General features: G+C 36.0%; 3 protein-coding genes and 1 long non-coding RNA gene across 4 annotated transcripts in view; all 4 read right to left on the bottom strand.

Annotated features, from left to right (window-relative positions):
- Window positions 1-1,204: 1,204 nt before the first annotated feature.
- Window positions 1,205-46,817, bottom strand: LOC125669189 (zinc finger protein 208-like). Its single transcript, XM_056161507.1, has 7 exons — window positions 46,589-46,817; window positions 42,996-43,148; window positions 38,187-39,812; window positions 34,083-34,362; window positions 26,482-27,335; window positions 17,472-18,069; window positions 1,205-3,113 (listed from the first exon to the last, which is right to left on the bottom strand). The coding sequence occupies exons 3-7, from the start codon at window positions 39,737-39,739 to the stop codon at window positions 2,064-2,066; spliced, it is 4,335 nt and encodes a 1,444-aa protein (XP_056017482.1). The 5' UTR covers window positions 39,740-39,812; window positions 42,996-43,148; window positions 46,589-46,817; the 3' UTR covers window positions 1,205-2,063.
- LOC130054393 (zinc finger protein 564-like) lies at window positions 16,080-19,354 on the bottom strand. Its single transcript, XM_056163968.1, has 2 exons — window positions 19,213-19,354; window positions 16,080-18,200 (listed from the first exon to the last, which is right to left on the bottom strand). Exon 2 carries the CDS (start codon window positions 17,976-17,978, stop codon window positions 17,193-17,195), a length of 786 nt encoding a protein of 261 aa, XP_056019943.1. The 5' UTR covers window positions 17,979-18,200; window positions 19,213-19,354; the 3' UTR covers window positions 16,080-17,192.
- A 9,428-nt stretch (window positions 46,818-56,245) lies between the features above and the next one.
- Window positions 56,246-60,948, bottom strand: part of LOC130054394 (uncharacterized) — a 74,297-nt gene continuing 69,594 nt past the window's right edge. The window contains exon 2 of the long non-coding RNA XR_008802705.1: window positions 56,246-56,703. This is a non-coding gene — a long non-coding RNA (uncharacterized LOC130054394). The remainder of the gene's footprint in view (window positions 56,704-60,948) is intronic.
- Window positions 58,838-60,948, bottom strand: part of LOC125671296 (zinc finger protein 708-like) — a 3,016-nt gene continuing 905 nt past the window's right edge. The window contains exon 2 of the mRNA XM_048906882.2: window positions 58,838-59,964. Coding sequence (XP_048762839.2) covers window positions 59,093-59,821 — 729 coding nt within the window. The 5' untranslated portion in view covers window positions 59,822-59,964 and the 3' untranslated portion in view covers window positions 58,838-59,092. The remainder of the gene's footprint in view (window positions 59,965-60,948) is intronic.

Genomic DNA, 60,948 nt, shown 5'->3' with positions numbered 1-60,948 from the left:
CCATACTTTAGTTTCTTTTGTTGAACAGCAGACTAGAAGCTTAGTGTCATGGTTTGGCACGAGTTGCCACGCAGGGATCGCAACATTGAAAATGGAAATAGAATTGTCAATAAAACATTGGTGATTGTAATTTTAACGATTAATCATTGCAAAGATGTTAACATATCTATACTAGAATTGAGAATACAACAGTATTTATCATTCATATATATATATATATATATATATATATATATATATATATATATATATATAAATATATGCTAGCATTGATCACTATTACACAACAGTATTTATCATTCAAACATGTAAACATTCTATATATTGATCACTATTACACAACAGTATTTATCATTCATACATGTAAACATATCTATTCTATTATTGATCATATTCACACAACAGTATTTATCATACAAACATGTTAACATCTGTACTAGAATTGATCACTACTGTACAACAGTACTTACATGTATCATTCAAACATGCAGAGGAACAAACAGTAATGAGTTACCTATCAAATTCAAGAATCTCCGACCAAGCTGATTTGAACAAATGAAAATAAGACCTACGCTGTGTTTAGAATTTTGAAATTCGGATTTGATCGATTGTTTTACATCAATTTGGCGATGATTTGGATTCCATATATAGTCGTGTGAAGATACCGCGTCGCAGTCTATTTTACGCTATAGGCAAGCGAAGCATCGTACTCGTATTTAGACCGACGATAAGAGCTGCAGAAGTGAGAATTCTTTAACGTGCCAACGCCTGCCGAGACACGGGACCTCCGTTTTTAAGGTCATATCCGAAAAACCTGCGATTCTTATTTCTCATTGCCGAGAGTTTGGTGAAGCAGCAATAGCTACCTATGTTTTACGTCTTGGGTTTAACGCAGCCATGACACGAGCGGGACTTGAACTAACAACCACCTGGTTACCAAGGGAACGCTCACACCAATGAGCCATCGCAACCGGATACCGCGTTGTTATCGAACAATATCCAAATCTTCATAAGATAGCATTACGTAGCTATCAATGTTTTTTTCAGTTAGAATTAGACACGTTTATAAATTTTTGGTGACTAATTTGAATCGACTACATCTATTTCACACAGTCACGACAACATTTCAAGCCATCTTGGATCCAAATGCAAAATCCCTGTGGAAGTAAGTAAGCAGATTTGATGTATAATCAATCATTCTAAATTCATACACGTAACACGGATTTATTTCGTCCTTATAAAAAAGACATAAGTACAAAACGACATACAGATGTGTCATTAAGGGTTTATCCTGAAGAGTCCCCCCCCCCCCCCATTCAATGTCTTTGTAAATAACCAGATTTGCCTACGTAACAATGCAAACGTAAGCATTTCTAATGGTTTAGAAGATCTTTGCGAGTCTTCATGCGTTTCAGACGAACATAACTGTCTCTTTATGGAGATCATAACGATCATCACGGGTACGTATTTTCACGCATTCCTACAAGTACCCCTCCACGTGACTTGTGACCACATTCCTACAAGTACCCCTCCACGTGACTTGTGACCACATTTCTACAAGTACCCCTCCACGTGACTTGTCACCACATTCCTACAAGTACCCCTCCACGTGACTTGTCACCACATTCCTACAAGTACTCTTCCACGTGACTTGTCACCACATTCCTACAAGTACCCCACCACCACGCGACTTGGCACCACATTCCTACAAGTACCCCACCACCACGCGACTTGGCACCACATTTTCACAAGTACCCCACCACCACGCAACTAGTCACCATATTCCTACAAGTAACCCACCATCACGTGACTCATCACCACATTCCTACAAGTACCCAAACATGTGTCTTGTCACCACATTCCTACAAGTAACCCCCCACCACGTGACTTGTCATCACATCTATTTATAGGTTTGTACGGTGCTCTCAAGTGTCTGTGTTATGTCTTCACACCACATTTATTACGCATCCAGTACTGTGGATGGAACGGCTGAACCCAGAAACCAAATTCATACGGCTATCATCTGTATAAATCATATCATCTGTCTATATCATCTGTCTATATCATAATGTGGGTTTTTGTTCGAATGTCGTCTGAAATAAATCACCTGCATGTGTTTTCATGTGTCTCTGTAAATCTCCAGATTGACTACAAGCCTTTCCACACACACCGCATTCATAAGGTTTATCCCCTGTATGTGTCCTCTTGTGTATTTGTAAAGTTCCTGCCTGACTATACGCATTTCCACAGACATCACACTGGTAAGGTTTATCCCCTGTGTGTGTCCTCTTGTGTATGTCTAAGTTACACTTTTGATTAAAAGCTTTTTCACACACATCACATTTAAAAGGTTTTTCACCAGTGTGTGTCCTCATATGTATGTTTAAGTTACATTTTTGATTAAACGTCTTTCTACAGACAGTGCATTTATAAGGCATGTCACCCGTGTGTTTCCTCATGTGTATCCTTAAGGTACAGTTTTGATAAAATGCCTTTCCACAGACAGTACATTTGTGAGGCTTCTCATTCGTGTGCGTCCCCATGTGTGTGGTTAAGTTACTTTTTTGATTAAATGTCTTCCCACAGACATCACATTTGTAAGATATATCCACTGCATGTGTCCTCATGTGTTCTTGTAAAGTTCCGGATCGCCGATACGCCTTCCCACACACACCGCACTGATAAGGTTTATCAACCAAATGTGTTTTCTTGTGTTTCTGCAAGTTTCCTGAGGTGCTGAACGCCTTCCCACAGACAACACATTCATAAGGCTTCTCACCTGTATGCGTCCTCATGTGTCTCTGTAGCACTCCCGAGCGTCCAAACCCCTTTCCACAGACATAGCAATGATAAGGTTTTTCACCTGTATGTATTCTCTTGTGCCTAATTAACTGTCCTGATTGATTAAAGGCTTTCCCACATACGTCACACTGGTAAGGTTTTTCACCTGTATGTGTTCTCATGTGTCTCCTTAAGTTAGACTTGTTATTCAGTGTCTTTTCACAGACATTACACGTGTAAAGTTGTTCACTTGTATTCGTGCTCATAATTTGTCGCTGTGTTTTATTGTTCACATTTGGAAAACACGTGTTGGTTTTGTTTGTCAATGAGACCTACATGCGCTGTAGTATACTGTACAGTGAAGTGTAGTTTTCTAGTCCTTTAAATGAATAGTGTGTGAATAGTCCTGTTCTCTAGGTAAAGCTGGCAATTTTCGCAGGAATGTATGTTAAATAAGTTTCAAAAGGAACTCAGCCATTATGACGATGAGCTATTCCTCCTTAAATCCTCTTGTGCTGATGATTTTCTGTTGGTAGTAGCTCTGAGATTTTGTATCACATCACGTATGGCAATATCAGTCAAAATTTAGCCATCATCGAACCTGTTGCAATAAAAATAATTCAATCACTGAAGTAAAAAATACAAGGTAAAAGGACCATGTCATATAAGCCTATGAATATAATACAAGGTAAAAGGACTATGTCATATAAGCCTATGAATTTAATACAAGGTAAAAGACTATGTCGTATGAGCCTATAAATAAAATACAAGGGAAGAGGACTATGTCGTATGAGCCTATGAATAAAATATAAGGTAAGAGTGCTATGTCGTATGAGCCTATGAATAAAACATAAGGGAAGCTCTATCTCGTATGAGCCTATAAATATAATACAAGGCAAGAGGATTATGTCGTATGAGCCTATAAATAAGATACAAGGCAAGAGGACTATGCCGTATGAGTTTGAACACTAAATCTACGTCAGGTCATCTTGCAGTTCTGAATCCCATCTTGTATTCTCAGTCAATGAATCCATACTCACATGTTTTGATGAACATTTTGTGATTCAGTTATTTTAAAATTCAAAATAAACTGAACTGAAAATTGAAAACAGATCTTTAATTATGGAATGAATGTCGGACATTCCTGAATATGAATATCAGATACCAGAGTATGAATGCCAGATACCCAAGCATGAATATCAGATGCAAAAGTATGAATGTCAGATACCAGAGTATGAATATCAGATACCAGAGTATGAATATCAGATACCAGAGTATGAATATCAGATGCCAGAGTGTGAATGTCAGATATCTGAATATGAATATCAGATACCAGAGTATGAATGTCAGATACCAGAGTATGAATGCCAGATACCCAAGCATGAATATCAGATGCCAGAGTATGAATGTCAGATACCAGAGTATGAATGTCAGATGCCAGAGTATGCATGTAAGATATCTGAGTATGAATGTCAGATACCAGAGTATAAATGAAAATAAAGGTTCATGGGCCTAAGAACTGGTATACAGGTTTACCTGAGCAAGGTTGATATGATACAGTTATGTTTGATCAAAGACATTGAAGGTCATATATTTTGGTGGAAGTTTAACATTGTTTAAATGGTTTTTCATATGGATTACAATTGTTATTTTTCAGAATTTTAAAACATATTGTCAAACTGATCCAAAACAAATTTTCACAAATACATACACAATTTGTTAATATCCGACGCATATGGAGATATTCACAAGATTGTTTTCTCATCAGCAGAAAGTCTTTAGAAAAGTTTGTGTATGTTTTGTTATCTACAGATCTTTATATAAGTACTTATCATATTCGCTCTCGGGCTATGACGAGACAGAGTAAGACTTAGTAGTCGCCATGGTTTGTAAATGTTCAATATTCAGATGAGTCTAATCGATTGCTCTTCTGACGAATAAAGAGTTTTTATATTGAGCTGCTGGAACAGAAACTGGTCTGGTGTTAATTCGGCCTTGGTTGGTGATAATATTTGTAGTAATGCAATTGTCTTTGTTTAGCGCCAATCTGCCTTTAAGGTTTTTGATATTGCTATGATGAATTACAAACTGACAGAGTAATATAGGATCTCCCATGTTTTGTGGTTTGATATATCCAATGAAATTGTTTTCTATTCCCGAGCCTTGGCGAGGGGAGAGAATGCACACGTTGGATAAAAGTTATATAAAACCACAAACTATGAGAGATTCTTATTATTACACATCTCCTCCGTGGTTTTATTACGGTTCTGACTGGCATAGCATGCTGTAGCTACTCCATGTTAACACTATTAGGCATAAAAAAAAGTTCCCAATACAATACACTAACAAACCACTTCAGAAGATTTGTGAGAATTTTTTTTATTGTGGAATGAATTTAAACAATTAGAGTATGAATTTTCACGATGTTAACATTTTACTCTTCAATTGTACTATTTCATTACTGTTTTGTATCAAGTTAGTGATTAGAGTCTGTGACGTCGATCACATGCGCGGTCTTTTTGGATGACGAATTTGATTCGTTTTGGATGTTTACGACAATTTTCCCCATTAAAACTGTTACCATTGGCAAAGTTTGGGACTGCTCTTGTCACATTCAATATTATTGTGTTTGTGGATCCAGTTATTCAATGCGTTTTGAAAGGTAGTTTTAAGCGAGTTGAAACTGAGCAGCAAATCCCGAGAATTGTGGTGAAGCTTGACTGAACTTAAAAGAATCAAGAACTATTTCTATATTGGATTTCATTTCAACTATTGTAGTTGTTGATTTGATAATTTTGTGGCCAGTTATCTGCTTGATTTGCTTGTCAGGCATGCTATTTTCATTGAAGTTTTGAACTAAATATTTGCTAGCAATGCAATTTGTCAAGATTCTATCGCTAAGAATTTTTGATGCACAAACTGTAACCCCCACCCCGGTCGATTTTTACAATAGTATTGTAGGGAATTCCACACTCTATAAACATGTTTGTAAACAAAATTAGTCTATGTAAAATCTACGTGTATATGTGATGACGTCACACACGACGTGGGAATCCAGATTATATGTTACGGGTTGGTTGATTGATTGGATCTTGTTTAACGTCCCTCTCGAGAATCTTTCACTCATGGAGACGTCACCACTGCCGGTGAAGGGCTGCAAAATTTAGGCCTATGCTTGTCGCTTACTGCCTTTGAGCAGGGAGGGATCTTTAACGTGCCACACCTACTGTGACACGGGGCCTCGGTTTGTGCGGTGTCATTCTGAAGGACGCCACATTTAGTCGGCTCTTACGACATGCAAGGAGGTACTTTGGACTTATTCTAACCCAGGTCCTCACAGGATTATGGGATAAAGGAGTAAACGTGATAAAAGTGTGTATGCGCTTCACACTAACAAGCCACACAACATTCAATTTAACCTTCCGCAATCAAAATAAGACATTCAACTGATTTTAAGTAGTCATTTGTTATCAACAGCATAGTTTGTTATTTGTATACATGTTGATTTACATCCCCTTCGAGAAATTTTCACTCATGTTAAAGACCCAATTTTAAGTTAACGCCCCCCAATTTTACCTATATGGTGATCAATGGTGGGCTGCCTGTCAATCAAACTTTTAACAATAGATCTCAGGTGGAGTGACATCTGCAGATACTGTGGTCTGGAGGGACCCCCAGAGAAGTGTTTTGATAAGAATAACAGCCCATATGTACAGGCATTCTTTAGATCTTGAGGAAGCCCAGTATACCTGAGTTTTGATAGCATTGATCTATCCACAAGTGCTATTTTCTCGTAATTCAAATTTTAAAAAAAAAATTCCCTGAACAATGTAATTTTAATATAATTGTATTTTCCTCCTCAATATACATATATTATAAATTGCACAATCAGAAATCAAACAACAATTTGCCCATTAATTTTTAAAACTTGTAACTTATTGAAATAATTTATATCATTTTATAATAGCTCTATATCTATGAAAGAAATTATTCATTGAGCCAATGACTGAGAGTAAAAGAGAGAAAGAGGGGGTGGTGTAGACTCTGTGTCATCTAGCCATAGGGATACAACCATTATACAAACACCATGACCACAGAAACACTGCAGACGGCCCTGATACCCTGTGTACATCAAAAGTATACACAGCACCCTGACCTCTTGGCCAGGTACATTCCAGGTAAATAAAAATGACCATAGATGAGCTCCGCCCACATCCAGTGATCCGTGAAGAAACCGTACGGTATTTTATTTAGGTCTTTAAAGACGTCATGGTTTAGCTATGTCAAATTAATACTTACCGCTAGATTAATGGCAATATTACCGACTATCATTTATGATAGGTACTTTGTCAAGGATTTGCGAGAAATGGAAAGACCAAAAGGAGGAGATAATAGCGTAGCGGACAGTATAAAGGGGAACTTATCCGGCCTCGTTAGAGAGCTAGCTTTTCTTGTGATGTGGTAGAGTCTCTCTTTACCACGCCTGTTAAGCAACGGCGAGCGTGATCAGCACTTGGCTGGGTGACCGCTACACGTTACAATAGATTATTCAACACTTGTTAAAAAGTATTTATGACCAGAGTTAGATAGAATTAACTTAAAGATTTCGTTCAAATCCGCCATATTACCATAAATATCTCTGCTACTAACCGTCTATATTCCATGACAAAACATATTTCTAGTCGGAGACAAAACAAATTAATTTTGGCTCATTTAGCTTACCGTAATCATGAAAATTATGGCACGATATCAGAAATCTTCTACACGACTGACGTAAACATTCCGCATTCATATTTACCTGAATCACAGTGCCTCACTTTGTGGTTACGCGTCCTGTGCACATTTCCTCACTGATACGACACATTATCTGATTATTAACGCCTTTGTGTAGGTTCTCTTCAGAGACGCCGTTTTGTGATCGATTTTGGGTGCTGGTAAAACGGGATTCTAGAGAGCCGAATCGCGACGATCGGAAAAGTTTTATTGATTTAATGCACCTTGTAGATTGTATCATTTTCACTTAATGGGTTCAAGGTGTTAAAGGACATATTCATAATTAATGAGATCAGATGGATCAGGGAAATGAGTTTTGTTTTGGGAACTGCAGTCCACCTCAAAATGTAAACACAGTTAATGAATTAACAGACCATCATTTAGGCATCTAGACATCGCATTCTTCCCATTGTCCAGTTGAGCAATTTAAGGTAGCTCATTAACACAAAAATTCTATTTAATGGTTTGTTAAAACACATCTTATAAAGCATAGTTTCACCATCGAAAGAGTGATACAAGGTTTATTTTATATGAATGTTTTGTAATTTTCCCCGGATTTATAAAATTCTAGAGTACAAATTTCACCAGTGGCGGATTTAAGGTATCACACCGGTAATTATTTTCACTATATATTACTATAGAGGAAAAAAAATCATTAAAAATCAGTTTACAGAATTGATGCCGAATAACGCAGTCAGAAACGTTCTATGTTACCTATCTCGTCTGCCGACACCAGAAAAACACCACCCTACGCGGCATTTTCGAAAATAAATTACCCGCGAACAAGACTACCCTCAAATCCACGTATTTTTCACATGTGTGTAAACAGCCGGAGTACACCTCAGGAAGTAGCCTCAGCTACCAACAGCAAATAGTTCCTTTGTATACACTTGGTTATTTCTACAAATTACACAAAATTTCCTAATCAGGGGTGCAAAAATTAAGAGAAAAGAAGAAGAGGAAATGAGAAAAATCGCGCAAGAAAAAAAATATTTCTTTAAATATATGGAACTACAATTGAAGTTCAATTTGATTGGACAATTACCGGTGTGATACCTTAAAGGAGGAGAGGGGGACAGCTGGCGCCCCCCCCCCCCCATACATTTTTTGAAATTTAAGGTAAATCGTATTATCTTGTTTAGAAAAATGTACTAAACGATAAAAGAAGGAATAATTTCTTCCACTCCTGGGGAAATAAATGACAAAATCTTTTGATTTCTTGAATTACTTTATTGGGAGAACTTATATGTGATATGAATATCTGATAAAATATGCATGCCTAGATGACTCAGATAGATGTTCTATTATTTTTTTTATATGATATATAGATTTGTTCATAACTTTTTTAATCTACGGATAAAAGATCTTTTTAAAAAACACGTCACTTAGAAAAAAGGTATATCAGAGAAATAGGCCCTATATTTTAAATAGAAATTGAAATGAAATGGACAAAATTCAGAAATATTGCGATTTTTCAAATTTAAAGAGACACTACAGCACATTTTGCGCAAAAATCATGAAATGACAATTTTCCCAGCGCTTTCTCAATTTTTGTTGCATTGTTGAAAGTATGAACTTTACGAAAATAACACTTATCTAAAGTTAAAAATTATCGTTTTAACGTAAAAATTAATACTTTTTGATGTCCTATACAAAAAATATCGAGTCTCCTCCTTTTAGTCTTCAGACGCATGCGCATAAACAGTAAACAGTGCAACATGTCGTCCAGTGAGAGAAAGTGTAGTTGATAGATCTAGCATTTTGACAGATTCTGTGAGAAAAGAGGTAAAAATAGAATGAGATAAAACTCATGAGTGAAATAAAATTTACCTAGGGATCAGTATGACCGTTGGAAAACAGAGAGCTCGGAGAAACGCATGTAACTCAGTGGCGGATCTAGGATTTCCGAAGAGGGGTGTGAAAGTCAAAGATTAGCCAAAGTAATCGGCCATTCGGGTGCAAAATTTTGATTTTCATTCACAATCTGTGGCGTAAAAGGGGAGGGGGGGATACTGGCCCCCTAAATCTGCCATTGAGACTAGCTGCGAAGACACTACGTTTAAAAGTAAGTACGTGCTATTTTTATCTGAACACGACACGTGTTAGTTGTAAAAACATCGGTCAATGGGAACATGGAAGGGTTTCTGTTGAAATAATTAGTTATTATAAGGAGCAGGGAATAATCTTGCGTACTTGAAAGGTGAGTGTGGACCCCCTTGAAGAGGAATTTAGATAATTTCCTACACAACACCTTTGCTGTCATTCAAAAGCACGTGATGTAAATAAGCATTCAAAAGTCCGAGCAAGCATGAAGAAACCTTTGAATTCCGGACGATCTTCAACGCGCAGTTGAGAGTAAATTGATGCATCCCAAATGTTCAAAATTGTCAGTATCGATATGAATTTTATCATTTTATCAATATATGGTTTAAAAAACACTTCATTAAAATGTGGAAAATGAGCTGTAGTGTCTCTTTAACATACATGTATTATGATTATTTTAGTTTGTATCAATAGATGTTTTGCACACTCGGTGCCGCCATAAATTACCTAATTATATATGCGTGTCAAAGGTCATAGGGGAAAAAACGACGTAATCATGGACGCAGCCTTTTGACAAATCAACGATGTATGCTTTTCCCCCCAAAGTTTTTAATGATTTGTCTCTTATATTATGATAGAATTTGTTTACATAATAGATAAAGAGGACCAAAGGTTTACTTTAGCATATATCTTTTATGGAAAAGTTCCTTTCTAGAATTTCTATGAGAAACTATTTATTGGCACTAAAGTTGCTTTTCATACCCATGTTTGAAGATTCCATTTCATAATAAACAATCATTTTTACACTAAAAATCTTAATTCTGTATTGTACAAAAATGTAAAATTTCGATAATAGAATCTACCCCTCTACCGACTACTGGACCCATTGTATTGTGATGTTTTTAGGGACAGGGGGTATTCATTATTAATGGTAATTTTACAAAGAAAATAGATTATAATGTATTACAACAAATCACGGCAGTATTATCCAGGCACATCATAGCGTCCCTTATCAAGGGGAGGGAGGGGGGGGGGGGTACAAAATATAACTATTGACAACTACTACGATCTATACAGATAATATTTTTTAAAAGGAAATTTTACCAAAAAAAGGGGGGGGGGGCGAGATTATACGCACGACGACAAATTTTGAAAATCACTTGTAGTCTATATAGTTTAATAGTGAAAGTCAGGAATAATTCAGGGCTTTTCCAACCTCCTTCTCTCCTTACACTCGTCAAATATACCTCCATCTCTTTACATTCGTCTAATACAAACCCTCCTTTCTTAGAATCGTCAAATCCCCCCTCCTTTTCCTTACACTTGTCTTACACACCCCTTTCTCCTTACACTCGCAAAGAGAAGTCGGTTGTTTAAATCAGAATGCTGAAAATGGATTGACTAACAGTTGGGTATTGGGTGGTGAACCTAAATTGCCTGGTTTATAATTAGTATCCTTATTATTTGCAATAAAGTTTCTAGCTTTAATATATATAGGCCTACATATGTTATACCTAAAAGTGAACTTTGAACTGGTCATTTGTCAAAGTTAGAGATAAATTAAATAATTGTGTAGACATCTCGTGGTTTTTTTTTAAATTGTCAGAAGCTTATAAGATTTAAAATCATACAAATGAAATATATCTCTCACTCTGTCTCATGGGAAAGTAGAAGAAATTTATAATTGGGAAAAGAATATCGTGCGGATAGGAGCTCTAGTATAAGCGCGACCGTCGTGCGAATATTGAAAATGATTGGCACGACAATGATGCTGATAGACACTTTAAAAAAACCAACCAACCAAACAACTCGTAAAACTTACTTCAATCCAAACTTCAAAATCCTTAATTGTGTGAGGGGTGACTTTAATTCATAGGTTCAAACTTAATTACTACTCAGTACTGCATACCACAGAAGAGAGAGAGAAGAAGGGGGGGTATGCAGATAAATCAAACGACTTTGTCATTTTAAAAGAAAAAAGACACATTGTCAATAAAATTATTGAACTGTTATCACTTCTCTATGCAATGTACTACTTCACTGGGTTAATTTTAGAGAGCTAATGACTGTAATTCGATAGAAAACATCGCAAGTGAAAGTAGCGAGCAGACGTAAACAACCTATACTTCACCAGCTCAAATTAAACAAATGTGAATGAAACATTCTAATCTGCAACTCTTAGTGGTAACTTTAAAGTGTATCTTTTACGAATGTTATATTTTTATCATCTTACATGCTTAAACAAAGTATGTCTTACCCGTAAAATGTTGGTAAGCAGCCGTCGTCGTTCGCTGTTTCACATTGACAAAGGACCCGGATGTAAGATTTTTTTCCCTATGACCTTTTGACCTAGCATGACGTTAGAGTGTGCAAAACATCTATTTTGATAGGAAATGGTACTGTTCTCTCTTGTTTGATTCAAATTTAAAGAGTGCATGTAGCGATATATCTGAAATTTGGTCATTTCGTTTCAATTTATTTTCAAGATAAATTTCTTCAATATATCTTTTTTCTAATCAACATGTTTTTTATATTTGTATATTTCAATGATACTAACAAATAACGTTTTAAATGTTCATATATATTTTATAAAAAATTGGAACGTCAATCTGGGTCTTTTAGGCATATTTTATTAGATATTCATATCATGCACCAATTTAATGATGGCAAATTTTGAACTGTAAAATATCTTATTTGCAAACAAAAGATCTTTTTATCATTCCGGAAAAAATCACCAAATACTCATATAAAATAATCGATAGTTTGCATTATATTTAACGAGCCTTTAAATAGAATTTTAGTGTGATGGGCCACATTAAAATGTATATATTTTGACATCAATTGTATTGATAATATGTAACGATTTGTTTCTTTTCTTTATTACGTTCCTTCCATGATTTTTCACCCGTAAAATGATTTTTTTTTTTATATTTCACAAATCTTTTTGTTTGCCGGGATAATGTCCATATAATATCCACTTTGTTCAGATGTTCAGAGGAAAAGAAATGTTCTGTACAATCTTCTATCTATCACTCACCACAGGAAGCAGTCGCAGACGAGTGAGAGTACAATACGGTCCAGTAATCATTCACAGGTTTTGATAGAAAGCATGGCACTGGATAACGGTGCATCAGATAATACTATACGATATTATACTTTTCTCAAATCAACAACATCAAAACGTATGACTTTCAACACTTTACTCGACCATTCCTCACGATAAATTAAAGACTAGACTTTATGACATCATAGACAGTTGCTTCTTCATCAAAACTGGAAAACGCAAATATTCATATGTAGTGATCAGTCATCCAAAAAATTACTTTGTTTAAAGATCACTTTGATTCCACACACAAGTACTCTGAAGTTGAAATAAACAATATGCTGGAGTTCTCTTCGTGGTCTTTGGTGATCAGATCTTGGTTCCCATGGGCACGAATTGTGCTCCTTTGTTAGCTGACCTGTTTTTATATTCCTATGAAGTAGGATTTATTAAAAAAAAACTACTTCTACGTGAGAAGAAAAAAATCTCTTGCTGTAACCTTCAATTCGACATTTAGATATATCGACGACATTTAACATTAATGATTTTCATTCATATATCGATTCGATATATCCCTGTGAACTCAAAATAAAAGACACCACAGAGTCGTCCATTTCAGCTTCATCCTTAGATAGCAATGTCCTATTATCACCTGCATATGGTGTTTTTTCTCTCAACTGATTCAATACGCAAGAGTTTGTTCTGCATATGGTCAGTATTAATATCGAGGCAGGCTACTGACAAACAAGTTGATGATGTAGGGGTTTCAACAGTCTCGAATTAAAGTCAGCAATTCGTAAATTTCAATGGTCGCTATAACTATCTAGTTTGCCGATACAACCTATCATTGGGTCAAATCTGTCTGATGTGTTTCATACCGATTGTTAGGCCGTTCTTGGCACACTGGTTGTGACTACGAATAACTCAATTTACCTGATCAAGATATAGGGCTCACGGCGGGTGTGACCGGTCGACAGGGTATGCTTACTCCTCCTAGGCACCTGATCCCACCTCTGGTATATTCAGGGGTCCGTGTTTCCCAAACTCTCTGTTTCGTAGTGCTCATAAGAGTAGTGAGATGATCACTGTTATTTTCGGCTTTCATATATGTTGTATGATTTATCATTAATGTATCTCTAATGAACTCAATGGAAGAAAGAATAAAATATTGAATTGAATTGATTAAAAATTCAGCAATTAAACAATGGGATATTACTTGATAGCATACCTACTATAAGCGTATCCTATATACCGCCATAACGTCGGACGCAATTGTCGTATACTCGGACACGAGAACGAGTCCAAGGTCATACGGAGATGAAACTTGATGTGAGTAATAAATATTTCGTTTGTATTAAATCATTACAACGTATCATGAATGAGTAAACGTACTATGAATGTAAAAAAGTAATAATTAAACAAATAAGCCACTCAAATTAACTTTTCTATAAAATTGGAAAATTGCATAATTTGTTTACACTTGCGCATTGTCTCTATTCCGCATTTTTTTCCTCGATCTGGTGATCTACGAGGTTAATATGCTTTGGAGATTACGAACAATGATTGCTATCAGGAAGGAGATTACGAACAATGATTGCTATCAGGAAGGAGATTACGAACAATGATTGCTACCAGGAAGGAGATTACGAACAATGATTGCTATCGGGAAGGAGATTACGAACAATGATTGCTATCAGGAAGGAGATTACGAACAATGATTGCTATCAGGAAGGAGATTACGAACAATGATTGCTATCAGGAAGGAGATTACGAACAATGATTGTTATCAGGAAGGAGATTACGAACAATGATTGCTATCAGGAAGGAGATTACGAACAATGATTGCTATCAGGAAGGAGATTACGAACAATGATTGCTACCAGGAAGGAGATTACGAACAATGATTGCTATCAGGAAGGATATTACGAACAATGATTGCTATCAGGAAGACAATAATTCATAAATGGACATTTACTGCTGATTGGTTAAATGTTCAAGATCCACATCGATTCAATGAGATTATATATATTCAACAACTATGTTATTCAATCTGTCATTTGGTCAAATGCTGTCTGCAGACCGTTCTTTACACATCGATTTTGTTTGCGGATTACTCCTTTTACCTGATCGAGATATAGGGCTCATTGTAGGTATAACTGGTCGACAGGGGATGTTTACTTTTCCTAGGCACCTGGTCCCACCTCTGGTATACCAAGAGGTCCGTGTTTGTCCAACTCTGTTTTGTATTACGTATAGGAGTTATGAGGTTGATCACTTTTCGTTATCTTCATCTTTCATACATCAAATCAACAAGAGGACCATGGGCCACATCGCTCACCTGAATCACCTTGGCCAATATCTAAAGGTTTCCTCATCTTTGCACATAAAACTTTGAACCCAATTGTGGCCCCAAGCAATCCCGGGGGGGGGGATAATTTTCACAAACTTAAATCTGTACTATGTTAGGAAGCTTTCACGTAAATGTAAACTTCTTTGGCCCAATGGTTCTTGAGATGATTTTTAAAGATTTTCTCTGTACTTAAGTATGTAAAACTTTGATCCCCTATTGTGGCCCCATACTACCCCCGGGGGCATGATTTTAAAACTTGAATCTGTACGATGTCAGGAAGCTTTCATGTAAATACAAACTTCTCTGGCCCAGTGACTCTTCATCAGAAGATTTGTAACGATTTTCCCTATTTACTGTGTATTTGTATGTAAAACTTTGATCCCCAATTGTGACACCATCCTACCCCTGGGGAGCATGATTTTAACAAACTTGAATCTGCACTATGTCATATAAATTTGTACGTTCCTAGCCTAGTGGTTCTTGGGAGGATTTTTAAAAAGATTTTTCCTGAATATTTGTATGTAAAACTTTGATCCCCTATTATGACCCTTTCCTACCACCAGGGTTCATGATGTTTACAAACTTGCATCTGCACAATTTCAGAATTTCTACTTTCCTGGCCCAGTGGTTCTTAAGAAGAAGATATTTAATGAGTTTCCATCTATATATATGCATGTAAAACTTTGATCCACTATTGTGGCCCCATCCTATCCCCGGGGGCCATGATTTTAACAAACTTGAATCTGCACTATATCAGGAAGCTTTCACGTAAATGTAAGCTTTTCTGTCCCGAAGAAGATTTTTAAATGACTTCATTCTATTTTTGCGATTATCTCCCCTTTGAAAGGGGTATGACCTTTCACCGAAAGATGGTTTTGCCAAGTTTGGTTGAAATTGGCATTGCGATTCTAGAGAAGAAGTAGAAAATGTAAAAAAGTTTACAAACAGACTGACAGACGGACAACAGGCGATCAGAAAAGCTCACTTGAACTTTCAGTTCAGGTGAGATAAAAATAAAATATGTACCCTGATACATTTTTTCTAACATAACACTTTCGTTATTCCAACTAAGTACAAAATATTCATATGGAATAATTGCAAGCTTGTATCACTCTTTTAATGGTAAAGTCATAGGACATGGTTAGGAAACATTAAATGAATATTTGTTGAGATGATTGACACAAATTCTGTTTGTAGAAGATGAAATGGCCAAATGTCACATGATTGTCTACTGAAAATTATTTAAAGTCGGTCAAGTGATAATTGTTTGTAAATACAGATTTAAAAAGAAATTAAATTTGGTTAAAAGGAAGACCAACGGCAAAAGGTCATCCGAGTGAGTGAGGTGACCAAAAAACCATGTCACCCACACCACAGGCATACTGTCTCTTGTGTTTGTTTCAAGTGTTTCTTTAAGTTGCATAAAGTATTGAAAATGTCCTTTGACACACATCACATTGGTAAGGTTTATGACCCCATATGTACATATGTATGACTATCCTCATTTGTATTCTTAAGAGCACGAGTTGAGAACATGTCTTCCTTCAGACATATAGCATTGATAGTGATTATCACCTGTATGTGTCCTCATGTGTACCTGAAAATCTATTGACTGACGAAACCATTTCCCAAATATATCACATCTAGAATGTGTATCACCTGTGTGTGCCTTTTTATCTTTCACTAATTTCCCTGATTCAATCAAAGTTTCTCCACAGACTTCACATTTGTAAGGTCTTAAGGATTTTGCAAGAGGAAATGTTGTCCCTCATACACCACATTTATGTTCTCATGTGTATCCTCAGGGCATATCCAAAAGACACAGTCCCACATTTATGTTCTCATGTGTATCCTTAGGGCATATCCAAAAGACAATGATTTCCCACAGTCGTTACATTTTCTTAAGGATAAATATGGTATTATTAAGTCTATCAACGATGTGTTCTTATATGTGCCAGTAGAGATCCAGACTGACTATAAGTGTTCACACATGCATCACATTCATAAGGATTATTACCCGTATGTGTCTCGTTAAATATTCTGCTAAAGTATGCGTCTTTCCACAGACATCACATTTATAAGGCATTTCACCTATATCCGACTTGAACTTCATGTGTCCTTCTAATTTCCCCGATCCACGAAATACCTTCTCAAAAACATTAACCTACTATAGCTTATTTCTTAAACTACTATAGCTTATTTCTAAGACTTATCACCTGCATGTGTTTTCAAGTGTCTCCGTATCTGTCCTGATTGAGTGAAACATTTCCCACAGACATCGCATTTATAAGGTTTATCACCTGTGTGTGTTCTCATGTGTATCCTTAAGGAGGCTGCAAAGGGAAATGTTTTCCCACAGATTTCACATTTTTTAAGTCTATGACCTGTATGTGCTCTCATGTGTACCTGTAAAGATCCTGAATGAAAATAAGTGTTCCCACATACAGCACAATGAAAGGATTTATCACCTGTATGCGTTACCATGTGTTTCTTTAAATTTCCCGCTAGACTATACCTCTTTTCACAAACATCACATTCGTAAGGTCTCTCATCGGTGTGTGTTCTCATGTGTTCCTTTAAGGATTTTGCAAGAGTAAATGTTTTCCCACAGACATCACATTTCTGAAGCCCATCACCTGAATGAATTCTCATGTGTGTCTGTAACGATCCTAACTGACGATACGTGTTCCCACAGACGTCACACAAAAAAGGTTTTTCACCTGTATGTGTTACCATGTGTTTCTTTAAATTTCCTGCCAAACCATACGCCTTTCCACACATATCACATTCAAAAGATCTGTCACCTGTGTGTGTTATCATGTGACTCTGTAAAGAAGATCTGTAACGGAACTTCTTCCCACATATTTCACATTTATAAGGCATATCATCAGTGTGTGTTTCCATATGCTTCTTTAATTTCTCTGTAACTTTCCATTCCTGCCCACTTTCATTACCTTTAGAAAGTTGTTCCCCGGTATCCATTCTCATGTGTTTCTTTAATCTTTCAGCTATAGTATACGTGTTTGGACAGATATCACATTCGTAAGGTAAAGACGACTGTGTATATACCCATGCGACTCTGTAAATGTTCAGTCAGATTGCACACCTTCAGACATATTATTTCTATAAGGTTTTATCACCAGTATGGAGGCTTATGTGTTCCGTTATACCTCAACGTGGAATTTTAAAATGCTTCATCTGTCTTCCATCCTGTTCCAACGAGAAAGAAAAACCAATTCAAAAGTATAAATATTGATGGTTCATCTATTAGGTACCAAAATAATCATAAGGCAAGAGATGTAAAACAAATATGGATTCTTAAAAAAGCTTACACAAGTATCACTCTTTCAAAGGTGAAATCATACTTCATAAAGGGGTGTTTTAATGAGCCATTAAATAAAAAATGTGCATAACGTGAATATTTATCGCATGTTTTTTTTTTTCTCGCGTAGGAATACAGATAATCACGGCATGTCGGTAATTAGGCTTTGAGAATAATTTGAATCATCTGTGTCGTTGTAATGGGGATAATCTCAAAACTAAAGTGATAGAATGTGATATACAGAACACATGTTAGGTGTATTAAAAACTTTTCAAATCTGCTTTGTTTACTCCCTATTGAGTTTCTACTATCTCGAAAGTCCAGTAACCCGTTCATGTCATTCGTCAAGAACACGTCTTAAATTTACAGTTTCTGGAGACTTCCTTATAGTAGTGTGCATAGGTTACTTTCAAATCCGTGTTAGTCCTGATTTATATCAAGTCACCGCACATTTAATCTTGTTTCTGCTTAAAGTTATCAGTTCGTTCATGGGGTGGCTACCAAATTTTAAATCCAGAGAATAGGTGTACTAATGACAGAGAGTGGTTATGTTATTCTTTCTAGGCAACGAGGTTCACGAATCTTCTTTATTAAATCTAAAGCTGCCTATGTATCCGACGTGTAATAATGCATTATTTAAAACTAGCGACAAAATGATGAAATTTGTATGTGGATCAGTGTAAATTAAAAAAACAAAACAACAACCCCAGATGATTTATTTCAAATACATCATAATTTGTAATTTTGCCGTCCATATATTTCTTTTAACCATCTACATCAAATGATAAAGCGACACTTTAGTCTGAGACGACGCAAACTAATTTTAACCCCGTAACCTTACCGTAATATTTTTAAACCATGGCACCAACAGAAATGCATATAGATCATAACGGTATTCACCTGTTTCACAGCGCCTCGCTCGGTGATTACGCTCTTTGAACACTTCCTCTGTGATGTCACGAATAATCCGACTATTTTACTGAGTTTCTGTATGTTCTTATCCAGAGACAACGCTCAATGTCAGGCACTGGTAAAACGGGTAACTATATATATATTCAAGCCGTGATGATAGGAAAACCCAGCTGTGTCACAATTCAATAGATTTATTAGCCGATGTTTGTCGTTTGATCTCGGCTTGTCTTTGGAACATCCTTTTAAAGAATTTCACACCACGAGTTGTCGTATTTCAAAAACTCTAAAAGTAATGGGTTGCAATCCTTTAGATACAGTGCTCCTAAGATCTGGAACTCTTTGCCAAATGAAGCTAGGCATCTTACCACCTTAAATCAATTTAAAAGTTTTATTTCCACTTGGTCTGGCCCCACATGTAAGTGTAAATCATGTAGATCTTAGGTCCAGTGTACGTAGCTTTATATGTTGCTTCTGCTCTTTTTATCTATGCAGCGTTTATGTGTGTGTCTGCATGGTTAAAAAGACCTTTCTTTTCTATTTTTACTTTTATTATTTATTTTTTAGTAAATTCCATCAGCAATGAAATTTTAAATATTTATATGATTAATTTACTACCATCATTTATTTTAATTATATTTAAATTATTTTCAAAAACTCTTATACTATACAGCTTTTACTTGAAACAGCAAACATAGCTAATTGGCTTGAAATTTAATGATGGTTTTTATACATATGCTCTTGCTTGTTGTATTTTATTTCTTCCTCGTAGTCTTATGCTTTCGTATCTGTATATTCTTGTATATTCTTGCATGAAAGTTTTCTTTTATTTTGTATTCTTTTGTTAATCTGTGATATGTCTGTGTATATGTGTACATGCATGCTATGTGTCTTTGTCCTTGATATACTTGAATGTGATAGTCGGTTAAAAAGCTCTACAGAGCTTGTGTTTGACATGTTGAATGTATATAATGCCGACTTTAAATAAAATTTACTTTACTTTAGTAATGGCGACACTGCATAATGTGAATATAACGGCTGTTGTGCTCAATGTAAATATATGTATAACATATACAGATTAAATACGAACGAAAGTACGAGAAAACTTTGCCTGGTTCTCAAAAATACTTCTGGTGCTTTCCAAACAGTTTATCATTTTTCGTTCTTATGTTTTTATTTAGAGTAAATAAGGAGGTCGTTCTTTATCTAGTCGTATTCTGATTTCTATCTAATGATTTGCTTAAAAATAGTTAACGGGACGTAAAATAAACAACAGTAACTGTACAAACTGAGTGTTGAAACTAGAAATTGCACGTCATAGTCTTGTATTTTTTGTCAATGAAAATTAAACTTTTGAAGGCACTAATGAATCGATTATTCGTTGTGTGGATTCGTACAAATTAAAACGTAGACAGCGGGGGATATTCTGAAGATTACAGAATTTTCAGTGAACGCCTGTAGAGGTTATTTATATTCTTTTACCAATTTTGTCTTCCCCTTTCACATACGTGTTAGATTTGGAGCCTTGATTCGCGAATGGGACTATGACCTTTCCGAACTTCGCACGGTATCACATTTGATTAGTAGTAAAATGGTATCGATGGTGCCATATGATTTACATTTCTGGTAGCTAAAGTCCTATAATTTTTTCCGGGCTATAAATCACGTTCTGGCCCGCGTAAGTTTGGTTTTAGTCATAAGTGTCGTTCCGAGCACGCATTTATCCTTTACTACTTTCGAAAAATGAAATGTTTCAGAAGAATTCAGATGGAGTTTGTTTTCTCATCGGGTTATATAATGATTAAAGATTAAATGAATATCATTATAGCCAAATTTATATTTTTACGTGTTCAAAAGAAAAAAAATGTCAGAACAAATTTGTCAAGAGGGATTCAGATGTGTTTGATTACGAAGGTTAGATCTCCTATTCAAAATATTTTTGTCAAACTTGTTTACATTGACAGTTGTTTCTGATCGAGCATGCAGTTAAGGGAACCCTTATCTTTTACTGTTAGTTGTTTGTTTTACTTTACATGGAGAATTTTTCACTCTTACTGAGACGCCACCAGTTGCAGATGAAGTCCTATGCTTAGAGTTTTCGGTCGTAGCTCAATGAGGGCTCTTAAACTTCCTAAGACCTGCCGCGACACGGGATCTCCACTTTCAAAGGCATAGGATCTAAGATATTGGTGAAATTTTGCATGTTCCAAAAAGGTGGCAAAATTTAAGATCATAACCAGAAAATCACACAAAGTTCTTCAGAATGTTTACAAACTCATTGGATACGATAGTAATTACAAAAATAATTCCCTGTTCTCATTTGCCTAAACTGGTACTCTGTTAACTTTGCATCTCTTATGTTTGTGTGTAGCCACCAATCAGCGGGGTAACAGTTTAATATATTGTCCTCCAGACAAAAATTCTATAAAGGGCTAAAATGTCAAAATGACTTCAATTTCAAAGCGCTTCAGCTATAGAGAACTCTTAATTATTACTACAATTTGTTTTTTGGAGTTCTTCTTGCAAACTATTGTGATGTCATTTTTGAGATAAAAGATAGACCCTATGCCTTTAAGGTCATATCCGAAAGACCCGCGATTCTCACCTCTAAATGCCGAGCGTTTGGTGAAGGAGCAATCACCACCTCTGTTTACGTCTTAGGTTAGACGAGGCCATGGCACAAGCTGGGCTCGAACACACGGTCTCCTGGTTACAAGCGAACGCTAATGACCACTCAGCTACCGCGAGTTAAGTACTAGTCAGCTGTAGGCAAATGGTCTCTGTATCCCTAGCTCGTAGATGAGTTGCATTGTCCACAACATTTACTTATTCCTTTCTGTATTTGATTTATATTTCCATTACCTCAATGCTGAAATGAATTCCCCACTTATTACCTTTCTGTTTAGCCAGAAATGGTTCAAAATACATTCTCATAATCGCTAATTTGATTTGAATAAACATACGGCTGTAATAAGGAAAGTAATGTATAAATTCAAAGAAATTTCGTTCGCATTTTAGTATCACTTCGATGTTCCTTAAAATACCCCTTCCCACCACCATCACTCCTCTACGTCACACAGTTTCCTTATCACACTGGCTTTATGCATAAAGTTCCACAGTGTAATTCTTGTAATGATTTACATTTTTATTATATACATTATTGTTAAGGACGATTTTTACTTTTTTAGGTAATTAATTATTGTGCTTGATTAAACTTGGTATTTGGCAATTAAATATGGAAGTTCATATTTCAGTATGACTGATTTTTCGTAAGAACATTCGTGATGCTTTTTTAAATTTAAGTTTTTAAACTTCTCAATTTACTGTTTGCTCTGTGTGTGCTAATATTTGTCTTCATTTACTTTTATTTTTTTTATTGGCATTGCTCAATTAAATGTCCACCTTGAACAACAAATGATTTCACGGCAATTTAAAGGTTGTTGTAAACAAAGGTTTCGATCTTAGAACCACTTGGGACTGTGTTTATGTGAAAACTGTACAAATTAATTCCTATAATCCTTGTCTTACATGTCTGAACATAAACATAAATCAGACATGTTACATAATTTAATTCTCATGATCATATTAAACCCCCTACATGTATATTGTGATATTATATTCTGTAGACGACAAATTCTGCTTTATGTCATCATCTATCTGATAGTCTGCAGTATGTAAAAAGAAAAAGAATAGGGTGTCAAACAGTCCCCTTTACCCCCTCCCCAACCTGCAGACAACTCCCACACCTCGTTATCGTAGTGCTCACGGCGGATATGACCGGTCCACAGGGGATGCTTACTTCTCCTAGGCACCTGATCCCACCTCTGGTATATCCTATAACGAACAGTGAGTAATCTCAGAACTCCTATAGGACTTATGAGATCGATCACTGTTCGTTATCTTCACCTTTCATTCATAAGGCTTATCAATTGTGTGTGTTCTCATATAAACAAAGGAATACATGCTGTCAACATAAGCAACATTCATCTTCATAAAAGAGTTCAGTCGTGTATTCCAACTTATTTCAAGTTGACATCTACATCCAGTATTTCCAACAAATATACTTCTACTATTGCATCAAAACTTTTGAATCATAAACAAACTTTATAGTGCCTAGATATAGACCATCTTATACTTAGCCCACCTACGTGTTCTTGTTCTTCATCTTTTTTCAACAATAGTCCAGCTGGACATGTCATTACTGGTGATATTGATATAGTTGAAATGAGGACCTCAAATCACTTATTTTAAAAGGTCATAAATACAGAGAACCTCGGTCTTTCAATTGGCGACAGAACTTTATCTCTAATATGAATTCTGTCGAAAATTATGCCAGACGATGGGCTAGATATGAAAAAGAACTAAATACATTGTCAGAATGGATTAAAAGTATAAGAGTAATATTAAAATCCCGCATTAGATATATTAAAACAAAAAGTACGTACCATCTATCCTTCTGTGTTTAGTAAACCAGAAGTGATAAAAGAATTAGATAGATTCCATGAGGAATATGTTTTGGTTCCAGCTGGCAGGGCTTGTAACAACATTGTCTTTGTTTGTAAAGCTCATTATTACAACTGTATTTTAAACGAACTTGGCATTAATTCCACTTTTGGTAATTGTATTTATACTCCAACTACCCTTTTAAAAGACGAAATTCTTTAAAATTATGCTTGAGGTTTAGACACATTTAATATCGCAGTCAATGGGTTGGATGAATATTCGTTACCATACCTATAGTGGATTCTTAAACTTAAAAAAAAACAACAACTTACAAACAAAGATGCATTGCTGGACCCAGTAAATGTTCTACCAAGCCCCTATCTTTGCTCTCACGAAAATATTAACAGGTGTGAAGGAGAAGCCTCAAACGTACTGTGCGACTACATATGCCAGAAGTGGTGTAAATCAAATGTGGATTCAATCTCCCAAAGGGTGTGTTAATAGGTATAAATTACCTCTTTCCTGAGTGTAAAAAAGAAAGGGCATGACAAAACCTTGGGTAGTCTCTTCCCTTGGGAGAAGTGGATAAGAGATAAATTCGATAGGGAACATCTTCGTCCCATGGGTAATCCATAAGTATTATATGGTGACTGTAGGTGGAAAGGATAACGCTTTATAGCCTGGAAACCATATTGGTACTTCGATGTCCAGTGCGCTTGATTTTTGACCTTTTGAGCCCAAATTCGATAGGGAACATCTTCTCATGGGTAGTCCATATGTATGATATGGTGACTGTAGGTGGAAAGGATAACGCTTTAGAGTCCGAAAACCATTGTGTCTACAGACGGACGGACAGACAACCCGATTCCAAAATACCCCCACAACTTTGTTGCGGGGGTATAATTATTAGGAGTACGTACTTTGGGGGCTTGACGTGTCATTATGTGTTTGACATATGCTACACCAGAGAAATTTGATATGGATGAAAAGTGAAGGATATGTACAACAATATTTTGAAATTGAAAACTTTCAAATTTACTTTATTTAGTAAACAAAATGTAGTTTTAGGAGAAAGCAATCTGGAAAAAAAAATTAAACCCCCTCTTTGACTCGAACCCGCGATCTACAGTTCAGCAGTTGACGTGCTAACCTACTGAGCTATTCAGCTAGGCGATGATTTTTTTTAAATAAATAGACATATAGTGCTAATATCTATATTTCATTCATGTTTTAAAAGGAAGTCAGCCATTGTGACGATGTAGAGTACGTCCTTAATAAGAGATGTTGCAAATTTTACGTTACAACACATGCTGGTGCAGATACGAGGGCTGCTCGATATGTAATGTGTATTGTACGATATATCAAAAGCATTCGACTCAAATAGTGAAATGAACATTACATCCCTTCAAAGTATTCTCTGCGGTTTGAAATACATTATTTCAATCTCTGAATCCTTTCTGAAATGCGTCACGGTACGCTGCTTTAGGTAGACCTCTGAGGCACTGACTGATGGCTGAGCCAAGAGCTTGTCGGGACTTGTAACGACGACTACACAAGAACTTTTTAAGTTTTGGAAAAAGGAAAAATCGCATGGGGCTAGATCTGGAGAATATGGTGTGTGTAACAAGAGGGTAACCTTCTCCGACTTCAAAAATTGCTTCACAAAGTCAGATGTATGTGATGGAGCATTATCATGAAGTAGACGAACATGCCTAAAGCCTGATACAGGGCGTCGATTATAATAATATTTCTTGAGCGTTTTTAGTACAACATCTCGGTAACACTGACCTGTAACACTTGCCCCTCGACACCGGAATTTGTACGGTTATACCATCACATAAGAATATGTAATTAAGAACCTTCTTTGTGCTTATGGTTCTTTTGACAACTACAGGCCTCCTACCGTGTTTAGTTAGCCATATTTAGTTTCAATTTTTTCTTACTGGTTCGAAATAGTGAACCCATGTTTCGTTACCAGTAACAATGTTTGCAAATTGTCTTTGATTGAATTTGGGAAACATTTTGAGCAATTGCTTAGCAGTTTGTACCTGGACCCGTTTTTGATCATCTGTCAATATATGCGGTATCCATCTGGCAGAAATCTATCGTACTTTCAAAATGCGCTTCTAAATGAAATGCACCCGCGATAACGATATGCCAACAACTTTGGCAATATCACGAATCGTGTATCTGCCATCACTTTCAATTATTTCCCCGACTTTTGAGACATTTGCCTTGCCTCTTACAGTTACAGGTCGACCAGATTATGCTGCGTCTTTCTCCACCTACAAACTGTCTCATAAGATACCTTATCAGACCCATAAACTTCCCCCAATTCAGTAAACATCTGCATTGCTGAATGACCGAGTTTTGTGCTAACTTTTATATAAGCTCTAATTTCTTCAATATTCTCAACTTCGTTGCGCGGGTATAAAATTGACAAGGGAAGTGTAAAATCGTTGAATTTTGCAGATGAGTAACATCCCAAAGCAGATTCAGTACTGTAGGAGATATCACAGAGTGGTATTAGGAATGGAAAGGAAGGATATGCAATAAAATCGTTTTTCTCGATACTATATTTGTATTTGTACTAGTGATACATAGTGCCCCTGAAAGTTTATTACTTCATGTCTTTCCATGCAAAAGGTTCAGTTTTCTGTTGTATGTACCTGTGAATTCCAGCTTTCACTAAAACCCATGCCATGCACATCACAGTTAGAATGTCTATCACTCGTTTTGTTGTGTTTTCGTGTGTCTTTACGTTGCAGGAAGTATAAAATGTCTGAAGACACATATTATATTTATAAAGGTTGTCACCCCTTATGCTTCCACAGGTGTATTCTTAGGATCCCTGATTGAGAAAATGACTTTCCACATACATCACATCGATACGGTTTATCACCTGTATGTGTCCTCTGATGTACCTGAAAATCTATTAACAGACGAAAAACTTTCCCACATACATCACATTTAGAATGTGTATCACCTGCATGTGCCTTCTTATGTTCCACCAATTTCCCTGATTGACTGTAAGCCTTTCCACAGACATCACATTCGTAAGGCCTATCACCTGTGTGTGATCTCATGTGTATCCTTAAGGATTTTGCAAGAGGAAATGTTTTCCCACATACATCACATTTTTGAAGTTTATCACCTGTATGTATCCGCATGTGTATTAGTAAAGCACCTGACTGGGTGTAAGTTTTCCCACATACACCACAATGAAAAGGTTTGTCACCTGTGTGTCTTACCATGTGTCTCTCTAAATAACGTTTACTCTCGAAAGCCATCCCACATGCATCACATTTATAAGGTTTATCGCCTGTATGTGTCATCATGTGTTTCCGTAAATTTTCTGATAGACGAAACGTCTTTCCACAGGCATCACATTTATAACGTTTTTCATCTGCATGTGTTATTTTGTGTCTCTGTAAAAAACATGTAGCCTGGAACTCCTTCCCACATACGTCACATTGAAAACGTTTTTCATCGGTATGTGTACTAATGTGTCTCTCTAAATCTTCTGATAAACTGTATGCCTCTCCACAGATATCACATTTATAAGGCCTGTAAGTTGTGTGTTCCAGAATGTGCCTTTTTAGTTTCTCTTTAACACTACATTCCTTCCCACTTTTAGAACATTTTTCACTTGTATCCATTTTTACTTGTTTCTGCTATCTTTAAGTTGTAGTATACGTCTTTGGACATATGTCACATTCAGAAGGTATGTATATACTCATGTGACTCTGTAACTGTTCAGTCTGACTGCACGCCTCCATACAGACATGGCTCCTTAGGTGTTTCTTTATACTTCAAACTGGAATTGAAAAATGCTTCACTTCTTTTCCATCCTATTTCAACGAGAAAAAGCCCACCAAACTTATTCAACATTTATGAATCATATATTTACTGCAACATAAAAAACTTGCAATAAGAGATGAAAGAGCCATAATATTAACCATATATTGGTCGAAAAAAAAGTCTTGCTCCTATCCTGACGTCCGCTTTAGTTATTACTCATGCATTAGAACGTATGAAATCAGAACAGTTTGTGCACATTTTTGATGACTGGTTAAAGGGACATAATAAATGTGTTGAGTTAAAAGGTGACTACATTGAGAAAAGTTAACTGTATTTAGCGTTTGACGTCGGATAACGTCAAGGATTTTCAGTTTAGTGCTCCGGGTATGAGTTTGTGTTTTTGTATGTGATAGAATTATAACTATTTGTGCTTTGTGATGAAAATTTGCATATTAATGATTGATTGAGGTCGCCGTTTTGACAATATTTCAGCCATTTTACGGCGATTAGCTAATTGAATTATGTTTGGTTGTGAGTGTTTGAAATTCCCCCATTGAGCCTACTCTTTTTCGAACATCAGGGAAACTATCTTTTGCGTGCCGAGGGTGTTGTGATCCTTGACACAGGATACCCTTTAACGTCCCATCCGACGGACATATGCATATTAAAGAAATGAAACATGAATTTAACGAAAATATTAGTTTCATATACTTTTAATTTAATAAATCCCCAGGATCTGATGGTTTTTCTGCCGAATTCTTCAAAATGTTTTGGAAATATATTGGTATTTTTGTTGTAAGGTCTATCAATTATGGATATAGAAGTAGTATTTTGTCAGTTACACAAAGACATGGTATCATTACATTGCTACCGAAAGGTGACAAGCCAAGACAATATCTGAAGAACTGGAGGCCTATCACTCTGTTGAATACTGTTTATAAAATTGCATCAGGTACAGTGGCTAGTAGAGTAAAACGGTATCTAGATAAAATAATCAACCCTGATCAAACAGGTTTTATTCTCAACAGGTATATTGGAGAACATACAAGGCTTATCTATGATATTATGCATTACACCGAGGAAGAAAATATACCTGGTTTATTATTACTTATCGATTTTGAAAAAGCTTTTGATACAGTGTCTTGGGAATTTATTCAAAAAGTACTAACTTTCTTTAACTTTGGCAACTCTATTCGGAACTGGGTATCATTATTTTGTACAGATATTACATCTGCAGTAAATCAAGGTGGTAATCTCTCTGAAAAAATCAATATTCAGAGAGGGTGTAGACAAGGTGACCCTTTGTCGCCGTATATTCATTTAATTTGTGCAGAAATATTAGCTATTCAGATTAGATTAAACAAAAGTATTAAAGGTATTACTGTAAACAATGTAGAAAAGAAGATTTTCCATTTGGCTGATGACACTTCACTTATTCTTGATGGCAGTAAAGAATCTCTCTTAGAAACATTGGAAACACTGCAACAATTTTCAGAAATGTCTGGACTTTATATTAATTTTGACAAAACCCATATAATATGGATTGGATCCAGAAGATTTAGTAATGAAATTTTACTGCCTAACTACAAGCTTAAGTGGGGTACTACAAGATTTAAACTACTAGGAATACATTTTGATGTGGATCTAAAGAAAATGATGTAGCTAAACTATGAACCAAAATGTGTACAGATTAAATCTTTACTTAAACATTGGGAGAAAAGATTTTTGACTCTTATTGGAAAAATCACAGTTATTAAGACATTGGCTTTGCCCTTATTAAACCATATCTTGACGTCAATCCCAAATCCCTCTGAGTTATATTGTAAACATTTAGAAAAATTATTTTTTTCTTTCATATGGAATAATTCAACTCACAGAGTAAAAAAAGAAGTAATAGTTAAAAAATATGAAGATGGAGGATTGAAAATGGTAAATCTAATGTCTTTTATAGCGTCTATGAAATTATTTTGGGTAAGACATCTCATTTTTTCCAGCAGAGGTATGGAACTGTTTGTTCCCAATTTTGAATTGAACAAATTCATTAACTGTGGGGTTGAATACATCACCACTTTTTTTAAAAACACTGAAAAATAAATTTTGGATTGATGTATTCAAGTCGTACACTACATTACATAGTCTTATTGATGAGTCCACTGTTGCTGCTGATTCACCTCTATTTTATAACCCGCAGATTCATATTGGTGGAAAACCATTTTTTGATAAACAAATGTTTGACAGCAACATCAGACTGATTAATGATATAATTAATGAAGATGGTTCACTTTTTAGTTTTAAACATTTTTGTGATATTTATACAAACATTAGGATAATTGTTTTTAGAATACAACAGCATTATCCATGCAGTAAGAGCATGGATAAAAAACTCAGACTCTGGAAAAAACATAATGAAGCTCACAAGTCCATTAATTATGACAAATACTTACACGATTTTGAAATGTTACAAATCAAAATTTTTCTATGAAATTCTTAATAAAAATAACTCGGTCTCAGCTGGCAAAAAGAAATGGAGTGAACTTTTAGATGAAGACGACAGGAAATGGAAAATAATCCACAAAATACCCTTCAGAAGTGACGAAAGACTGTAAGCTCAACTGATTTCAGTACAGAATTATAAACAAAATTTTAGCGACAATTTCATTATTGTTCAAAATAAAAAGAATAGATTCTAAATATTGCAACTTTTGTCACTCTGAAGAGGAAACAATAGAACATATTTTATGGGAATGTAATTGTTTACAATTATTTCTTGTAGAATTCAAACAATTTTTAGAAGACAAGACTGAGCGACATATTACAATTACAAAGAAATCTTAGCTTGTATTGAAAATAATAGTTATATACAAAACATTATCATTTTATTTCTGAAGTATTATGTCTATACTGCAAGATGCACTAAGAAACCTTTAAACGAACCCGCTGCAATATCACAAATGAGATTATTTTATGAAACACACAAATATATAGCATATAAGAATGATGAAAAGAAAAAATTTGATACTCAATGGAACAGATGGAACTTAATATTTACTTAAAACATGCCTCTCTCTTTTTCTCTCTTTCTCACTATCTCTCTCCATGCACATAATGATAATTATATATGACTTGTTGTATTCATGTACTTTATTATGTGTACAAAAACCGATAATTAAAAAAAAAAGTTTCATATACTTTATCAATGTTTGTCAGTGTTTATCTAGGTTGTACACGGACTTTACGGACAACCCTCGTATATTGTACAGAAATTTGTAATTCTGGTCCATTTGTATATTAAATCTACTGGGATCAGTCAGAAGCTTATCATGATGCGGAAGATGGAAGTCCTTACAATTTCAGCTACATAGTTTTCTTGTTTTTGTTTTCCTGAAATCTCATATTTGAGTGACACATGTATTCGGAGAAATGAAAGTGAAGCAATATCATGGTGTTACGCAGAAACAAATTCGTGATACAATAGAAACAAATTTGTAATATATCGACACAAAATACCATCCAAAATTCACAGCGAAAATGAAAGCAAATCTCAGGATATACTTGCCCATCATTGTATAAATTGTCCTAAAAGCAGAATTGATATCTTTCGTTTTCACAGTGTATGTTTGAGAGGAAATATACAAATTCTTTGGTCGTTATAACAACTAGTTCGCCAATACGACCTGTCATTGAGTCAAATGCTGTCTGACGTGTTTCATATGATTGTTAGGCCGTTCTTGGCACACTGGTTTTGACTACGGATAACTCCGTATACCTGATCAAGATATAGGGCTCATGGCGGGTGTGACCGGTCGACAGGGGGTACTTACTCCTCCTAGGCACCTGATCCCACCTCTGGTATATTCAGGGGTCCGTGTTTGCCCAACTCTCTATTTTATATTGCTTATTGTATTGAGTTATGAGATTGATCACTGTTCGTTATCTTCACCTTTTATTAAAGATTTTGATTCATTACTTCAATAAATAGCTTTAATTGATTAACTTAATTATTTTGATTAAGAACTTTAACATAAAAAAGTAAGGTATTGGAATACACAGCAGAAGTGTCGTTATTTAGACCCGTCGATTGTTGACAAGCGCTAGATTGCAGTGCTTGTGAAATATTTTCACGATGTACCGTAGTCCTACACGTGACATGCACATACATTCTCTACACTTCCATTCCATAATCAACTCTTTTCAAATAATTCTTTCTTATTAATAAACTTTATCATATCCTGCTGATCGTATCAAAATAGTTAATCCATCTTCTTAATATTCAGATGTCATTGTATCTGACGTGTAATGGTACATTATTTAAAAACTAGCGGGGAAATTATCCAAATGTATGTGGATCCGTGTAAATCAAAAAATGTATTAGACTTTCTTTCAAACATTTCATAGCCTATAATTTAACCGCCTATTTTTATTTTTAATTAATCGCCTATATTCAATAATAAAGCAACAATCTAGTCGGAAACAAAGTTATCTCATTTTGACGCCTTTAGGTTGCCGTAATCTTTTAAACAATGATGACACTGAAAGCTGTACAATTATCAAAACGATGTTTACCTGTATCACAGCGCCTCGCTCGGTGGTATCATTTCTATTGAACACTTCCTCTGTGATATGACGAATAATCTTACTATTTTACTGACTTTCTGTAGGTTCTTTACCAGAGAAAACACGACGTTGCTTTTGTCGGTCAATTCGGGTGCTGGTAAAACAGGTAATTTAGCCGAGCCATGATGATCGGAAAACCCGAGACTGCCACAATTCGCCTAGGTCACTGAAGTCGTTTGACCTCGGCTTCAAATACTTTGGAGCATCCTGTTAAATCATTTTACACCGCTAGATGTCGTGTTTTAAGAACATTAATTCTAACTACAATGGCGATACGGAAGAAAGTGAATGTAACGGTACAGCATGTAAATATATGTGTTACTGGCGGCTAAGACAGCAAACAACGGTATTATGTAGAACGATGTCAGCGTTTGACAGAGTTAAGCATGAAGTCGCCATTGATGTATCCCACGTGAAAATCATATTCAGTAAAATATTATTTATGAAATTCGTTTGGCGCTATTTAAACCCAGTAACATCTAGATAACAATGTGTGTGTGTGTGTGTAAATTTAAATTACTTTTAATTAAAACATCTTCATTACTCATAAGACATGTTGGGTATTTTTACCACAAAACAAGATGTATTTGCGAAACACAAATGCCCCCGATAATGGCCAATTCCAAAGACGGCCAAGGTCTTAAGGACAAATATCTTGGTACCAGTAGAAAGATCTTGTCACAAGAAATGCTCATTTGCAATATGAAAGCTCTAATATTTATCATTTAGAAGTTATGACCAATGTGATTTTTCTTGAAAGGAGGTCAAATGTCAAGGTCAAAAGATTTAGTACCCACGGAAAGGTCTTGTCACAAGGAATACTCATGTGAAATATCAAAGCTCTATCACTTACTGTTCAAAAGTTATTAGCAAGGTTAAAATTTTCAAAAAGTAGGTCAAACGTCAATGTCACAGGGTAAAAATGTTGGTACCAACGGAAAGGTGTTGTCAAAAAACATACTCATATGAAATATCAAAGCTTTAGCTCTTACTGTTCAAAGGTCATTAGTAACGTTAACGTTTTTTAAAAGTAGGTCAAACTCCAAGGTGGATGTCACAGGATACAAAATGTTGGTACCCACGGAAAGGTCTTCTCATAAGGAATACTCATGTGAAATATCAAAGCTCTATCACTTACTGTTCAAAAGTTACTAGCAAGGTTAAAGTTTCAGACAGAATAACAGACAGGATAAAAACAATATGCCCCCCCCCTCCTCCCACCGATCTTCGATCTCGGGAGCATAAAAAAATCAGGAGAAGTTTATACCAAATAAAAAAAAAATGGGTTATACATCAGTTTCATTTCCAGAAGATTAATAACTTGTATACATGTAAAATAGAAACATTTCATAATTAACAATTAACAAGGGAGGTGTAACATCGTGGAACTTTGCATATAAGTAACACCCTAAAGCAGATTCAGTAATGTAGGAGATAACATATACAGATTGGAATCACGGTTCGAAAGGAAGAACATGCAGTAATTTTTGTTTTTCATTCCTAAAATTCCAATGTTATTTATTACAATTGTTTTCATTGAACAAAATAAAACTGAATAAGAATTTACACATCAATAAATCCCCCCTAAAAAACCCACCCCAAAATGCCTTAATGCCCTTTCACATTAATATTATGTACATGTATAAGGTTCATCAACTGAATTGTAATCATGTACCTGTGTGTTCCAACAGTAATAAAAAACCATTGACTGACAAAAAGATTTCCCACATATATCACATCGAATGTGCATCACCTGTGTGTGATTTCCTATGTCTCATTAAATTCGCTGAATCACTGTAAGTCTTTTCACAGACATCTATCACCTGTGTGTGATCTCATGTGTATCCTTAAGGATTTTGCAAGAGGAAATGTTTTCTCAATACATCACATTTTTGAAGTTTATCACCTGTATGTATCCGCATGTGTATAAGTAAAGCACCTGACTGGGTGTAAGTTTTCCCACATACACCACAATGAAAAGGTTTGTCACCTGCATGTCTTACCATGTGTCTCTGTAAAGAATATTTATTCTGGAAATCATCCCCACACACATCACATTGAAAAGGTTTATCGCCTGTATGTGTCATCATGTGTTTTCGTAAAACGCCTGCTAGACAAAATGTCTTTCCACAGGTATCGCCTTTATAGGGCCTTTCATCTGTATGTGTCATCACGTGTCTTCCTAATTTCCCTGATACAGAAAATGTCTCCCCACAGACATTACATTTATATGGCTTATCACCTGTAGGTATCCTCAAGTGTCTCTGTAACACTTCTGATCGACTGAAACATTTCCCACATACGTCACATTTGTAAGGTCTATCACTTGAGTGTGTTCTCATGGGCTTTCATATTGGTTTATGTTAATGTAAAACTTATACGGTACCAATTTTGATGCACCAGATGCGCATTTCGACAAATAATGTCTCTTCAGTGATGCTAACGTAAAAAAAATTCAATAATCTCATTATGTGTTTTGTAATTGTTTATTTGGTTTTTGTGTCCCCCCCCCAAAAAAAAAAACGAACAAACAAACCAACAATAAATGAAATCGTTTTATGTTTAAGAATTTTTGTCTATTGCATTTTTATGGTTTTGGTCCTTTCGGCTTTATTTTATTTTCAAACTAAAATGAAATTGTTTTATGTTGATGTAATACTAATCGTATATTGTACTTTTTATAGTTTTGGTCCTTTATATTTTCATTTCAAACAGAACTTTACTACTAAAAGGAGGCCTCTACGTGGTTAGAGCTAAAACATATTGAATCTATGAATCATTGAAAAATTCATATTTTCCTTATGGCTAATGTCCGAGTCTATGAGAACTCATCGAAAGAATTCATAGATACGATTGATTGATTTCACATTGTTTTTATTTTAACGTCGTACTCGAGAATTTATCACTCATATGGAAACGTCACCATTGCTGATGAAGGGCGGCAAAAATCTTGTTTGTCAGTAGCCTGCCTCAATTTAAAAACTGGTCATACGCAGAACAAGTTCTTAAGCTTGCGTATAGAATCAGTTGAGAAATATAAACACCATATGCAGGTAATAATGGAATATTGCAACATAGATATGAGAAGTTGACGACGGAAAAGTTGAAATCTTCCCGTTAGTCATAAAGTTGAGTTTTTAGTTTGCACTTAAAATATTTATTTTCATGACCAAAAATTGTATGAAAAAATACTAACTTGCAATTAGGTCTGACCAAAATTAACGAAATCGATGCTGGTTTACCGCCGAATTGAATTCACAAACAGAATATGAACTGTCGTCTGCTGTTAAATCCAGGTGTAACTCCGTAGGCTTAATGAGTCCGAACGATTGCTTCATACCATTACATTTAGTCTTTTGTAATATTATCAATCTCGGCCATAAATTAGGGGTTTTATGTTGAATATGGTTACTTAACACGAATACGCGTGTAATGATAAGATGAAGATAACATTGATCAATCTCATAACCCCAATAAAGAATGTAAAATAAGAGTACGCACATTATGGACCCCTGGGCATATCGGAGGTGGGATCATATGCCTAGGAGTAAGCATCCCCTATCTACCGGTCGTGCCCACTGTGATACCTATATATTGATCGGGTAAACGGAGTTATCCGTATCAAAAATCAGCGAGTTAATAAAAGGCCTAAGAATTGGTATGAAACACGTCAGACAGCATATGACCCTATTACAAGTTGTACTGGAAATTCATTTTGTTACAACGACCTTGGGAATGGCGGAACCCTGACTTCAAATGAGACAATTGGAACTCCTGTAACATCAGCTTTTTGTCAATAGAAGTTTTTAAATTCTGTCTTACTTCGTAATCGACTACTGATTCAGCAGTTTTACTCGATTCGAAATTTCGTTCACAGTAGTTACTGAAATCCAAATCAGTACGACGAAATAACTGAAATCAATTTCTAAACCTCATGTCAGTAATTGACATCATCAAATTTTAAAACACACTCTGCATTTAATTACTCTGAGTTTTTATAACAAGCTATCACTTCATATTTTGCTTATTATGTGTGCAAAGAACATCAAAGCTTTGAAAGCTAAGACAATATTCACATTAAGCAAAGTTTCTGGGATCTATCGTTGGTCGCCGTGTAGGATGGTGGTTACTGCATTGACGTACCAGTGACAAACGGGATGAACTCAGTTTCTTCCTCGTCAACTTTCCATATTAGTGTAGCAATGTTCCATCATCGCCTGCATATGGTGGCTATGTTTTTAAACTGATTCAATATTCCGAGAGCATCTTCTGTGTATAATCAACTATTAAACAAAGACAGGCTACAATGAATAAGTTGATGTTGCAAGGGTTTCAAAAGTCTGGTTTAAAGTGAATATTTCGCCAAATTCTATGATTGTTCTAATTATCTAATTTGCAAAGACGACTTGTCATTAGGTTGAATATTTCATATCAAATTTTAGGGCATTCTTCACATACTGGTTTTGACCAGGGACTATTCATTCACCTGATAGATCTCACGGAGGGTGTTACCGATTAACAGGGGAAGCTTACTATCTGACCTCTGGTATATCCAGGGACCCGTGTTGCCCTAGTCTGAATTTTGCATTCTTTTTATGATTTATAAGTACCTCTGGTATGTCCAGGGGTCCGTGTTTGACCAAACTCTTTTATTTTGTATTCCTTATAGGAGTTACGAGATTGATCACTGTTCGTTATCTTCGCCTTTCCTAAGATTAAGCACTTTTATGTATCCACACTTTTCATTACAATCATACTGGGATAATGAATTGCTTTAATATTTTGTGAATTTTGAGCATGGAAATAAAGAAGACAAATTCAATAATAAAAATTGAAATGACTTTCCAAGCATTTTCTCCGGGAAAATAATGAAGATTTAAAACGCAGTCATCACAAGCGGGACAATCAATTATCCTTTTCGACAAATAAATATCCGTACGTATTGATAGGTCTGAACGAATGTGTACTCTTTGTAACAAAGTGATTAATTCCATTATCTGTTCAGCTTATTCTAAAAAGGTGTAGATTCTTGCCCAAACGCTTAATAGATTGTCCATATTCCATTAGCTATAAAGGATTAATGAATTATGAAGGCAAAACTATGATGGAAATTGACACATTCATTAAGACAGCAACGTCCATATTCACCTGTTGTGTTCATGCATTTTGTTTAACATTGCTAATCATTGTATTTCATTGAATATACTTTTTGTACTATGCTTTATGTGGAGCCGCAGTGCCATAATACCTTTCACAGAAGGTTTCAAAAGTAATTTTATGGGTACCATTACATGTATACAATACATTACTCTAACACATACATGTACTATGATAGATCAGTAATGACAATACAATTGAGCTGCATCAAAAAGTATAACGATCGATCGAATTTGTTTTCTTTAAACTGGGAGTAATAATGGGACAACAAGCCTTTCATAAAATGAAGTAGTATCATTCCAAACATTTTTCAACTTAAAATTATTTCAACATTACTTTGCTGTTTACAACTATGCACATGAATTACACAAACATAATATAACAAATCTGCTTCATCGTATGCGGGGATGGGCGACCTTAATTCAGTAACCATCTTTCTTGAAGTTGTCAGCAAGTCACGTGACTGTCTATTCATTTATTTAAAAAACAGACGGTCAAGTAATAGTTGTTTCTAAATACTAGTTTAAAAACAAGAACAATTGGTTATACAGATTTACTGTTATAAGACATGTTGGATATCTGAATAAATACATAATCCGGCAAGTGAACAAAGTCTACATCAAGTGGACAAAATTTGATGTATAAGATCCATCAGCTGTCTGTGTTATCATCACAGTATATCAAGCCTCTGTAGGTTCCAGCTTTCACTGCAATATTTCTAATGCGCATTATATCAAGCCTCTGTAGGTTCCAGCTTTCACTGCAATATTTCTAATGCGCATTATATCAAGCCTCTGTAGGTTCCAGCTTTCACTGCAATATTTCTAATACACAGTATATCAAGCCTCTGTAGGTTCCAGCTTTCACTACAATATTTCTAATGCACAGTATATCAAGCCTCTGTAGGTTCCAGCTTTCACTACAATATTTCTAATGCGCATGTCTATCACGTATGTTGTGTTCTCCTGTGTTTCTGTAAGTTGCATGAAACATTAAATGTCTTACCACACACATCACACATATAAGGTTTTTCGCCTGTATGTATCCTCATGTGTTTTCTTACGTTCTGCGATTGAGAAAATGCCTTTCCACAGACTTCACATTCATATGGCCTATCACCTGTGTGTGTCCTCATATGTACCTGTAAATCTCTTGACTGAGAAAAATTCTTTCCACATACATCACACCTGTGATGAGCACCACATCTTGTATTTCCATCACCTGTATGTGCCTTCTTATGTGCCTGTAAATTTCCTGATTGACTACAAGCCTTTCCAAAGACATCACATTTATAAGGTATATCACCTGTGTGTGTCCTCATGTGTACCTGTAAATTTCCTGATTGACTAAAGACTTTTCCACATACATCACATTCATATGGCCTAGAACCAGTGTGTTTCCTCATGTGTGCCTGTAAATGTTTCGTCATGGCAAAATATTCCCCACATATATCGCATTTATATGGAGAATCATCTCTATTATGTGTATCACCTGAATGTGTGTTCTTTTTATGTGTCTGTAAATACCGTAATCGACTATAAGACTTTCCACAGACCTCACATTTGTAATTATGTTTTTCCATGTGTTTCTTTAACTTTTGATCACAGGGAAATGTCCTCCCGCAGAATGTGCATTTATTAACTCTCTCATCTGTATGTGTCCTCATGTGTATCTGTAAAGTTCCTAACTGAGTATAAGTGTTGCCACATACATCACATTTATAAGGTCTCTCGCCTGTATGTGTTACCATATGTCTCTCTAAGAAGAAATTTACCCTGAACGCCATCCCACATATATCACATTGAAAAGGTTTATCATCTGAATGTGTCTTCATGTGTTGATTTAAATTCCATCTAGCTCGGAAGGTTTTCCCACATACGCCACATTCAAAAGGTTTATCATCTGTATGTGTCTCCATGTGTTTCTTTAAATTTGCCGCTAGACTATATCCCCTTCCACAGACATCACATTCGAAAGATAGCTCACCTGTATGTGTTTCCATGTGCCTCTGTAAAAAACATCTGGCTTTGAATGACTTCCCACATACATCACATTGAAAGGGTTTATCACCCGTATGTGTCTTTATGTGTCTCTCATAAAACCCTTCTGTTCGGAAGGCTTTTGCACATTTATCACATTGAAAATGTCTATCACCTGCATGTTTATGACCTGTATGTGTTTTCATGTGTATCTTTAAATTTCCTGCTTGACTAAATGCCTTTCCACAGACTTCACATTCAAAAAATCTGTCACCTGTGTGTATTAACAAGTGACTCTGTAAAGAAGATCTAGAAAGGAACCCCTTCACACATATTTCACATTTAAAAGGTCTATTTGCAGTGTGTATTACCATGTGCCACTTTAGTTTGTCTGCAACATCAAATTCTTTCCCACAGACGTCACATTTACAAGGGTTTTCATCTGTATCCATACTCTCGTGTTCCTTTAATCTTTCAGCTTGATTTTGATTTTTTTCCACAGACATTATAACTATAGAGTTCATTACCAGTATGTGTCTTTATGTGTTTCATTACACTTCCAAATGGAATTAGAAACCGCTCCACCTCCCTTCCATCCTGTTGTAATGAATAAAAAAAATTAAAAATGAAATACATGTATATGAATTAAGATATGTATTGCACAATTAAAAGATAACAGGGCCAGTACCTACAAGATAATTTCTCTGGCAGATCTGAAAAGGACCCTTCACAAACGAGAGACTCATGGCCAAAACGCTCACTTGAGTCACCTTGGCCTTGCTGTTGTTCAGATGTTGTAAATTCCCCCCAAAAATTATCAATTTCTTTTTCCCCATGAAAATTTTGACCCCACACTGTGGCTCCAATCTATCCCGAAAGGGGACAATAACGTAACTGAAAATGAATTTACATAACACAGAGAAGCCTCAACACTAATATGACTAATATGACCTTGTTGCTCTGGATTAAACCAAGGTCACAAGGTCATAGATCATTGTATGATATGAAATATTTTGTCATATGAAATCTATACAAAATATGAAAGATCTATCTCAAAATTCAGGAGACACAGTAATGAATACGTAATATTTTTTATTAAAAGTAGGTCAAACTTCCAGGTCAAGGTCTGTTGGATTTTCAATATTATGATGCGGTATGAGGAATTACCTTAAATAGTTCAGGAGATATATTGATTTACGTGAGAGTTGAATTTTACAAGAAAGTAAGTCAAGGTCACAAGATCAAATATGATAGTATCACTAGGTCTTGTCATAACAAAACTATAACAAACTTTGATAGCCCTATCCCTTGAATAGTTCCAACAAGAGTACCGCCAATGGTACATAATACGCCTGTAAAAAGCTAAAAAGGGCGTTTTTCTTACATCATGATTTGTTGAACTTGGCTTCAGATAGTATCAGCAATCTGCAATCAGGGAGTGACATATTTTCTTTGCAAAATCATGTACTCTATGCAATATTTTTACTTGGCATAAGTACCAAGTTTGATGGTCCTAGTTCCAACAGTTCGCTTTGTATCCTGTTAATACGACCTTAACCTTTGACCTTGAGAAACAATAAACATCCACTTGGCATAATGTGTATGTGATGTACCAAATTAGACGTTTCTACCCCTAACAGTTCGGTGTGTATACTGCCTACAAGGCTTTCCTACTAAGTGATACTGTGACCTTGACCTTTGAGCTTGAAAAATAATAGACATCTTCCTCTCATCAAAATGATCAAATGTACCAAGTTGAAATATCCTGGAACCTATGGTTCGGTTTGCATCCTGCCTACAAGGTTTTCCTACTTATAATGTGATACTATGACTTTGACCTTCAAAACAAAAAGCTGTCTTCAATTGGCATGAGGAGTACATAATGTATTTGTACCAAGTTTGACAGTCCTACCCCCAATAGTTCAATCTGCACTCTGTTTACTTATCAACTGACACTACAACCTAAACCTTTGATCTCTGACTTAAAAAAAATAACAAGCATTTTGCTCTCATCGTGGTGATCAAATGTACCAAGTTACAATATCCTAGATCTTATGGTTTGACCTATATAACTATTTTACCTACAAGGTTTTCCTACAATGCGATATTACGACCTTGACCTTGAAAAAAATAGGCCTCTTTCTCTCATAATAGTGATTAAATGCACCAAGTTGCAATATCCTGGAGCTGATGGTTTGGTCTCTATCCTGCCTACAATGTTTACCTACTAAGTTATACTTTGACCTTGACTTTCGGCCTTAAAAAACAATAGACATTTTCCTCTCATCATGGTGATCAAATGTACCAAACTGCTATATATTGGAGGTTATGATTCAGTTTGTATCCTGCTTACAAGGTTTTCCAACCAAGTATTATGACCTTTGACCTTGATAAAACTTAGGCATCTTCCTCTCACCATGGAGATCAAATTTCCCAAGTTGTGATAACCTGGAGCTTATGGTTTGGTTTGTATCCTCAGCCCACAGGGTTTTCCTAAGTAATACTATGAGCTTGACTCTTGATTTTTGACCTTGAAAAACAATAGGCATCTTCCTCTCAGCATGGTGATCAAATATGCTATGTTGTAATAACCTGGATCTTAGAGTTTGGTATGTCCCCTGCCCACAAAGTTTACTTATTAAGTGATACTACGGCCTTGATTTTTAATATATGATTCACGGTGATCAAATGTACCAAGTCGTAAAATCCTGGAGCCTACGTTATGGTCTGGATCTTGTCCACAAGGTCCAGACAAACAGACCGATTGACAATCCATACCATAATATGTCCCATCCTCGACGGGTATATAATATATTTCACAGGTTACCTTTACTTAAAAGTAATCAAATTTCAAGGTTACAAGTACAAATGCCATACAAGTATCAAAAAATAATAGGTATTATTACATTTTCAACAAGAAGCCCATGGGCTACATCACTCACTGAGTCACCTTGGCCCATATCTAAAGATTTTCCCTTTATATTCGCATGCAAAACTTTTATCCCTATTGTGGCCCCAACCTATCCTTGGAAGCCATAATTTTTACAAACTTGAATCTGCACTATGTCAAAAAGCTTTCATATAAATGTAAACTTCTTGGGTCCAATGGTTCTTGAGAAGAATATTTTTAAAGATTTTCTTCATATATTTGTATATAAAACTTTCATCCTATATTATGGCCCTATCCTACCCTTGGGGCATGATTTTAACAAACTTGAATCTGTACTATACGGGAAGCTTTCATGTAAATTTGTACTTTCCTAGCCCGGTGGTTGTTATCTTTAAAGATTTTCCCTACATATTAGTATGTAAAACGTTGATCCTCTATTGTGGCTCCATCCTACCCCCCAAATTTGAATCTGCACGATGTTAGGAAGCTGTCAAGTAAATGTCAGCTCCTCTGACCCACTGGTTCTTGAGTTGAACATTTTCATATGACCCCATCCTATTTTTGCATTTTTGTTATTATCTCCCCTTTGAAGGAAGCATGGTCCTTCATTTGATCAAACTTGAAAGCCCTTCACACAAGGATGCTTTTTGCCAAGTTTGGTTGAAATTAGCCTTGTGGTTCTGTAGAAGAAGTGGAAAATGTAAAAAGCTTACAGACAGGCAGACAGCCAGATGGGCAGACATACGACAGACAACAGATGATCAGAAAAGTTCACTTGAGCTTCAAGCTCAGCTTAAAACGAAACACTGAAATTTATCCATTGAATAACAAGAGGTCCATCAGCCACATCACTCCCCTGAGTTACCTTGGCCCATATTTAAAGATTTTACCTTCATATTCACATGTAACAGGTTCGAATCCCGCTCGCGCCGGTACGTGAGAAAGTTTCCCAGTTTACTTTCGGAAGGTCGGTGGTCTCTTCCCAGGTACATTGTATCTGGGTTCTCTCTTCCACCAATACAAAACTGGGCGCCACCAGATAACTGAAAAATTGTTGAGTGTGGCAGAAACATCAATCAATCAATATTTTCATATAAATCTTTCATCCCCAATTTTGGTCCCACCCTACTCCCAGGAACTATGGTTTTAACAAACTTAAATCTGCATTTTATGAAGAAGCTTTCATGTAGATGTAAACTTTTTTTGTCCCAGTCGTTCTTGAGAAGAAGAGTTTTAACAAGAAATGTTTGTAAAACATTATATGCCCCTTGTGGTGCAAAATTGAAAAGTGTTATACAAATGCATCATTTAATTGATAGTGGTGCCAAACCATTTCAAGATATTAAGCAGACAATATCTTCCTATATTGATCCAGAGTAGATTGACAATGTGACCTAAAATTCAAATGTGGTCATCTACTCCCTTTGATGTACCAGCGTACCAAGTATGGTGTCATTCTACAGGTACCTGAAGTGTGGATACCTTGTATAGATCTTATGTACACCCCCCCCCCCCCATGAAATTATTTAATACAGAACCAAACATGTATCCAAAATATGTTATTTCGCCACCGATCACCCTCATAAGTCGTACTGAATAGTCAGTTTGTACCTTCTGTAAGCTTTAGAGATGACCACTTGTGAGATACTAATGAAGGTGAAGATAACGAACAGTGATCAATCTCCTAACTCCTACAAGCTATACAAAATATATAGTTGGGCAAACACTGACCCCTGGACACACCAAAGGTGGGATCAGGTGCCTAGGAGGAGTAAGCATCCCCTGTCGGCCGGTCACACCCGCCGTGAGCCCTATATCTTGTTCAGGTAAACGGAGTTATCCGCAGTCAAAATCAGTGTGCCAAGAACGGCTTAACAATCGGTATGAAACACGTCAGACAGCATTTGACCCAATGGTAGGTTATATTGACGAACTAGATCGTTATAACGACGATAAAATTTGCGAAATGCTGACTTCAATCGAGACTGTTGAAACCCCTGTAGCATCACCTTGTTTGTCAGTAGCTTACCTCGATTTAAAAACTGACTATACACAGAACAAGCTCTTGCATATCGAATCAGTTGAGATATATAAACACCATATGCAGGTGATAATGGAATATTGCTACATAAATATGGGAAGTTGACGATGGAGAAGCTGAAATCATCCCGTTTGTCATACAGTTGAGTTGTCAATTTGCCGTTAATGTCTACTTTCAATAAAATATCTAAGTATGAAGCAGAAGTGGACGACTCTGTGGTGTCCTTTATTTCGAGCTCACAGGGATATATCAAATCGACATATGAATGAAAGTTATTATTGTTAATAGACAAAACGTCAACGATATATCGAAATATCGAATTGAAGGCCACAGCGAGAGATTTTTTCTTCTCACGTAGACGTTTTTGAATAAATTCTGCTTCATATGAATATAGAAACAGGTCAGCTAACAAAGGAACACAATTCGTGCCCATAGGAATTCCAACAAACTGTTGGAAAACCTGATCACCAAAGACCACGAACATATTGTCAATTAGGAACTCTAGCATATTTTTTATTTCAACTTCAGAGTACTTGTCCGTGGAATCAGAGTGGTGTTTAACAAAGTAAGTTTTTGAATGACTGATCACTATTAATATTTCCGTTTTCCATTTTTGTTGAAGAAGCAACTGTCTATGATGTCAAAAAGTCTAGTCTTTAATTTATTGTGAGGAATTGTCATGTATAGTGTTGAAAAGTCATAGGTTTTAATGTCATTGATTTGGGAAAAATTCTGCGATTTCAAGTTTACTAAAAGTTCTTTAGAATTTTTTAGAATCGACATTTGATTAACACCACTTCTGGCATATGTAGTCGCACAGTACGTTTGAAGTTTCTCCTTCACAGCTCTTAATATTTTCGTGAGGAGCAAAGATATGGGCTTGGTAGAGCACTTACTGGATCCAGCTATGTATCTTTCTTTGTAAGGGTTTTTATGTAGTTTAGGAATCCAGTATAGGTACGGTAACTCATATTCATTCGACCCATTGACTGGGATATCAAATGTGTCTAAAACTGAAGCATGGTTTTGAAGAACTTCATCATTTGAAAGGGCAGTTGGAGTATAAGTAATGTAAAGGTGTGCAACAAATCATCTAAATCCCATGCCATCCGTTTAATTTGTCGTATTCTCCAATTTATTTCATCGTATCTGACAGCCTTAGAGGAGGTTGTGATATATCAATGCGTCTCGCGTTATCTGATTGGTTCTTCAATCTTCTGACCACTTACGTCTTTTTCTTAGCTATTTAAAATTTGTCAAAGCCAATAAGGTGCATGGTTATAAAAACGAAAATGACTAATAGGAATATCAACTCATATTATTTCATGGTAAAAAACTAGTTTTGATACATAACTTTATAGAATTAATTATTTGAAGACGATAATCAATCGAAATTATATCTATCTGAAGTATATTTTAGAAAGATGACGCAAGTGCAAGCCAATCAGATAACGTGAGACGCATGGTGATGTCACAATCTCCTTTAAGGTTACGGAAATAACCGAGTAGTTACGATTGATTCCCACGAAAGCTAAACTGGTTCCCCGTTGATTGGTGCTACACACAAACAACGGGTAAGCGGTACTTTGATTAGCGCAAATGAGTCGATTTCATTGGTCAATTGATTTTCATGTCGCGCTGGAGAGATTCCGAATGGTTGCGCCGCACTCTAATTAAATTCAGACTTCTTAGATCCGCGTCGTATACTCTTACGCAGAGTATAATGCACGGACCTAAGAAGTCTGATTTTAATTAAATTGGGTAGCGCCGTTGTAGCTTTCTCGAATCTCGCGCTTCATACTTCTTCGCATGTATTCGTAACGTAACGTAGTCGATTGTGACGTCATCGCTAGTGTCGCTGTTGTTTTGAAATGAACTCTCGTCATACGCGTGAGATAACGATACAGCCCAAATCCTGGCTGTCAAAAAATGGCGCTTACCTGTTGTACACGAGAGAAGCGAGGTCAACAGGGTACCAGTTTACGCCTAGGCCTGACTAACATGTCGTGACGTCACGAAATAACAAAATGCACAAGGGTTAGTCAATGTAATATACTAACTAATTCAGAATCTAAACAAACCACAAAAATAAATTTCTTCATTTTTTCTTATCATAACATTTTATCTTTTTGATTTTACCTAAATTAATTTGTAAATTTGATTAATCTGGTAGAGTTATTTTATTTAGTGCAGAGATGTGATTTCGTGACGTAATAAAATCGGACTCGAGTCGAGGAGGGGGGCAAAATGTCGTTGCACGCCTGGTGTATTTATATATATAGATATAGTTTTCTTTTCTTTTTTCTATTTATATCTATTTACTGATTAAAATCCGGGTACCTGTGATTAAAGTCGGAGACATGGGATTTAATTATGACCCTATTAGCTTACCGTACTCTTTTCAAATCATGACAAATGTAAATCGATTGTAGAGATATTTACCTGTGTCACAGTGCCTCGATCGGCGGTTACATTTCCTTTGAACACTCTCTTTGTGATGTGACGACTAATCTGACTATTTTACCGAGTTTATCTAGGTTCTTTGCTAGAGAACATGCGATGCTGCCTTTACTTTCACAAGTTGAGACATTGGTAAAATAGTTAACAATAAAGCCGAGCCGTGCCGAGCGGAAAGCTATACAACACGAATCGCTGCAAGCGCGAGTCCAAAAAAAAACCCCCCCCCCAAAAAAAAAAAAAAAAAAAAAAAAAAAAAAACCACCTCTGAACTCATTTCTTGATCAATTTTGATGAAATAAAAAGCAATAAACTCTGAAATATTCACAGTATCGTCTAATGATTTCATAATAATTATATTATAATCTTTTGTAAAGATTGAAATTTTAATACGAAGTTAAAATAATTTGAGAGCACTTATTTCTTATATAAGTACGTGGGTTTTTTTTATTATCTATTTTTCGAATAAAAAATCTTTAAAAAATATTTAGGAATTAAATGTTATCAATATTTCATCGTAACATTTTATGCTAACTTATGATAGTTACTAATATTTCTAAACAAGATGGTCTATTTATTTCATCGAAAATGAATTTTTTTCCATGAAATGTATAGAGAAAATTTTCTTTGGGATTTTACTTATGGCCAAGTACTGTATGTGATCATAAGTTGATTAAAAGAATCTGATGTTTTATCATACCACACAATCAGGAGTGGATGCAAGGTATTAGTGCAGGGGGACGGAAGAGAGTGTAGACCTATTGCGTGCGCCGATTTATAACATCAGTATCCAGTAAAGAGAAGCCCTAGCCTGCAATATCTCAAGCACATTCGGCAATACAGTAACCCAGGAGGGAGCAATTTCAGGGGCGGATCCAGGAATTGCGGTTACGGGGGGGGGGGACTTTCTGAAGCAGTGGGTCCAGGGCGAAGCCCCCGAAAGCTCCTGGATTTTACAGATTTTATGGAGCTTGAAATATTTCTCCTATTTAGTCATTTGTACTATTTTCTGTTATTTTAATAAGGTGAAATTAATAAAATGACCCAAATTTTAAGGAGTTTCTGGAAAAAATTAAGTTCTCCCAATTAAGTAATTCAAGAAATCAAAAGATTTTGTCATTTATTTCTCCGGGAGTGGAAGAAATTATTGTTTCTTTTATCGTATAGTACATTTTCCGAAACAAGATGCTGCGATTTACTTAAAATTGAAAATTTTAGGGGAGCGCGCGCCGACTATTGGGGATTGTATTAGTTATACCTATAGGTGTTGGGGATCATATTAGTTATACCTATAGGTGTTTGGGATTATATTAGTTATACCTATAGGTGTTGGGGATTATATTAGTTATACCTATAGGTGTTGGGGATTATATTAGTTATATCTATAGGTGTTGGGGATTATATTAGTTATACCTATAAGTGTTGGGTATATTAGTTATACCTATAGGTGTTGGGGATTATACTAGTTATACCTATAGGTGTTGGGGATTATATTAGTTATACCTATAGGTGTTGGGGATTATATTAGTAATACCTATAGGTGTTGGGGATTATATTAGTTATACCTATAGGTGTTGGGGATTATATTAGTAATACCTATAGGTGTTGGGGATTATATTAGTCATACCTATAAGTGTTGGGTATATTAGTTATACCTATAGGTGTTGGGGATTATATTAGTTATACCTATAGGTGTTTGGGATTATATTAGTTATACCTATAGGTGTCGGGGATTATATTAGTTATACCTATAGGTGTTGGGGATTGTATTAGTTATACCTATAGGTGTTGGGGATTATATTAGTTATACCTATAGGTGTTGGGGATTATATTAGTTATACCTATAGGTGTTGGGGATTATATTAGTTATACCTATAGGTGTTGGGGTTTATATTAGTTATACCTATAGGTGTTGGGGATTGTATTAGTTATACGTATAGGTGTTGGGGATTGTATTAGTTATACCTATAGGTGTTGGGGATTATAATAGTTATACCTATAGGTGTTGGGGATTATATTAGTTATACCTATAGGTGTTTGGGATTATATTAGTTATACCTATAGGTGTTGGGGATTATATTAGTTATACCTATAGGTGTTGGGGATTGTATTAGTTATACGTATATGTGTTGGGGATTATATTAGTTATACGTATAGGTGTTGGGGATTATATTAGTTATACCTATAGGTGTTGGGTATATTAGTTATACCTATAGGTGTTGGGGATTATATTAGTTATACCTATAGGTGTTGGGGATTGTATTAGTTATACGTATAGGTGTTGGGGATTATATTAGTTATACGTATAGGTGTTGGGGATTATATTAGTTATACCTATAGGTGTTGGGTATATTAGTTATACCTATAGGTGTTGGGGATTATATTAGTTATACCTATAGATGTTGGGGATTATACTACTTATACCTATAGGTGTTGGGGATTATATTAGTTATACCTATAGGTGTTTGGGATTATATTAGTTATACCTATAAGTGTTGGGTATATTAGTTATACCTATAGGTGTTGGGGATTATACTAGTTATACCTATAGGTGTTTGGGATTATATTAGTTATACCTATAGGTGTCGGGGATTATATTAGTTATACCTATAGGTGTTGGGGATTATATTAGTTATACCTATAGGTGTTGGGGATTATATTAGTTATACCTATAGGTGTTGGGGATTATATTAGTTATACCTATAGGTGTTGGGGATTATATTAGTTATACCTATAGGTGTTGGGGATTGTATTAGTTATACGTATAGGTGTTGGGGATTATATTAGTTATACGTATAGGTGTTGGGGATTATATTAGTTATACCTATAGGTGTTATTTGGTACATGATTGGATAGTTGAAAAAATACCGTCAGACAGTTACAGGTTGTATTGCTTTGATTTCCTGAGATGTAGGAGTTGAGATTGATCACTGATCATTATCGTGACCTTTTTATATCAAGAGGTTTACTTTTAGCAAGGATAGATAAACATTCATTGCATAATTCTTTACAAAATTTAATATGTATTGCTTTTAACAACAAGAGTACCGCAAACGGTACATAATACGCCCGTGAAATGCTTATATTCAAGGTGAAGATAACGAACAGTGATCAATCTCATAACTCCTACAAGCAATACAAAATAGATAGTTGGGCAAACACGGACCCCTGGACACACCAGAGGTGGGATCAGGTGCCTAGGAGGAGTAAGCATCCCCTATATAGGGTGTTTTTCTTGTGCTATAATTTGTATAACTTTGCTTCAGGTATTATCAGCCATCATGAGGCTGTGACAAACTTTCATATGAACAAAGGGTCTTAGCTTAAAAATTGAGATTTCCTCAAAATGCACCAAGTTCAACAACCTGTAATTTTTTCAAAAATGGAAGAAAATCAAAATCCTTCCCTAGATGCACATCTTCAATACCCATACAAACACTCCACAAAATAAGATGGTCCTCACTTGAAAACTGTGGGAGGAGTTCGGCGGACAAATTATGTACCCTTCATAGAATATTAATTTCCAAATAGACTAAGTTCAAAAACCTGTAATTTTCTCAAAAATTGTAGAAAATCAAAATTCATCCCACATGCACATCTTCAGTACCTATACAAACACTCCACAAAATAAGAATGTCCTTACTTGAAAACTGTGGGAGGAGTTGGGCGCACAAATTATGTACCCTCCATAGAATATTAATTTCCAAATAGACTAAGTACAACAACCTGTAATTTTCTAAAAAATTATAGAAAATAAAAATCCATACCACATGCACATCTTCAATACCCATAAAACACTCCACAAAACAAGAGATGTTTGTAAAACACATATGCCCCCCATGGTGCAAAATTGAAAAGGGTTATACACACATCATTTAATTGATAGTAGTATCATCAATTCAAAATATTGAGCAGACAATATCTTCCTATGTCAAGAGTGAATTGACCATGTGACCTAACAATTAATAGGGGTCATCTACTCCTTATAATGTACCAGTATACCAAGTTTGGTGTCAATCAAGTAAATAATTCTTAAAATATAGGAGACAATATATTACAATGTCCAGTTCAACAATTGACTTTTGACCTCAAAATCAATATGGGTCATCTTCTCCTGAAGATGTACCAGTGTACTAAGTTTGATGTCTGTCAAGCAAAGGGGTTATCAAGATATTGAGTGGACAGTATATTACTATGTCCAGTTTGACCTTTGACCATGTGACCTCAAAATCAATAGGAGTCATCTCCTCTTGAATATACACCACTGTACTAAGTTTGATGACTGTCAAGCAAAGGGTTCTCAAGATATTGAGTGAACAGTATATTACAATGTCCAGGTTGACCCTTGACCTATAGACATGTGACCTCAAAATCAATAGGCATCATATTCTCCCGAAGATGTACTAGTGTACCAAGTTTGATGTCTGTCAGGCAAAGGGTTCTCAAGATATTGAATGGACAGTATATTTTTATATTCAGTTTGACCCTTGTCCTTTGACCATATGACCTTAAAATCAATAGGGGTCATCTTCTCCTGAAGATGTGCCAGTGTACTAAGTTTGATGTCTTTCAAGCAAAGGGTTTTCAAGATATTGAGCGTACAGTATATTCTAATGTCCTGTTTGACCCATAACCTTTGACCATGTGACCTCAAAGTCAATAGGGGTCATTTTCTCTTGAAGTTGTACCAGTGGACCAAGTTTGATGTCTGTCAAGGAAAGGGTTCTCAAGATATTGAATTGACAGTATATTCCTATGTCTAGTTTGACCCTTGACCTTTGACGATGTGACTTCAAAATCAATAGGGGTCATCTTCTTCTGAAGATGTACTGGTGTACCAAGTTGGATGTCTGTCAAGCAAAGGGTTCTCTAGACATTGAATGATCAGTAAATTTCTATGCCCAGTTTGACCCTTGACCGTTGACCATAAAATTCTAAGAGGTCATCTACTCCTTAGGATATATCAGTGTGCTAAGTTTGATGTTTTTCAAGCAAAGGATTCTCAAGATATTGAGCGGACATTATATTCCTCTGTCCAGAGTAGATTGACCCTTGACCTTTGACCTTTTGACCTGAAAAACAATAGGGGTCGTCTTCTACTCATAACCAACCCACATATAAAATATCATTATCATCAAGTGAATGGTTCTCAAGATATTGAGCGGACAATATATGGTCTACCGACCGACTGACCGACCGACCGACCGACCGATAGGTGCAAACCAATATGCCCCTCTTCTTTGAAGGGGGCATAATAAGAAGGCTCTCACTTGAAAACTGTGGGAGGAGTAGGGCGGATAAATTATGTACCCTCCATATAATAATTATTTCCAAATAAAGGGGCAAAACTCCTGGAAAGAAGGTCGAAATGGATCAAAATTGCAGTATGATCTAGAGTGACCCACAAAGAAGCTACACAGCACGTTTCAGCATGATATGTGAAAGGGAAATGAAATTATAAAGAGAAAACCCTGAACGGACGGACGGACGGACGTACAGACATCGCTGTACCATAATACGTCCCGTCTAAAGACGGGCGTATAAAAACTATACAAAGTAGTATTAATAGGGGCTAGGAATTGATGAAAGGTAAATATAACGAACAGAGATCAATCCCAAAACTCCTATAAGCAACACTAAATAAATAGTTGGGCAAACACAGACCCCTAGACACAAAAGAGGTGGGATCAGGTGCCTAGGATGAGTAAGCATACCCTGTCGACCTGCACATCCTCCGTGCGCCCTATATCTTGGACAGGTAAACAGAGTTATACGTAGTCAAAATCAGTGTGCCAAGAACAGTCTAACAATCGATATGAAACATGTCAGACGGTATTTGACCTAGCGATAGGTTGTATTTGCAAACTAGATCGTTATATCGACCATAGAATTTGAACTTTCTGACTTTAAACGAGACTATTGAAACCCCATTACCATCAACTTGTTTGTCAGTAGCTTTTCTCGATTTAAAAACTGACCATACGCAGAACAAGCTCTTGCGTATAGAATCAATTGAGAGATATAAACCCCAATATCAGGTAATATGGAATATTGCTACATAAATATGGGAAGTTGACAATGGAGAACATGAAATCATCCCGTTCGTCATAAAGTTGAGTTGTTAGTTTGCCGTTAATATCTACTTTCAATAAAATATCTCCGTGGCCGAGTGGTTAGAGCATCGCGATCAAAATCACACGGCCTCTCACCTCTGTCGGCGCGAATTCGAATCCCGCTCGGGTCAGTAAGTGAGAAAGTTTCTCAGTTTACTTTCGGAAGATAGGTGGTCTCTTCCCAGGTACATTGTATCTGGGTTCTCTCTTCCACCAATAAAAACTGGTCGCCACCAGATAACTGAAAAATTGTTGAGTGTGGCGGAAACATCAATCAATCAATCAAATATCTAAATATGAAGCAGAAGTTGACGACTCTGTGGTGTCTATTATTTTGAGCTCACAGGAATTTATCGAATCGACACATGAATGAAAGTTATTATTGCTATTAGATAAAAAGTCGTCGATATATCTAAGTGTCGAACTGAAGGCCACAGCAAGATATTTTTTCTTCTCACGTAGACGTTTTTGAATAAATTATACGAATGCTTCATACGAATATAAAAACAGGTCAGCTAACAAAGGAGTACAATTCGTACTCATGGGGATTCCAACAGAATGTTGGAAGATCTGATCACCGAAGACCACGAAATTATTGTCAATGAGGAACTCCAGCATATTTTTTATTCAACTTCAGAGTACATGTGCGTGGAATCGGAGTAGTGTTTAACAAAGCAATTTTTTGGATGACTGATCACTAGATATGAGTATTTCCGTTTTCCATTTTTGCTGCAAAAGCAATCATCTATGATGTAAAAAGTATAGTCTTTAGTTTATCGTGAGGAATGGTCGTGAAAAGTGTTGAGAAGCCATAGGTTTCGATGTTGCTGACCCGAGAAAAAAACCCACGAACCCAAGACTGCAAAAAAAATTAGAATCCACATCCGATCGACAACACCTCCGGCATATGCAGTTACAGCAAATTTGATGTTTCTCCTTCACAGCCGTCAATATCTTCGTGAGGAGCACATATAGGGACCTGGTAGAGCACTTACTGTACAACACTTACTTTTGTCTGCAAGGACCTTAATGCAGTCCAGGAATCCAGTATAGGCACGACAACTCATATTCACTCCACCCACTGACTGAGATAAGCAATGTGTCTAAAACCGAAACATGGTATTGGATCTAAGGGAACGTATTATGAAATGACGAACTACAGTTCATCCCATCAGTTGTGTGGTTAGAATCGCTAACTACAGTCAATCTCAGCAGTTGTATGGTAAACATCACTAACTACAGTCAATCTCAGCAGTTGTATGGTAAACCTCACTAACTACAGTCAGTACCATCGGTTGTATGGTAAACATCACTAACTACAGTCAATCTCATCAATTGTATGGTAAACATCACTAACTACACTCAATCTCATCAGTTGTATGGTAAATATCACTAACTATAGTCAATCTCATAAATTGTATGGTAAACATCACTAACTACAGTCAGTACCATCGGTTGTATGGTAAACATCACTAACTACAGTCAATCTCATCAATTGTATGGTAAACATCACTAACTACAGTCAGTACCATCAGTTGTATGGTAAACATCACTAACTACATTCAATCTCATCAGCTGTATGGTAAATATCACTAACTACAGTCAATCGCATCAGTTGTATGGTAAACATCACTAACTACAGTCAGCCTCATCAGTTGTATGGTAAACATCACTAACTACAGTCAATCTCATTAGTTGTATGGTAAACATCACTAACTACTGTCAATCTCATCAATTGTATGGTAAACATCACTAACTACAGTCAATCTCATCAATTGTATGGTAAACATCACTAACTACAGTCAGTATCATCAGTTGTATGGTAAACATCACTAACTACAGTCAATCTCATCAGTTGTATGGTAAATATCACTAACTATAGTCAATCTCATAAATTGTATGGTAAACATCACTAACTACAGTCAGTACCATCGGTTGTATGGTAAACATCACTAACTACAGTCAATCTCATCAATTGTATGGTAAACATCACTAACTACAGTCAGTACCATCAGTTGTATGGTAAACATCACTAACTACACTCAATCTCATCAGCTGTATGGTAAATATCACTAACTACAGTCAATCGCATCAGTCGTATGGTAAACATCACTAACTACAGTCAGCCTCATCAGTTGTATGGTAAACATCACTAACTACAGTCAATCTCATTAGTTGTATGGTAAACATCACTAACTACTGTCAATCTCATCAATTGTATGGTAAACATCACTAACTACAGTCAATCTCATCAATTGTATGGTAAACATAACTAACTACAGTCAGTATCATCAGTTGTATGGTAAACATCACTAACTACAGTCAATCTCATAAATTGTATGGTAAACATCACTAACTACAGTCAGTATCATCAGTTGTATGGTAAACATCACTAACTACAGTCAATCTCATCAATTGTATGGTAAACATAACTAACTACTGTCAATCTCATCAGTTGTATGGTAAACATCACTAACTACAGTCAGCCTCATCAGTTGTATGGTAAACATCACTAACTATAGTCAGTCTCATCTTGTCGTACGAGGCGACTAAATGGGGTAGTCCTTCGGATGAGGCTACAAAACCCGAAACCCTGTGTCACAGCAGGCGAGGCACGTTAAAGATCTCTCCCCGCTCAACGGCTGTAAGCGCCAAGCATAGGCCTAAAGAGCTAGAGCCACGAAAGGTCAACTATTCACCTGCAATGATGGCGTCTCCATAAGATTGAAATATTCTCGAACGGGACGTTAAACAGTATACAATCAATACGGAATATCGGAAGCATTATTTCGTCTCCGATTCCGTCACGGTTTTAATATTTAGTATGTCCAACGGGATCACGTTTTCTGTGTGAACTTGGGCAACTTTTTCAGTGAACAAGCACATGTAACTTACTTCCTATGATATAGTGAGTTCAGTGACAGTCTAGCGTCGTATTTGAAAGTTGGTGGGTAGGGAACAAACAAAAAAGGTGCCGTTAGATTAACATGAAAAATCTTAGCAAAAAAGCAGTTATGCCCAAACCCCTAAATCGTAAAGGGGGTGGTGGGAATATCCTTCAGTACATGTATGAGTTCAATTCATCAATTTAACCTTAATTTGCATTTCCACTACCATTCACCGCTACTATATCAAGTAACCAGCTAATAAATCGATCTTTGCAAGTACTAATAACAAATGTTGTATTGATAAATGATAATTTAACGCGATGTCAAGAAGGGGAGGGGGGGGGGGGGCGTCTGGAGATTTTTGTTTTATCTCCGCTGCCAAACTTCAGAAATTTTATCCAATATTTCATGTTTTGATACCAGGACATTCATTTGCAACATTCTGAAAAATAATCTTCAAACCAGGCAGATATTTTTGTATCACAAATGAGTTGTCTTTAACCATCACCAATTTGTATACAAGAGATGCCCAAGTGACGCATAATTTTCGCAACCTCTTTTTCTGAAGAGTTCCAAAATTTTCTAGTTCCGATATCCCGTATCAATCAATCATTATTCTAAAAAAAACAACAACAGATATTCAAGTGACAGTTTTGTTTTATAAATACTGATTAAAGACAAACATATTTAAAACTATAAGACATGTTGGATATCTGAAAAATACATAATCCAGCAAGTGAACTAAGTCTATATTAAGTGGACAAAATTTGACGAAACATCCGCCTATACAAACTTTGACTCAAAAGGAATTCTTGAAACTGGTACAATATGTATGCCATTTCATGATTTAAAACAAAAGGCATATGGGCCACATCACTCACCTGAGTCACCTTGACTCATACTTAAATCTCTTCCCTATATATTCGCATGTAAACCTTTTCATCCCCTATTGCGGCCTTGACCCCCGCCTTGACCCCCCCGACATGATTTTAACTAAATTGCATCTACTCTATTTCAGAAAGCTTCCACGTTAACTTTTTTTGCCCAGCGTTTCGCGAGAAAACTTTTAAAGATTTTCCCTATATATTTGCATGTAATACTTTGATCCCTTATTGCGGCCCCATGAAGCCAGGGAGCTGCCATGTAAATTTGACATTTTTGACCCAATGGCGGTTGAGAGGATTCCGTAAATATTTGCAAGTAAAACTTTTATCTCTAATAGTGGCCCCACCATACCCCAGGGAACCAAGATTTTTATAAAACTTGAATCAGCACTATGTCAGGAAGCTGCCATGTAAATTTGATCTAGTCTGACTCAGATGTTCTTGAGGAAATTTTTGAATGACCCCATCCTATTTTTGCATATTTATGATTATCTTCTAAAGGGGACATGGTTCTTCATTTGAACAAACTTAAATCCCCTCCAAGGATGATTTGTGCCAAGTTTGGTTGAAATTAGCAAAGTAGTTCTGAGTAAGATGAAAATTGACAAATTTATATCGCCAACAACGATGCAAACGGCAGACAACGGAACGTTTTGATAAAAAAAGCTAACTTGAGCCTTCGGCTTAGGTGAGCTAAAGATTAGCTAAGAAAATGTGATTTCGTTGAATTTTGCATAAGAGTAACACCTAAATGTAGATTTTCTAATATAGGAAATAACTTGAACTCAGTGGTACTAGGACTCAAATGAAAAGGGAGGACATGCATTCAAATCTTTTTCTTCCCATTATCGTAATTAGTTGTATCTGGTGAGTATTATTCATAAATGTACCCCTGGATGTCCCATTTAACATTTAGTGCCCTCCTCCATACATTACATGTATAAGGTCCATCAATTGTGTTATCATCACATTATATCATCCTCTGTACTAGGTTCCAGCTTTCACTGCAATATTTCTCATGCACGTTATATCATGTCTGTAGGTTCCAGCTTTCACTGCAATATTTCTCATGCACATTATATCAGGCCTCTCTAGGTTCCAGCTTTCACTGCAATATTTCTCATGCACATTATATCAGGCCTCTCTAGGTTCCAGCTTTCACTGCAATATTTCTCATGCACATTATATCAGGCCTCTCTAGGTTCCAGCTTTCACTGCAATATTTCTCAAGCACATTATATCAGGCCTCTCTAGGTTCCAGCTTTCACTGCAATATTTCTAATGCACGTTATATCATCCTCTCTAGGTTCCAGCTTTCACTGCAATATTTCTAATGCACGTTATATCAGGCCTCTCTAGGTTCCAGCTTTCACTGCAATATTTCTCATGCACATTATATCAGGCCTCTCTAGGTTCCAGCTTTCACTGCAATATTTCTAATGCACGTTATATCATCCTCTCTAGGTTCCAGCTTTCACTGCAATATTTCTAATGCACGTTATATCAGGCCTCTCTAGGTTCCAGCTTTCACTGCAATATTTCTCATGCACATTATATCAGGCCTCTCTAGGTTCCAGCTTTCACTGCAATATTTCTAATGCACGTTATATCAGGCCTCTCTAGGTTCCAGCTTTCACTGCAATATTTCTAATGCACGTTATATCAGGCCTCTCTAGGTTCCAGCTTTCACTGCAATATTTCTAATGCACGTTATATCATCCTCTCTAGGTTCCAGCTTTCACTGCAATATTTCTAATGCACGTTATATCATCCTCTCTAGGTTCCAGCTTTCACTGCAATATTTCTAATGCACATTATATCAGGCCTCTCTAGGTTCCAGCTTTCACTGCAATATTTCTCATGCACATTATATCAGGCCTCTCTAGGTTCCAGCTTTCACTGCAATATTTCTAATGCACATTATATCAAGCCTCTGTAGGTTCCAGCTTTCACTGCAATATTTCTAATGCGCATGTCTATCACTTGTGTTGTGTTCTCTTGTGTTTCTGTAAGTTGTATGAAACATTAAATGTCTTACCACACACATCACACATATAAGGTTTATCACCTGTATGAATCCTCGTGTTTTTTACGGTCCCTAAACCAGAAATCCCCTTCCCGCTGAACTATTATGTGGATCGCCTGTGTGTGTCCTCATGTGTGATTGTAAATTTCCTAATTGACAAAAGGTTTTTCCACAGACATCACATTCATATGGCCTAGAACTGGTGTGTTTCCTCATGTGTGCCTGTAAATGTTTTGACTGGTCGAAATATTCCCCACATATATCGCATCTATATAGTGCATCACCTGTTTTATCTTCATCACCTGTATGTGTCTTTTTATGTATTCGTAAATACCTTAATCGACTATAAGCCTTTCCACAGACATCACATTTGTAATTATGTGTTTTCATGTGTTTCTTTAACTTTTGAGCACAAGGAAATGTCCTCCCGCAGAATGTGCATTTATTAACTCTCTCATTTGTATGTGTCCTCATGTGTATCTGTAAAGTTCCTAACTGAGTATAAGTGTTGCCACATACATCACATTTATAAGGTCTCTCGCCTGTATGTGTTACCATATGTCTCTCTAAGAAGAAATTTATCCTGAACCCATCCCACATATATCACATTGAAAAGGTTTATCATCTGAATGTGTCTTCATGTGTTGATTTAAATTCCATCTAGCTCGGAAGGTTTTCTCACATACGCCACAATGAAAACGTTTTTCATCTGTATGTGTCTCCATGTGTTTCTTTAAATTTCCTGCTAGACGATATCCCTTTCCACAGACTTCACATTCCAAGGATCTGTCACTTGTATGCGTTACTATGTGTCTCTTTAAAACACATCTAGATTTAAACGCCATTCCACACACACCACATTCATAAGGTTTCTCGCCTGTATGTGTTATTTTGTGTCTCTGTAAAAAACATCTAGCTTTGAACGCCCTCCCACATACATCACATTGAAAATTTTTATTATCTGTATGCGTCGCAATGTGCCTTTTCAATAACCCTTCTGTTCGGTAGGTTTTCCCACATACATGACACTGAAAAGGTTTCTCACCTGCATGTGTCTTCATGTGTCTCTTTAAATTTCCTGCTAGACTAAGCGTTAATCCACAGACATCACATTTAAAAGATCTGTCACCCGTGTGTGTTACCAGGTGATTCTGTAAAGAAGTTCTAGATATGAACCCCTTCACACACATTTCACATCTAAACGGTCTTTTTGCAGTGTGTACTACCATGTGCCTCTTCAGTTGGTCTGCAGCATTAAATTCTTTCCCACAAACGTCACATTTACAAGGGTTTTCATCTGTATCCATTCTTTCGTGTTTCTTTAATCTTTCAGCTTTATTTTGATTTTTTTCCAGAGATTATAACTATAAGATTTATTACCAGTATGTGTCTTTATGTGTTTCTTTTCACTTCCAAGTGGAATTAGAAATTGCTCCACGTCTCTTTCATCCTGTTTTAATGAGCAAAAAATTAAATCAATGAATGAATAGAAAAAAAGATACAAGAGGCCCAGAACCTAACAGGGTGGCGAACATGTGGCACATTATAAAACCGAGTGGTGGATACGTGGTACATATATGAACCAAAGGGGTGAACATTTGAAGCCTAGTAGTTAACACGTGGTGCATATATGGAACATATATCGAATTAGTTGAGAGGTGCAGGTGATATTGGAATATTGCTACATAGATATGGGAAGTTGACGATGGCGAAGCCGAAATCATCCCGTTTGTCATAAAATAGGGTTTTTAGTTTGCTGTTAATATATACTTTCCATAAAATATCTATATATTTATCTAAATAAAAGATCATCTGAATAAGTTCCTTTTTCCCCTAGAGTTTATATCTGCGTATAAATGAATTACTTTAAATCTGTATGCTGATCAGTTTTTTTTTAAAAATTATAATTTCTTTCAAATGCATCTTAAACTGTGATTCTGCCATCTATTTTTGGACTGGGTTGTACAACGTGCAAACGGGCTGGCGTCCTTGTAATAAGGTACATACTCTGTGCGATCAACCCCTCTCATACCTCTAACTTGATATTCCTCAGACTTTGTACAGTTGTAATGGACACATTGAAGATGTGCATGTGTCTTTTTAAAAATTATCATACATCTTTCGAAAACTTTACGTGTAGTTGAACTTTGTCAGTTTATAAGAATAGACAGTATCTACTTTTGTAAACAACTCCTCATTTATTTGACATCCTTTGTACGATATGGAAGCATTAAAGATGTGCATGTGTTTTTCTGGAAGTGATTGGAAGTGATTGGACATAATAATAATAATAATAATAATATTTATTCATATAGCGCCCTATATGACTATGAATAACCACTCTAAAGCGCTGCACACAATAAAAATGATACAGCATGTTATAAACGTAGTAAAAGGAAATTATAATAGCATTAAGACCGATAATATCAAAACA

The sequence above is a fragment of the Ostrea edulis genome, chromosome 4, assembly GCF_947568905.1.
Source record: "Ostrea edulis chromosome 4, xbOstEdul1.1, whole genome shotgun sequence".
Taxonomy (NCBI): Eukaryota; Metazoa; Mollusca; class Bivalvia; order Ostreida; family Ostreidae; genus Ostrea; species Ostrea edulis.
Note: the sequence above shows the minus strand (reverse complement) of the source record. Positions and strands in the feature narration are given on the sequence as shown.

Excerpts from the sequence above, each read along its gene's own strand:
- LOC130054393 (XM_056163968.1), bottom strand. The coding sequence starts at position 17,978 with ATGAGAATGGATACCGGGGAACAACTTTCTAAAGGTAATGAAAGTGGG.
- LOC125669189 (XM_056161507.1), bottom strand. The coding sequence starts at position 39,739 with ATGAACTCTATAGTTATAATGTCTGTGGAAAAAAATCAAAATCAAGCT. Across the intron at positions 34,363-38,186 it reads CACAGGAGAACACAACATAC|TCGATCAGAAGTGTTACAGA; the intron begins GTGATAGACATG and ends GAAATGTTTCAG. Across the intron at positions 27,336-34,082 it reads ATTCTTTACAGAGACACATG|AAACAAGTAAAAATGGATAC; the intron begins GTAAGACATGCA and ends TAAAGATAGCAG.